This window comes from Hydra viridissima, unplaced genomic scaffold, assembly GCF_058129835.1.
Source record: "Hydra viridissima isolate aposymbiotic clone 2 unplaced genomic scaffold, HvirCarnegie_v1 scaffold_10, whole genome shotgun sequence".
NCBI lineage: Eukaryota > Metazoa > Cnidaria > Hydrozoa > Anthoathecata > Hydridae > Hydra > Hydra viridissima.
The window spans coordinates 489,286-560,452 of NW_028324309.1; the positions used below are offsets into that span (position 1 = coordinate 489,286).

Sequence of the window (71,167 nt, forward strand, 5' to 3'; positions counted from 1 at the left end):
TTTCTGCGTGTGCTTGTGCTTTTGAATGGAATTTTTGCTTTAGCGAATGCATCAATAAAATAAAAACATTTTGAGTGCTGGAATTTGTTCCAAAGTTACCTCTTGCGTGTCCATAGTGGTAGGCAGGATGACCCCAATTGCTATGAAGACCGTTACTAATATACCCAGTTCCATGCAAAATATTATTATGATTTCTTAAGCCTAAGTATCCATGGCGATTGATTCCAAGAGCATGCGTCAAACCTCTATGAGGTCCACCATGCAATCGGTGTCTATTGCCGTAACCAAAATGTCCGTAGCCTAGACCATAGCCGTAACCATACTTATAACGTTTAGGAAATCCATGACCTTCGAAAAGCCCTCCATGTTCCCGACCATAAAAGTCATAACGATTTCCGTTACCATATCCTAGTCCTCCATGGTGTCCATGTCGACCATGATGTAGGTTATGAATGCCGTGTATTCTATGTGGGGCAATTCCACCTAAATAACCATTATGCCCTCCAAATGCATACCCGCTTCTGTAACCCTCGTTAAATCCAGCTCCTCCATTTGTTGTCCATTTTTTAACATCATCTAAGCTTCTGCTTTCATCCGTTTTAACCTTCTTCTCATCTATTTCTTCCATTTTATTAGAAGGGATTTGTGGTAAAGTTGATTCAAAGTTTGAGTGCAAGTCTAATGATCTTCCGTATCTTCCGTAATAGTTTCCATGATGAGAGAAATCGCCGGCATGCTCTCCATTGTTTATAGCATGACCGCCATCATCGTGACCCCACTCATGTTGAAAACCATGATGATGACCGTGGTGGCCATGTTCTCCCTCGTGTCCATGGTGAACTTCGTCCCCATGACAAGGATATCCGTGGTATCCTCCATGGTCTCCGCACGCTCCATATCCATGATGGTTTCCAGCATCTCCATGTTCGTGTTGGTGTTCTCCGTGACCTCCTTCTTCACCCCACTCTTCATAAACTTCAAAACCATGATCGTGATTATGATGCCCTTGTCCATGGTGACAATATGCTCCATGGCACCCATCATTAAAATGACCGTCATGTCCATAGTGATGATTGTAGCATCCTAATGCATTTCCACAACCGTGTCCTCCGTAGCCCTCATTAATACCGTTTTCATAGTCACCATGTCCTCTATACCCTACATCTAATACATGACCGGTATCATCAACACCGCCATATCCATTAACACCATATCCATTAACTCCATATCCATCACCACCATATCCACCAGTCCATTGTCTTCTCTGGTTTTTCTGAAAGAAGAAGAAAAATACTCTTAGCATTTCTTTAATTTCTCTATTGAATTAAATTAAAAAAAAAGAGTTTGAAGTAAGCTTTAAAAAAAGTTTTAAAAATGGTTGGTTGCGATGATTGCCATGTTTCCATGCATGACTTCGCAGTTTTGATTTAGTGTTTAATAGCATGCATTATAACGCTTAAAATAAACACAAAATGCATGCAATCGCTTACCTCACTTTCTCTTGGAAAGTTGGAAAAAGTGCAGCGGTCATCTCTTGTTTTTAAACTTACGGCGCAAACATTTATGGGCATCTTCAAGCATTTTACGAAAGTATGTTCATGTGTGCGTAATTCAAAGTCAGATCCTTATTAACATAGAAGTTTTAAAATAAGTAGAGGCAGAATTTTAAAAAGATCACGGAAGAAATAAAGTAAAAGATAAAGCTGGATTGGTTTAGACGGTTTTAATTTCCGAGCGTTTTTGTAATTTCAAAAGATATTTAGAGACTAATCTTCATCTCATCTGAATCTTTAGTGACTTTTTGTTTGAAAGTAAAGATTAGAAACAATCATTGAAGCATCAATTTGTTATTTGAAAGGAAAATTTTTTGGCTTCTAAAAAATTTCTGAAAGTTTTCTTTTTAAAATCTGTTTTAAAGAATCTTTTTTTAAAGAATCCTTTGGTTATGCGGAAGAATCTTTTTCAAAGAATCTTTTGATTTTGTGAAAGAATCTTTTTCAAAGAATCTTTTAGTCTTGTGAAAGAAAACAAACCTCTTCAGGAACTTCGTCCTTCTTGGCGTCTTGATCAGCTGCGTCGTTTTCTTCGACTTCTTGCTGAGAAGTTTCTTCGGCTGCCTTTTTTCCAGTATCCGCATCGTTTGATTCGCTCACACTGTCAGCGTCACTCTTATCATCCTCTGCATCCTTCGATTCCTTACCTTCATTTTCGGTCAATCCGGTTACACGGTTTTCCACTTCGTCTTTTTTCTCAGCTGTTTCACTTTCTACTTCGTCTTTTTTTTTTTCATCGTCGTCGCTTCTGGATTCGTCTGAACAAATAATCAAGACAATAAAATTATGGGAACATTTCTCAATGAAAAGGGGTCTCCAAGAGAATTATGATGCAAAGTGAATTAACCAACCTAAAAATTTTCTTACAGTTCAATTCCCGAACTGCAAAAAAAATGCTTCATAGGAGTTTAACAGAAAAATAGAACTTTTCCTGTTTAATTTAATTTTGATCATATTTTTTGGCGTTGTGGTTTTCAACTATCAAAATAATTTTTTTTTTTCTTGAAATGACACGGTTTCTTTTTGAATATTTAATGATGAAAGATTTTAGCATATTAATATTAAACTTGGCCACTATTGCTTGTTTTCTTCGGACAAAGTTAAACTGACCTGAATCTTCGGTAGTGTCGTCAAGCTTATCATCCAAATCAATCGGCTTAGCGTGGATTGTAATACAATAAAATAAACAGGCTAGCGCAAACACGACTGCAATTCGCATTCTTGCTACCTTCAAGATCTTTTAACTAGACGGAGTTTTTGTGTTTAGATTTTACACGGTTCTTTTCGTGCATAAAAAGTAGCTCGTTAACTAAACTTTTTGCAGCATAATCGATGCGCTGATTTACTTACCAGGTAGATTCGCATGAACGGTTCAGTAGAAACAAATTGGAAAGCTTCTCACCTGTGCCTACGGTGTCTACGTTTAAACGGTCAGGTAGCTGCCTTAGCTTTTTGAGCACAAGTTAACTGTTCGACTGAGAGAATGGCAACTTTATTTTAACTCTAAACTAATTTTTTTTTTAATGTCAAAGTTTTCTTTTGGAAGCAAGAAATTTCGTTTAATAGAATTTTGAAGCTTGGTGCGGGGAAACTTTTATGCAACGGTCCTTAAAATGTATCACCCTTAGCCTTGAACTATCCTGTAGCGGTCCTTAAAATGTATTACCTTAGCCTTAAACTGTCCTGTGGCGGTCCTTAAAATGTATAACTTTAGTCCAAAATAAGCACTTAACGCACATTAACCTAGTGGGGTTAAACTGAAAAGAAGTCATTCTATTAATTCTTGAGGCGTGTATATATATTTTTTCTAATGTTTAAGGTTAAGGTGAGAGAGATTACTGTTATAATCTTTTAAGAAACAACCCTGAAACTTAAATTATTGGTGCTCCACCGAAGTTCCTTTTTTTTTAAAAACGCATAGCTTTTACACCCTGATGTTCTGGGTTCCTTTTTTTTTTCGAGAAACAGTTTTAAATAGAACCTCGTACTCATTTAGGAATTTGATGACGTAAAAAGTCGCGAAGTGATGTCACAAGGTTTTATACGTTTAGTCGATTATTAGTTTTATCATTTACACGAAAAACGTCACATCGGAAAGGAAATCATATTATCAACTCGGATATGATGGATTATATTTAAACTTTTTCTTTTAAAGGTTAATAATGCAAAATTTTACCAGTATGTCAATTGAAATTTTGTTCTAAAAGGTTGTACAAATGTATTCGTTATTCGGCTATTTGCATTTTATACCACTAATTTGCTGTTGGCAGCGTAAGATAAAGTTGTTGATGGCAAATAAGTTCGCACCGTTTTTTTTAATTTTATTTTTTAATAAAAATTAATTAATCCCCTTCTCCTAACGTTCAAAGAGATTTTCATTGTTAAAACCCATACAGTTTCGACTTGTAAAAATCATCAAACCAAACTCATTTCTACATCAGTATTGAAAAAAAAACATCGCGCATAGCATTTGAAGGAACTCAAGAGAAGTGGAAATCCATATGTGTCAAGTCAGGAGAGTAGTTCCAAGCTAAGCGTTTCCCAGCCATGCGTTTATATAGATTTTTTGGTCATATGGGCGATATGAGGGCGAGCGTCGTTGTGCAGCAAAAAAAAAAATTATTTATTAATTATTAATTAATTATTAATTAATTATTTATTAATTATTTAGCAAGGGTTTAAAACTAAGTAAAAGAAATCTTAACAAGAAAAAGTTTTTCCTATTGAAAAAAAAAAAAAAAAAAAAAAAAAAAGAAAGAAAACTATATTTTATTTTTTTTAAGTAAAATTGGTTTTCTTTCACATCTAAGTTTAAAGAATTTAAAAAATCCTGTCTTTTTTTGCTAAGTTTATCAGTTCATCGCCTCATTCAATGTTTGATGATGAGATAACTTTACAATCCAGTAAAAAAAAAAAAAAAAAATTAATAACTTCTCAATAAATTTTATCAAGGGAATTTGAAAAACATTGGTTTTACAATAAACAATTTGCCACCTGTTTCTTGGTACCGAGAAGTATAATTTATTAGATAAAAAGTTTTTTTTTGACTAATTTGCCAAAGTCTCCAGTGCGGATTAATAGTCATTTACCCGCAAACAAATCTGGGATGTCAGACAAAAGGATATGGGTCAGATTTAAACTGTATTTTTTAATCACACTCAGAAAATATCCTCATCTAATGCACTTTGGCGAACATCTTTATTCATCATTAGCTCAGGTTCTGGTGTAATTACCATAAAGTTGATAATACCTTCCCCTACTGTTGTCCATCCATTTGTTATAAGTGCAAGACAAAGTGTTAGGAAATTTTCTCTGTGGCTTGTTTTACTCCTCCATCTTATACTTCAAAAATTGGTTCCCAGCATGGATTGTTGGTATTTTGTAAGATGGTATCTAAATATTGATGTAAATATTGATGCAAATATTGTAAGTATTGATTTAAATATACAAAGAGAAGGGTTTTTTTTAAATTGCTTTACTGGCCTCACAATCATCACAAAATTCACTCACAAGTCTCCTGCTAAAAGAAAACCTTTCTTGTTCTGTAACAGCTATTTCCAGAAAAAAATGTCAACTTCAGTGTCTAGAAACGTTGAGTCCTCTGTTGACAGAAAACGAACAAGAAAAAATTGATTAAGCTAAATCGTAGTAATACAGCCCTCAAGATTGTTTCTCGAAGGCTGTATTACTTCTTAATGGAAATTAACGTGCTTTCACAGTGTACACTTAAAAAAAGATTGACACAATGACTTTAGTGTAAAAAATCGCGGTTGCTAAGGGCGAAGTAAATAGATTTCAAAACTGTTTGTTTTTCTTCTTCTTCACCGCAAAAAGTGGATTTGTCAAGTATCCTTGATTTTGTATTTCAGCAGAAGCACTGCAAATAATAATTGTAACAAAAAAAGAAAAAAAAAAAATGATCAGAAAAAAACTTGCAGATTCCTATAATGTGAAGGATGGTGCTCTCTAGTACCTGTGGTTTAATCTTTTCTGCTTCCTGTAAAATCGGGTTTGATCAACAGTTTATCAAAGCACTTGATTGCAGCAATAAAAGCTTTAAAGAGATCAGACGAATATTTTCTAAATGATAAAAATCCCAAATTTATAGCGAGTTTGTTCGATGGCAAATTACAAAGATTACGTTGATTTACTTGACACCGGGATTTGAGCTACAGAATATCAGAATCGCTACGAGAAAATTACAGCATATTCCATTAAACAAAATATTTGGGCTTGAAGTTGTAAAAAATAAAATTATTGAAAAAACGACACTGCATGACGAAGAAGTATATGTAAGTATTGATGTAAATATACATATTGTAAGTTGATATTGATGTAATATTGATGTAGATATTGATGTAAATACTGATGTAAATATTGATGTAAATATATTTGTATATATTGTAAGTTTAATGCGAACTTTGTTCGTGTCCATGACTACTAGGTAAATCATTTTAGCCTCAATATTATTTAAAAATATTCTTCTAAAATTTCAAGATTTTCATTTTATCTTCTTCTGGTTCAAACGCTTTATTTAATGTGATTTAATCTTCGAAAAAAAAAAGCAGCTTACACTCGAGTATTGCCAAAAAGCCCAATTTTTTTTTGCTCTGCCCCTAAATTTTTTCATTTGCTTTCTGATAATTATAATTTACTTTTCAAATCCTCACTGTTAAATTTTGATTTTAGATTTACAACTGTCTGAAATTTAATTAGTTTCATCCGTAAATCTTTCGGTCCGTTATTTCCGTCAGCATCTATGGGACAGGCAAGTAACCGGTGATAACTAAAAATTGCGAACTTTCTTAAGATAAAATGTAAAAGTATAAATAATAGAAAATAAAAGTAGTGTTTTAAACGCTTTCTATACTTACTATGTTTTTCAATAGCATTATTTTTGCCAGTTTTATTGAGTCTCCCTCCCCCCTGTCTGATCAAGAAAGGCATTGCTCAAATTTAAACCCTAGTTTTCCAAGGCGATACCTGTTAAGTAATTGATTGAAATTCTTAGTTTGCCATTATGCATGTAGTTATGCTAACTATGCACGTTACTAAGCTAATTATGCACGTATACTTTTCCTTTTAGTATGCCCCTACTACAAGCTTTTTTCTGGAAAATTTGCAACGTTTTCCTCTTTTTTCGCAAAATTCACGTCCTTGCCATTCGTATCAACAACTCATTTGGCATAATGTGGTTTTGCAAGATCAAAAGGATTTTTTCAATCCTTTTGATCTTGCAAAACCACATTATGCCAAAGGAAAAATTTTCTTGCTTCACTCTTTCAAGAAGATTCTCTAGTTCGCTGCATAATCACTTTATCTGAATATCAATGCCCTCATCTCTTGATCAGATGATTCAAATTTGGCACAGGGCATATATTATACACTTTGAGGGCTTTGAGAAACATCGCTGGAGTAGGAGTTGTTTTGCCGTTGATCGTGCTGTATAGCGGTATGAAATAAAATTCGTTGTCCAAGATAAAAGATTTTCTATACAGACGATTGCATTTTTTCTAGAGGGCTACTTTTTTAACCATCACGCTTTATAATCCTTTGCTTCTTCTTTTGATGCTTCTCTTTTTTTCAATGTTTTGGATTTGTAAACCTTCGAGTTGGTTGGCGTTGCTAGACTCCATCTTTACGATTGAACAAGACTTTCAAAAGCCGAACGTTCTTTGTAGTCATTTCTTTTGTCATCGGACCATTTCCAGATGATCTTTCGTGGCCAGGTTCGCTCTCAGCACAAATCAAATTATCATGTCAATTGCACTTTTGCGGATTTTCTCGTTTTTAAAATGATTCATAGTGAACTTTTTGGCTTTAGATTTATTACCTAAACAAAATTGCTATCCGCTCTCGCTTAGACTCGCTTACTTATTGTTCATTTTGTTCAACTATCTAAAATAGGAAAAATATGTGCACGAAATAATGTAAAGTGTTGAAAAAAATTGATTTTAGCTGCAGACTTTTTCATCCAAGTTAATTTTTTCATGGGAATCCGAATCGAATTCAAGAGGAAATGCATAAAGCGAGAATTAAAGAGTTTTTATTACTAAAGTTTCACTTTTACACACTTTTACTTGGTCGTAAAATTTTATGACTACGATTTTATAGCTGCTTATCGAAATTGTTGTCATTACTTTTAATAAAATTTCTTTTTTTTTTGTCAAAAATTAAAAAATTTTATAAGAAATTTTGAGTTAAATTTAAAAAAAAAAATTTTTTTACTATAAAAACTTAAGAGTGCAAGTTTTTTTTATTTAAAAAAAAATAATAATTTTTATTTTAAAAAAACAACATTTTTATTTTAAAAAAATAAAGAAGCATTTTTTCTTTAAAAATAAATTTTTCTTTATCGCTCTTTTGACAATAATTTAGCTTTAAAGCGTTTAAAAAACAAGCCCTAATCCGAACCCTAACCCGCATAATTATTGCAGCAACTAAATCTATAACTGGTTTTGTAACTGCTGCAGCTAAGAATCTTATTCCAGTTTTTTTTATATTACTATTACCAATTAATTACGATTTGTAACTTGTACAATTTCACGCTCTTAGAGAAGGTTATTGCAGAAGGAAATCAGTAGAAAGCCAATCAGCTTGCTTTGGAAAAAAATTTTACAAAAAAAAGTAACATTACAAAAAAGCAACTATCTAGCAAACATGATAAATTTATAAAATCAGCAAAATTGTTTATTCTCTCATCACAAGTTGCATTAGAAACTATTTGATTGTCTTTATTTAGTTAACTAACCTATTGAGAACGTGGATGTAAGGGCCCTACTCATTTGGATTTCTTTCTTTCATTTATCTCGATGACCAATTTTACGACCTAAAAAAAAGGTTACACTTCGCACAACCATATCACTTCGAAAAGATTGTCGGCATTCATCAAGAAACTCAGAAGTTAACACCTGGTACAGAGTTGACTCAATTAAACATAAGACTTCACACTCGTGCCTTACTCTAAAGAACTCAATACCACTACCTAAGAATAAACCCAAACCCTAAAAATCTCTTCATCTGGTGTAAAAAAAATTTAAACTACTTTTTTCACGAAATATCTGAATTTACCAATACTTTTAAACATTTTTGCATACTTTATATATAACTTAGTTTATATAGGTTTTAATAGAAAGATGGTCGTCTGGCTTATCCGCGAAAATTAATATATTTTTTCAAAAAAACAGTACTCTGAAAATATTTCAACTCCACCATTTTAAGACTACCTTAATTGGTGTAAGTTGCGAAACCCTTTGATACTCTGGCCCGACATTTCTTGTGCCGTCGGAAGCTGGTTTCCGTTGTTTGTTTTTTGTAGTTAAGAATTAGATTTTAACTAAGAATCCCTGCTACTAAATAATAATTTACAGAAGACATTTAAATTTGAGATAATTTGTAATCCATATATAATATATGTCTTGATACCAAGTTTTCTGTTAGCCCTTAAAGAAACTACAAATATAGCTGTAACTGATTATATAGATATCTGCCTAGCTATATTAACTATTATAGGTATAAACCTATAATGATTAAAATTTACCTATATGTTAAAAAGAACTTATATAAATAATAAAAAAGTTGTTATTTTTTTATTTCAAGTTGTTATTAACTTGTTCTCTAGTTAGTTTAATTTTTTTTAAAAAAAATTGTTTCTTAAAGCACACCAAAGTATTTAGAATATAATTTGTCAATAAGTGTCTAGTATTTATTGTTTTGTTTTATGATTTTTATTTTCAAAGTTGCTTTAGAAAAGTAAAAAGTATGTCTGCTCAGTCAGCTGGAATCTATTTTGATGAAATGTCAAAAGTGTGTGTACTTGAACCTGATATAAGTCAGCAAACACAAGAATTGAAAAATGAGTGTAAGGATTTTGTTGACAAAATATCAGATTTTCAAAAAATTGTTGGGAACTTTATTGAACTAGTTGATTCACTTGCTAATGAAGTAGAGAAAGAAAAGATGAATGCAATAGGTTCTCGTAATTTGCTCAAGTCAATGGCAAAGCAGCGTGAGGCTCAGCAACAACAGTTAAGGGCTTTAATTGCAGAAAAACAGATTCAGCTAGAGAGATTTAAACTCCAGTATGACACACTGATCAAACAGGAGGCTGAGCAAAATGACTTTGTTGACCAATTCATGATGCAAAAATGATTTTTTAAACATATCCATTTGTTTCTACATTGGATTGTATAAATTTAATTTAACTTTTAATTTTGTGTAACTATAGCAGGAATGGATTTTTTAAAAGTTTCTTAAAATATTTATTGTGACTGTATATATAAAATTTCAAAAGTATCAATAATCTGTCAAAACTTAAAAGCAGCTATATATTCAGCATATATTATTATTATTATTATTATTATTATTATTATTATTATTATTATTGTTATTATTAGTATTATTATTATTATTATTATTATTATTATTATTATTATTATTATTATTATTATTATTATTATTATTATTATTATTATTGTTATTATTAATACTATTATTATTATTATCATTATTATTATTATTATTATTATTATTATTATTATTATTATTATTATTGTTATTATTATTATTATTATTATTATTATTATTATTATTATTATTATTATTATTATTATTATTATTATTATTATTATTATTATTATTATTATTATTGTTATTATTAATACTATTATTATTATTATCATTATTATTATTATTATTATTATTATTATTATTATTATTATTATTATTATTATTATTATTATTGTTATTATTATTGTTATTATTATTATTATTATTATTATTATTAATACTATTATTGTTATTATTATTATTATTATTATTATTATTATTATTATTATTATTATTATTGTTATTGTTATTATTATTTTTATTATTATTATTGTTATTATTATTATTATTATTATTATTATTATTATTATTATTATTATTATTATTATTATTATTATTATTAACAAGAATTTACTTTAATAGTTATTAAGTTTCTGACATTTTATATTGTAATGTTGCATTTTTTTTAATATTAAGTTCAATTATCACTTGTTTTCAGTTTAATTAAGTATATATATATATATATATATATATATATATATATATATATATATATATATATATATATATATATATATATATATATATATATATATATATATATTACTTTGCTAAATTGATTATGTTATAGTTGGTATATGTAAATGTTATTGTTGTTACTACTATAAAATTACAAATACTGAATTCATACTGAGTTTGTTGTTTCATTTTTTTTTTTGGTTTTGTGAAAAAAATATGAAGGATTTAGGAAAATTTCCTTTACATAAAGAAAGTTTTCAACAGTCATGGTTGATAAAATGCAGAATTCAGTAACAAGAAATTTAAATATTAATTTTTGCATCATTTAAAAATAGGAACAGTCATAAAATCCCATTAAAAGTTTGAACTTAAGAGATCACATGGCTAGCTAGGTTTAGAATAATTCTGTTGTAGTATGCTTTCTTTTTTTATGAGTTATGAAAGCTTATTGATGTATGCTTTTTTTGTGTTGGAAAGCTGCAATAATGGCATTTATTGTTAATTAAAGTTTTTTAAATTGGTGCTTTGTGGTCACAGATCTATTTAGTTTCACAAAGAGCATCCATGAAAATGATGTGCATCTTCCGTAGAGTGATTTCTTTCACTGGTTCTATGAAATAAGTTTTAAGTTTTTCTTGGAAATTATGTTTATATAAACGAAAATGTTTAAAGGTTCTTTGCTCAACGCAAGAACTTTTTTTTTGTTGTTGTTAAACTACAATATCAGTTTTATTTTTGTTTGCATTAAAGAAATAAAATGAAAAGTCCACTGCAAAATGTTCAGGGTTTTAATGAAAAAGTTGTTCTGCACTTTCCTGTTGATCTTAACAGCAGACCTGAAGGTGTTCAATATGGCTATCGTTTGTTTTATGAGCTTTTAACACAACAAAAGAATACTGTTATGTATTTGATGGAAAATGAAGATCTTTACTGCTCAAAAGAGTTCTATAATTCTCATAAAAGTATTTCTCAAAGTAAATAAAAAACAAATTAAATTACTTTTTAAGAATTTTTGAAAAGTTGTATTGCAACTATTTACTTCATTATACAGACTTAATGAAATGATCCTGCTATCAGCTTTATTTTAAAAATATTTTACTTTTAGTTAATGCCGCTCTTAATAATGGCAGTTATACAAATGTTACTGAAGTTGTTTCTGATCTCAGACTACTCATTGAAAATGTTTATCGTGTGAATGGCTTGAATCATTGGCTGAGTAAGCATGCACGTACTTTAGAAATGGTTATGGAGCAAAAGCTAGCTCTACTTCCGAGGTCAGTGCATTTCTGTCTTTTCTATTTTTTACAGGATGGTGATGAGTTTATTCTCTTATTTTATTCACTATTTTTTATTTTTTATTCATTTGTCCTGTTTGAATCTTGTTTAGTTTTTCTAAAATAATTGTTTCTTTAGTTTAACACATGACCTGTGCTCTTTTTAATCACTCAACTAAAAATTTATTATTTTTTTATATATAATTTATTATAATTTATTATTAAATTTATTATTTAATAAATTTAAAATTTATTATTTATTATTATTTTTTATATATAATATATTTTTATTATTTTTAATATATTATTTTGCTTTGAATTTCTTGGCTTTTCAACAGGTTCTGTTTTGTTTAACTTTCAATAAAGTATATCAATTATATTTGCAGTAATTTCAAACGTTGAGGGTTTTTTTACCTAGTGCCTTTTTTTACCCTTTGTCCTTATGATTTTTCTACTGTGACTCAAAAGTCTTTTGTCCTTTACATTTATTTAAACACTACAAATAAATATTATAAGCAAATATAATATTTATTTGTAGTGTTTAAATAAATGTAAATAAATATTTTAATAGTATAATTAAATATTATCAATAAGTATTGTGATTAAACATAAATATTATAAATAATAATTATAAATAGGTGTTCAAGTTTATTGATTTGCCTTTGACATTACTTATCTCTTACTCAAAACAATAGAAAAATAGGTAAATAAAAAGCAACAATAATAAAGATAACTACTTCATAAACATTAAAAATGAAAAGTTCAGGTGGCTATAAAATGTTTTATAGGCAAGTACGCGATCTTTGCTCACTGGAGTCAACAAATGCTCATCAAAATAGAGGGCATCTGAACCAAGCTTTAAGTAAGTGAATTAATTGTTTCTTAGTTTTTCTTTTTTTGATGCTTGCAAGTAAATAATCGTAATTTAAATATTTATAAATACTTGATTTTTTATACATTTTTAATATTACTTATTAATTACAATGAATTTGTAGCAAACTGCATTTGAAAACTAAAACAAATGATTAAATTCTAAATTATCTTCTTTTATCCCCAATTTGATAGGTTAAATTATCTTCTTTTATCTCCAATTTAATAGGTTAAATTATCTTTTTTTATCCCCAATTTAATAGGTTAAATTATCTTCTTTTATCCCCAATTTAATAGGTTAAATTATCTTCTTTTATCTCCAATTTAATAGGTTAAATTATCTTCTTTTATCCCCAATTTAATAGGTTAAATTATCTTCTTTTATCCCCAATTTAATAGGTTAAATTATCTTCTTTTATCTCCAATTTAAGGGTTAAATTTTTAAGTGAAAAATTTTCTTATGAAAGTGAGTTGTAGTTTTAGTTTTACTATCCCTTAAAAAGAAACTTGCATTTTTATCCTTGAATCGATGAATCTGTTAAGCTACTCTGTTCAGTAGAAACCTGAACAATTTTACAGCTGTTTTTCAAGTGCTATGCAGTTTATGAGCCATGTTGTCTGTTATGCATTTAAAATATTATTTTATATATAGATGGTTCTCGCAGAAGATCTAAACCAACAGAGACCTCAGAAACACCGATAATGTTTCAGCTAAGAATGGAATATGATGCTTGTGATAAAGAGAATAAAAGGGCTCGAGAAGAACAGAGGAAAGAAAAAGAGGAAGAAAAGCGCATCAATAATGAGAAACTTTTAGAGCAACTGATTATATTCGAAGAAGAAGTTATAACGATGAAAATGTTACAAGATATAAAGTTTTGCTGGCAGGTTGGCAGTGTTTGGTTGCAAAGGTTTTCTATTAAAATGTTTTCAAATAGAATTAATTGGGAAGATTGTACGTTTAAAAATAAAGAGTTTCAAAAATTGATTTTAATTTTGTGAAATTTTCATATTTATGCTTTTGAAGTTTTTTCCATCAAAACTCTTTCTTTTTACTAACACTAAGTGATCAGCTTCTTGTTAAAAAAATAATTAAGAAACTTTGATAAACCAGCTCCATTTTACAAAATTAAAGATGTGAAAGAATGTGAAGAACTATTCTGAAAAAATGAAAGCAGTCTACTTTTGGTAAAAAATACAATTTAAGAGTTTTATCACCATGGTTTTCTATTTTAATCATCTGAAATTTTATCAAAAAAACTTCAATCAAAGAAATGTTAGTAGCTAAGAAAAATAATTTAAAAAGTTAATTTTGTATTCTTAAATCTTTCAAATTTTTTTAACAAATAAAATGCTAAATTGCTGATTGCAAGTTTAAATGAATTATTATTAGCATAACAGTAAACAAACTCTCCAAGTAATAAAATATTTGGAAAATTTAATTGTTTAACAAAACTGCCTTTTAAAAACTTGCATTTAAAACTTTTAAAAGTTAAAAAAAAATGGTATCCCTTTGAATTTTTTTCTAATGCTCTCCATTTAAAAAACTTTCAATAAAGGAGTATCATACCCTCTCATTGTGTTTCAAGTTGTAAAAGAAACCCTTCCCCCCTCCCCTGCACACCAAGTTTCATCAAAATTGAACCATACTTAGTGGTGCTGGTAGATTAGTTTAAAGAGATTGCTTTTTTGTTATCCTTATGAAACCTATAAAAAATTCAGATGTTTGTTACTAAGGTAACTTACATGATATTCAATAATCGTAAACCAGTTCAAAGCATTTATGTTTGGCCGAAAGCTACAGAACAAACAAGTAAAATAGAGAAAAATATGTTTTATTAACAGCGCATCTCATAATTTAGTGTGCAACTAAAAACAACACTTTCCAAGCCAAAATGAAACTAAATTTTATTGATCAGAAAAAATTTCAACAAAACGTTCATTTTATTTGTGATGAGTGCATTGCTATCAGGAAAACACAAAAATTATAAGTTTATGAACAACACCACAGCAACATTTATTAAATGGTAACATGCACATAAGGGTGGTGTGGAAATATTGGAATTTTTATAAAATCATTTAAATTTTAACAGTTTGGCTGCAAATCAAATATGATTTTAATTGAAATGAAATTTTGCATGTGTCTTGTGATAAGCAAAAATATTAAAGGGTATTTGTTACAAAAAATGAATGATTTGAAACGAATGATTGAAAAAATGAAAATTTTCCCAATGAGCCAGTCCACTGTCCATATCAAATCCTTTTTTAAAAAAAAGGACATGTGTATTTGATTCTTACAGGGTTTTTTCTATTGTTCATTTCAATTTAGCTTCCTTGTGTTGGAATGCTGGTTTACATGCTTCGTGGTTTCATGGGTATAGAAGATTTCAACTACACTGAGTTTGAGCTTGCTTCATTTTTTATGGATAAAAGTAAACTCATTTCAAAGATATTTACCTCGTTGCTTTCAACTGCACACGAAAGAAAAAGGTTTAACTACAAATATTACTTTTTAAGAATCTAAATAACATTGCTGCTAGCTGAATCTATTTTCTATCTTATGTTCCACTTACTAACAAAGCTATAAGATGATTGGGATGATGAGATGGTTGTGATTATGACTATTGTTTGCAGCTTTAACAATATTACTACTTTAACAATGCATTTATCTTAGTTCCACTTTTTGTAAGATAAAATTCTGTAATTTTCTTCTACAAAAAAGTAATTTTGCCTCAATTACGTTTTTCGCCTCGATTAGATTAAAGATGAACATAGTTACACAAGTTCAAGTTGCATTAATCTTTCTTAAAAGTCTTTAATGAACTATGGTTCAAATTTTCTGTTTTTCAGTAACTCTTTAAGTAACCTAATACTAAGCAATCTAAAAGTAAAAATTGATGAATCTTGCTTTTATATAGTAAGATAACTAAAAAGTTATATACTTCTTAAATAAATGTAAAATATGTCTGCACAAATTTTTGGTCTCATTGTACCAACAGACGATTGTTACATATTCCAAAAAACATAGGGAAAATGCAATTTGTAAAATTTGCACTTCAACTATAATTTGTAAATATTTATTGTCTATACAGTACATTATATTTATTTATTATTTATTTTATATATTCTTATAAAGAAATTTATAAAAACCTAACCTAACAAAATAAAAAAATAAAAATTATTAAAGTATTTTACTTATATGACATTTAAATAAAATGGTTTAGTAACAAGTTGATGAGAGCTTTCTATTTAATCAAGTAATGCTTTTAAATTCCTTTAAATATATATTTTAAAGACTTACAATACAAAGGAGATTTTTTCACAATATTATATTTTTGAATTTTAGTATCAAAAATAAACCCCCTCTTGATTGCAATGAGTGGAACACTTTGCTTATGTCAAAGGTATCAAAATGGTTCAGTGTGGCTGCAGACAATGGAGCAGATTATGTATGTAGGATATCATACTTGAATTGTCAAGTATAATATTAAATTAATTATAGGGGCTGTTGATGCTGTTATATTCATACATTATGTTAAAATGTGAATTAGAAATATTAAATATTATTAAAAATGTTTTAAAATATTTATATGTTTTAAAATATTAAAAATGATTAAAATATGAATTAGAAAGTTGTTTAGTCTAAATTACAAATAAAAACTTATTTTAGGCCGCTGAGCAATTTGGTTTTGATAAATCATTGTTCAGTATTTTTGGTAAGTTTTCTATAACAGCTCAGCTTTTGTTTATCATAACTTGTTAAAATTTTTGAATAAAAACTTCAGCTAAATTATTCTTATTAATATGCATTTATGTTTTTATTTATCAGGCTTAGAAAACCCCATTCCGCTTGAAGTTTCATTTTTTCAACTTCCACTTGCTCATAAATTAACTTTACTTAAAGCGTTGTGTGAAGTAGCTTTGGTATATTTTTTTGTTTTTCCTTTTATTTCTATTTATTGTTGTGTTTGCTGACTCTACCATTCTTTGTACTTAGTAGGAGATGGGTGTCTAGAAAGGGACATGCATAAGATAAGAAGTTGTGTAATTCTCTCTCCTTGGCCCCAATGCTTAAATGAAAACTTTTTGTATATTTATTTTAAGTCTTTAAGTAAAAAACTCTTTGAATTTTTCTATTTGTATATTTTTTTTTACATTTTTTAACTCTTCATAAGTTAACTTAAAACAGTTGCAACTCATTCAGCCACTTTCAAAGCATTTTGTAAAAACCACTTACAGAAAATACAGCTACAACTTGACGGCTGCTGTCAAAAGCTTCAGCAGAAAAATCAAGATTTAGGAAAAGAAACTTGATCTTTTTGTTTTTAGCAGAAAGGCAACCATTTTTTTTAAAAAAAAACAAAACAACTGCAGCACTGATTTTGTTTCAGTTTTTTTTTATCTGAGCCAGAAAAAAAAAGAAAAGAAAAAAGTGAAAAATTTTGTTTAAAACATTTGTTTACGTGATGTGTGTGTGCATTTGTGTGTGCATTTGTGTTGTAAATATAGTATAAATATTAAGTAGAAGAGCTTAGTAACTTAGCAACTGGTTTGTCCCTTTTTATTGGGTATTACTTACAAATATGTATACCTCTAAAGATAAAAAATTTAAATAACTTTTGTATTTTTAGTTCTAGTTATTGCAATATTTTGGTAATAGTTTTTTTTGAAGAAAAACATTGAATTATGCAAACAAAAGTGTCCCTTGCTTAACAATCTATCTTGCTTAACCCCTATTTATGATTTTGTACTTTTTTTGTGTGTGCTTTGTGTTTTTGTGTGTGATTTTGCACTCTGACTAATTAGTATTTTTAGGAAAATGACGACATCATGTGCAACACGCTCGCTGAAATCCCAATATTAAAAAGACAAGACTTGTACTTGGGTCAAGATTTAGAGAAAAATACATATCACTTTTTCCCACAGTTTGGATCCACTGACATTAGAGTTTATAAACAACATTTTAAAACTATCAAAGTGTGTTTTTTTTTTTCTCCAGGTTTTTAGTTTTGAAGTTCTAAAATTTTTAGTCATTTTGAAATCTGTCAGTTTTTATAAAAATTTAGGAGACGTTAAAGACCTCAAATGGTGGTTTAACCTATGAGTTGGTAGCATGGAACCTTGAGACTTTAGGAGGAATTATATCGTCATTTAAAAGCACCAACCAAAGAAAGAATTCTCGTTTGCACAGTTTAGTGGAAACCTTGCAAGCTCTGCACGATGAGTTGTTCACAAGAAAAGAAGAATTTACAAAATCTCACCAATCCGGAAAACTTTCTGTCATGCAAAATTATTATTGGCCCGTTGGCGAACCAGGTCAACAGCTTATTGTTAGTTTTTTTATTACAACAACATAAGGTCATCACGTTTTGCATAATGTTTTTACCCAATTTCTTTTATGTGAAAATCGTTTTAAATAGTCGCGTTTGACCGCCCTAGATGAGTGTTAACAGCCAAAATGTTTTTAGACAAAGCTTTTGACTTAATGCGATATCAAACATAAACTCGTCTTGCGTTTTTAAGAATATTTCTAGCTCCGGTTTAATTTTCTCTTAATAAATAAATAAGAATTTAAATATTTCTCTTGTTCTTTTAGACGTCAACGCGATCCCTCTACATATTTGAGATATCGATGCGACTTTTGTACACGTTTGAGATATCGATGCGACTCCTGTACACGTTTGAGACGTCGTCGATCCGCGTAAACCTTTAAATTTTTAGGATCGCTCCAAATTATGTTTCATATGACAAAAGTTTTTATCAAAACACAAAATTTTAAAGTTTATTTATTTTATTAGAAGTTGTTTTATATTTTAGATTTTTCTGTTTATTTAGTCTAAGGGCCAATATTATAAAACAGTTTACGGGTCGTAATACATTTCGAAGCTTTTAGCTGTAAAAAGTTACTTAAGATATAAAAGTTAGAAAACTTTTTAAAATAACAAACTATAAGCTTTGAGTTGTTTTTAAGTTCTTAATTTGTAAAAATTTATAATTTTCATATTTTAAGCTTTGGAATGTGTTACGACCGTAAACTGCTTTATAACATTTTTGGCCCCAAGATTTGTTTTGTTTCCTATTTATACGAAAGATTTTATAAAAACATGTTTTATTTGTTATTTTAGGAATAAAAATTCACTTCTTTATAATTGTTCCTGGTGTTGTTTTGTGTTCTCCATTTCCCCATTTATTTTAAACCATCAGCGCTTGATATATTTAATATATTATAAACAAACTGTAACAAAAATGGCTACTAGAAACAAATTGCAATCACACGTAATAATGGTTCATGTGACGCTTCCATCAAATTTTAAAAAGCCTGAATTCTTCTGATTTGTAATTCCGGTGCTCTAAATTTGTCGCTTAAACTGAATTATGCTATGAATCTCTCCTTATTCGATAAACTTCCGGTTTTAGTTATTCTCTTTTAGTTTGGATGATAAGAATTAAGCTATAATTGAGCTCTTAGAAGAACTGCTGTACTTACCTTAGTGTACCAAACCCTAGTGTTAGATGACGCCTTCAGATATTACTAAAAGGTTTTGTCAGCAGATCTTCAGATGTTAAAAATTTATAGTAAAGTAGTTATTAATATAGGTAACGAATTCTAGAAAAAGATTCTTGTTAATATACTCTGCGAACATCTTAGATCTCTTCGATCAGTTTTGTTTTTTTCCACCTCGGGTTAGGGTTAGGGTTAGGGTTTGTATGATGGATAAAAAAATTAAACAGATGAGTAGATTAGTATGCAATAATGGATTGACTTGTACGCAATATTATTGTTATCTGTTTGCAGTAAAAAACTTTTGACTTTTTTTATAGGATTTCATGGAAACTTTGTCTAATTCAAAATTCCAAAAATTTTGATCAAAATTAAAATTTATGTTCACATGTTCAGCTTTGAAGGGGAAATTAAACAAAAAATGTTTTAAAAATTTTTTTTAATGTTATTTGAATAAACACTTCAAATAATACTGTTACATACTGTGAGAACGAATCTTGCGCATGTACCTTACGCGCTTTGGTAATTATAAAAAGATGCGTTGGACCCGAATGTTCAATGCGTGCAATAATAAAAGGACCCGAATGTTCAATGTTTGCAATAATAAAAGCTCCATTACATTCTCCAAACAGAATCTGAAGAAGCTATGTATTCATACATAAACTCCCCTGTGCTTCAAGTCAACTTGAACTAAGCTTAATGGTGGGATGTATTGAACTGCATCAGCCAATTGCAGTTTAAACATTTTCCACTTAGTATACAGTTCATTTAAAATTACATTTCTTGAAAAATCTCCTCCATCGTGTCCTTTAGGGTGCAAATCTGTTTTCTTTTCTTTTACTTGCAAGTGAAACTATCTCTCACCTCAGCACCGCATCGGAGAATTTCATAGCACTTTTTTTAAGAAAGACTGTTTTAGCGTCACTGGAATAATAATGCCAGATTCGGTCTACTCCAACAATCTTGATCGTCTCTCACATTTGAAACGCTTTTTTTTTTTACTCCTCAAACTTTCAACACATGAGCGGGTTGCAAAAGTTGGTAGACTAATTTTCGTCAAATCTTTAAAGTTTGTAATGAAATTGGTTAAACTAGGTCGCAAAAAGTCATTTAGATGGCCAAGTTGTCGTTTAGAGGTTGGAAAGCGTAAGATTTAAAAACGCAACATTCATTTTGTATTCTTGAGTTTGATGTAACTCGATTGTCTCGATTGTTTCAATTGTGTTTTAAAACGAATTTGTTTTTTTTGATATTTTTTTCATTCTTAATGGAAGGAGAGTTATCAACTTTGAATATTCTTAACTTTCGCAGAAAATCATGAAGACAAAAGCTTATTGCAAACAACCCGTTTTCAGCGATGTGAAGCTCTTCTAGGTTCTTCAAATCGTGAAGTTCCTTTGGAAGATATTTTATGTTGTTTTTACACAGCTTTAATATTCGAAGTTCTTTTAATTCCTTTACTTTCGGAAACTCAGTCAAAAAATTTCCTTCCAAGTTCAACTCTTCTACATTTTCCAGCGCCTCGCAGCGAACTACAAACCTCTGAATTTCGTTGTAACTGAAATCAATCATTTTAAGTTGCTTCATAATCGGCAAAGTAACCGGTACCGACGAGATTCTATTGCAACTCAGGTTTAAAACTTCTAAACGTTTTAGCGAAAATATTTGTACTGGAATAAACTTCATATTATTGTTACACAAATGCAGCTCGCTTAAGTTTATGAAGGTTGTAATTTGGTAAGGTAATGTTGTGAGGTAGTTTGAATTCAACTTCAAAATATTTATATTCTTGTCAATTTTAACTAAAGTGTTTTTATGTAGTTTTCTTATCTCTTTCATGCTCAAATCGACCTCTTTTTCCCCGTTCTTATTCTTCACTACTCGTGGCTTCAAATGATAGTTAAATATAACTTCCTGTTCGTCTTGCTCTGAAATTTCACTTTTTAGGATGTAACTATCTTTTTTGAGAAGATCTGATTTCATTTGACCCATGCAAAGTTTAACCAATAACTTTGGACGCTCACAAGCATCCGCTTCTTCGAGCAGCTTAGTAATTAGCCGTCGGTGCTTCTGACATAAAAATTTTGTGCAGCACCATGAAAGTTTTTTATCTTCTTTGACTTAATTATAATACATGCAAAATTTTTATGAGGAAAAGCAGTTGTTACTGTTAGACAGCCTGTACACAACTTTCATTTAATCATTTGAAGCATGTTGGTCGATGGCACGCAAAATCAATATACTCAACTCTTGAAAGCGAATTATGGGTGTCGTTTAAAATGCCTTCCTATGAGTTTTCTCGATTGCTTCTCTGAAATTGGATATCTTTTAACCAAGTAGATTTTCTTCCGAATTTCGTACCACATCAATGTGTCTCGACATTTATAACACGCGGTTTATTTCAGATTATCTTTTCAAATTTTCTTCAATACCACAATTCATGAAGCGTATTACTTATAGAAAATCTATAGCAAAACGCTCTTCAATTTTTAATTCATTTACATTAGAAAAGTTTTTATAATTTGTAATGAAACATAAATAACATTAAAATTTCCAAAAAAAAGACAAGAAATAAAAAAAAAAAAAAACGATAAAGAAAAAAAAATTTTTTTGAGGTTATTTAAGCGGGAAAAAATTTGAGTATTTTAAGTTTTTTTTTAAAAAAAAAATTATGAAACTGATTATTTAAACACTAGTGAAGTTTTTTTTTTAAAGTCTTTAAAATTTACCCCCTCCCCCCGTGCTTAAACGATGGCGAACCAATGTTCTAATATAAGAGACATATTGCTAATTAAGAGAGGAACGAATTTATAAAAAGGGCTTTCAAATCTGTAATTAATTTTGAAAGAAAAATAATTTTTTATCAAAACTCCGAAGAAGATCGATTTTTTTTCAAAGCTCAAAGATCGATTTAATAATCTTCTTTTTAAAGAAAACTGAAAAGTAAAAAAAATGGTTGAGCGTCTCATTTGTATAGAAAGATTAAGATAAAAGATTCTTTTAAATCTTTAAACTTGACAGCCATTTAAAAATCTTTAATCAAAGAGATCTCATCCCTCAAATTAATTTCGCACATCCCTGAGCAAGCATCTCAAGCTGGGGTCCGGTTGTTTTTTGCTCCTCTAATGTCATTATGATGTTAGAAAGGAAAATGGTGGCTGCTTCTGAAAAATTAAAAAGTAAAAATTCTCGGCTTCTCTCCATTTTTTTTATAACATGAAAATTTTAATTACAAAAAAAAAAAAAAAAAAAAAGAAAGCGTAAATAATATAAGAATCATTTTACTCAACTTTAGCACAAGTTGATACATGTGTATAGCACTTGTCTAACACGTGTTAGTTTTAAAAAATGAATATAAAATTGTTTTGTTAAGAAATGCTGTTAACCAGCCGTTAAAATTAAAATATTAAAAATTGCAGTTATTAAATTAAGAAGTTACAAAAAAAATATCTTTACAATTTTTTTTCTTTTTATAAATTAAAACATGTTTATATAATTTCGATATAAAAAATATATATATATCAAAAATAACTTCTTATTTTCTAAGTTCTTAAGCGCCCGTGGACTACAGGTGTCTCTAAGGTATACTTCATTTAGCTCAATAGATAAGAGGGGTGGAATTGCTCTAGCCTACCACAAAAATCCTTGGTGGACGAAAAATGAAATAAGGAAGTATAGAAATAAGGATAAATACACAAAGTACTTCACCAATTTTTTTAAAAAAAGGTTTTCTAACTTTTAAACATTAAATATTTTAACTTTTTTCTTTGGACAAAAGTTCTACCTTGAATATCAATCGATTGTTAAAAGACATTAGTTTCTTATAGAGATTGGAGCAGATTCAGAATAACTAGAAACCACTGCTCCTAAGAAGTTTATTTGTGGTTAGGAAAGGAAAAATCTAAATTCAAAAATAAAATGTCTCACTGAAGATGAAATGTAATTTTTTTTAAAAACTCTCTCTCTCTCTCTCTCTCTCTCTCTCTCTCTCTATATATATATATATATATATATATATATATATATATATATATATATATATATATATATATATATATATATATATATATATATATATAAAGTATGATATATATAAAGTATGCTACCAATAAAAATTGGTAACAAGAAGAATAAATTTTCAAACAATAAACAAAACCAAAAATATTTGCTGGAATTTTTCGCCTTCGCTGACGCATTTTATCAGAACCTTAATGTATATTAAGACTCTGTAAATCAACTCAAAAGATGTAAAAATTTGATTCTTTTTGACTAAAAATAGTTAACTTTACTTTTCAAACTGATTACAAATTACTTTTACTTCCTCGGAGGATTGATGCCGTGATTTTCCTCGCTTGCGCTGTTAGAAAAAAGTTTTTGTTAGGGAATCCATAGGTGCCTGTGAAAATACCGAGAAAATATGAGTAGGCATGTTGTTTTCGTTTTTCATTAAAATTATTCGTTTTTTCTGCTTCAAGTCACGACTTCAAATTTTTTTTTTTTTCGTGTATATCACCGTTCATAATTTGTTATAACAAACAAACTCCACGACATTAAAACTTCTACGAGATTAAGGCTTAACGTCATTACACCTATGACATCATTACACCTATGACGTCACTACACCTATGACATCATTACATCTATGACATCATTAACACTGCAACAATCAAGTTCATCAACTAATGCTTCAGCAATTAAAAGGTTTCTATATATAAATGGAAAATCCTTAAGTACCCGGTTTTTGCTCGCTAAAAACTAATAATGGGCAATATGATGGGATGAACCACATTTAAAAAAAAAAATAAATTTACAGCAGTTTTGTCTTCCTTTTCAAAAAGAAAATGTAGGTTAGCGCCTACAGCCCATTCACTAAGATATTCTTCGGAAAATTATTATAACCATCAAATGTAGTGAATTAAATGAATTATATTCGGTGTGCAAAATAAACCATTGCACCTTGCCATAAATTGGGAAATATGTTTATGTTTGAATGATTATTCAAAAAAAAAATTTAATTTTCTTAAATATTTTTAGTTTAGTAGGCAACTGTAATTAGTTATAGACTTACAGTTTTGATAAAAAGTACTTGGACATGTCGTCGCCTAAGAGGGCAGAGGTTCTATCTCCATGTTGTACTCAAATTCAACTATGACTTTAGGGACATCTTCAATGTTAATAATTTCAAAAAAGTTGAATTATTCCTATCATGTTTGATAGTTCTAATTGATCAAAAAACATTAACACTAACAAAAAATGAAATTGCTGATTTATGCTTAATGCTCAAACTTTGTTTTTGTTCTCCTGCAAAACTACCCAAAATGGAGATAGAACCTCTGCCCTCTAAGGCGACGATGTGTGGTTTTAAAAATGCATCTTGATAAAAAACGCAGTTTTTCACCACACGCGGCAATTTCTTCAGTGAGAGCTTGCTTATTCGTTCATTTACTGATAATTCAATTTGTCTCGCTTTACTGATAATTTAAAATTTGTCTAACTTTTCGTTCATGACTGCTAGTATATTTTAATATCACTCACGTGATTATGTTGTCGCCACTAGTCAGTTAAACGAATGAAATAATTTCACTTGGTGGTCCTTAAGTATTGGAAGACGAACAGGCAAACCTCCGGGATAAAACGGGTCGGCGAACGGTTGAACTTGTTGTAGGAGGAGTAGTAAAACTTTTGTGCTAAAAAAAACTTACATTTGGCCCAATCTTTTTCTTAGTTGGTGCAAATTCCGAATATGTATTTTAAAAAGTAAAAAAATTTGATTGCGGTCTTCATGTGTTCATTGATTTCCATCTTTGCTATACAAATTTCAATAAAGTTGTATTTGTTGTTTCTTTACCCCTCCCCTTTCCTCCCATAACAAGTTCACAACTTTCCCAACAAACAGGTGCTGTTAAGTAAAACCAAAAATAAAAAATAAAAATATGGATTACTCGTTGCACTCGGTTGAGTTCCGATTTTGAAAAGATAAATTTCTTCAACTATTTTTCAATAAAAAAAAAAAAAAAAAAAAGACAATAATAGTAAATATATTAAAGAAAAACGAACAAGGAGAATTTGGGTATCAATTCTTTACATGGCAAGTTTTTAAAAACATAATAAGTTGACAATAAAATAAATTTGAGAGTAAAATACAAAAAAAGTATTAAATCTTGTTTTAAAATTAAACGCTTCAGTTGTTAACAATTGTTTACTACGTCACATTTTGATTTCCTGCCGTTAAATTAGGCTTTTTTTCGTTGATTATTTTTATTCTTTTAATGTTTTTAATACACAAAGTGGTAAAAAATACTTTGTAGCATTTAGAATAACGGAGAACGTTCTTTTATTCATGTAATACAAATTCAACTTATTAACGAAGGTCTGTTTGGTTAGGTTGGAGTTACACTCTTTCATTTTTTTTTTTTACATCTCTAAAGATTTCGAAAAATTTAAAAAACAGCTTAAGAGCACTACAAACCATATTGTGTGTTGCAAACCAGGTTGACTGGTGCCTCGATTGGTGCGCCTCGATTGGTGAGTCACCTTCTTTTTACGTTAAAATCTCATAACAACAAAAATTCTTTTCCGAGTTTTTTTACGAACATCACAAAACGTTTCTTGCAACTTTTTTTTTTTCAATGACATCATCGAAAATTTTAAAAACTAATCCACAGTGGTGACAATGTAACTCCGAGTCTCAAGCAAAGCGTGAGTTGTCTCGGAACGCGATCTGTTCGCGCTTCTAGATTCGTATATTACCTTTGCAAAATAGATACAAGGATTTATAAGAGAATTAAGCGTAATCGCAAGATTACCAAAAGGATGATAAAGATCTTCATCAAAATAACTCACAGTGATAGGCATTAAACACACTACAAAACTTATTCCGATAAAGGTACAGAACATGGTCATTCTTTTCAAACGATCTTGCTGCACATTGCATTCTGGACTAAAATCTTGAATTAGTGATTTTCTTTGCAGCAACAACAAAATTGATATATATAGATAAATGATCATTACTAAAAACGCAGAAAACGCGAACACACACGCACGGATGTAAACTCCGATTTTCGTATCTAACGAGAAAACTGATAGCACCGAAAATGTGGGAGTTAATATTAAAGAAATAATCCAAATACCAGCGATGGTTCCGAACTTGATTTTAAAAGTAGTAAATATGTAGTATTTTCTCGGATATTTGATGGCGTAAAAGCGCTCAATAGCAACCGCTATCACGTGGAAAGTTGACGCAAATACTGAAAACAGGAAAACGGAATCAAATATTTTTGTAACAATTTCGTGAGAAATTCTAGGAACGATTGTTGGCGTTAGCTCCCCTGAAAGATACCATGCGTCTATACCTAACGTAGCAATCCCACTTGTAAAGTCTGAAATGGACAAACTTAAGAGCAGATAGTCAATCCGATCAAGATTTTTCCATTTTCGAACAATCAACAGTTGTTCAACAAAATTCGCCAAAATAACTGCTGAATCAATTATTATGCAAGCAACCATCCACGGCACGGACATTTTTTTTTATCTAATTTATCAAATTTCCTTTCAGTGGCAATAAGTCTAAAAAACAATAGAATAAAATTTTACGAAAAAAACGTTAAGATACAGCCCGGTTAAAAAAACAACTCGGTCAAAAGTTGTAACCGTAATAATTCAACGGAGACTATCAAAATGTAGTTAGCAGTTCATTACTTACAATGATGATATAGCTCATAGGAATGTTAATTGTTTTATCTAAATAATAAAAACATGCCTTTAATTATTATTTTATAAATGAAAGCGGCAACTGTTTCCTAGGTGATACGTTTTAGTGACTAAAATTTGAAGAATTTGAATTTACCGGCGCTTGTCGTTATTGACTGTGGCTAAAACCGACTTTGATTCCTTTGAAATATTGTTTTTTTGAGTTTTTTTTAAGTTTTTTTATATTTTATCGTTTTATCTTTTTGTTTAATTGACGACAATCGATTTCTCGCTAAATTCACAAGTAGAAATAAGTTTTAAAGCATTATCCTTGCTGCAATGTTTGAAAACAAATCACGACGTTTAAAAAAAAAACCTCCTTTTTTTTATCATTTAAAACATTTGAAACTATTTCAAAAAATATTTTTAAAAAACATCACAAAAATAGCAAGAAATGAAAAGAACAGCAACATACAAAGTTACACAATGGGTTCTTTCAACGCGAGGTGGGTAGGATTTAAGCGCTGGCTATTATAGTTTTTAAAAACATTTTCTTAAAATGAAAAGAGATTTCTTGAGTCGACGCCTCTTCCCCCAGTTTATTTGTTTTCGAAATTGATTTTATGAATCTAAAACAATGCCACCGCGAGCTGCGTTTGTGGAGCGTTAAGGATTTAAATATTGTGAGCAAAATGCGCTCACACAATAAACATTTTTAGATTGTAAGGAAAAATTACAAACAATTCTTTTGTGATGAAGTGTATTGGAAACTGTAGTTGTGACGTAAACAACTGCGTTTCAATTGATTGAGAAAAATTCTGTTAAAAAACGAATTAAAACTTGTTAAACGCTTGCTTTTTCTCATTACCTGAAAAAGTTACAACGTATATGTATACGTGTGCGTATATGCGTTTGCGCGTGTATGTGATTGTCTTATATATATATATATATATATATATATATATATATATATATATATATATATATATATATATATATATATATATCATGAGGGCGAGAGTATCTATTTGCCCCCGAGATAATCCGTGATAATATATTATTAGCATAAATTTCCTGGGGGGGGGGGGCACTACCCCTGTTGCCCCCGTGAACTCGGCGACTATGTATATATATATATATATATATATATATATATATATATATATATATATATATATATATATATATATATATATATAAAACTGTAACTGCTAATTTATTCAATTTTCATACGTCATATTCCTTTTGCTAATTTGAGTTGATCAGAAAAAGAAAGAAAAAGAAAAAGTTTATCCAATCAGAGAGAACTTCTGTAATTTGCAATCGAGAAAATTTGTTGAGTTTTTCTCACGGTAATTGTACTTAAAATAATTTCAGCTTCGCTTTGATAGTTTTTGAAACAAAAGAATTTTCTAGAAAGCTTGAAATTTTCATTAATTTCGTGTGAATTTCTTGAAAATCCGCCGGTATGTTGTTGTGACGCAGTTTAGTAGTTTTCAGCAAAAACCTTTCATACGATATTAGTCGCGTATTTTGCAAACGTTTCTTTATCTAATCTAAATGAAGATACTCACCTTCAGTTCTTTTCCTCTCTCAAGTTTTTAAGAAATTCTGCCGCTTTTCACCATTTAAATCTCAGTTACAACCGTTAAACGTTTAAAGCATCTGTAATAAAACCTATGCGAAAACGTCAGATATTTATCTGCCGAAAACACAAAGCACAAAGAGGCTTTTTGTTTCAAGTTTTAAAATAAACTAATAACACCTGATAGAGACAAATATCATAAAACTATTATCTAAAGAAAACAAAGCGAACAGGTGAGCTACATTGGGAAGATTTTGAATCTTTATACCATTCTGAGACCCCCGTCATACAAACATCCATTTTTTTCCTTCGTTCTCTGAAATTTCAAAAAGGTATTTATTTTAACCAAATTAAATTTATTTAAAACTAAAATTATCAAAACAAAAATCAAATAATAAACTAAACGATGCAAAATCATCATCATTATCAACAACGTAATCGTAAATTATTTTTCTTTATTTTCTTCTTCTGTCATCTTAATTTTTGCAACACCACTTTTAACTACTGCATAGTTTTAAATGCACCAAATGTTGGCAGTGTAAATGTAGCTTTGTGTTACACTTTGCAAGATTTGCTAAAAAACATCATTTAGTTTTCAAAAAGTTTTGTTTCATGTTTTTGTGCATTTTTTTTTTTTTTTGAGTAATTCTTATGGAAAATAAAAATGATAATAAATCTGGTTTGTGTCTGGGACGCCCTTGTTATTAACGATACAAATCTCACGCGCAACGTGAGCATCAGAGAACGCACTTTTTCTTAACAGCAAATCTGTACCACAGCAAAACTTCAACAGTACCTTGAGTTTGTGGTCAGTTTAAAAAAAGAAATAAAAACAAAAAGTTCGTGCAAAAACGTGTCACAACTGCATTTTATGCAAAAACATTTCTTAAAAAAAAAAACGTGTTAAAGTTCGTTTTGTATTTTGCAACAATTTTGCATTCAGTTTATCCGAAGCATAATTCGATGATCGACTTGAAGTAAAAATTTTGCCGTTAAAAATAAATTCTTTTTTAAAAATTCTCATCCAATAACTAGACGCTGATTGGTAGGCTGTCAACCGTAAATTACCACATCCCATAATTCTTTGTTCCGATTAGAAAAGCTTTACGTAAATGAATAATAAAAATTTACCAAATCAAAATGTGGCCGAATCTTACTGCAACTATTGTAGTCGACTAGACTTCGGTAAAAATGTCAGCTCCATTTGACCATATCCACACAAGTCTTGATTAAAACAATTATTTTCTTCGCAGCTGAAAATATTGGTTTCAAAAACTAATTTATCATTTTTATCTACTTAAGTATTTATGCGTATATGATCTTTTACCAAATAATTAAATAATTTTGAAAAGTTTCTTTTAACTCTAATTAAGGTGAAATAAATGAATAGATTAGTAATTATGGTTGTATTCATAGTTTTAGATTTATTAGAAAGTAATATAATTATGAAAAACTTAAATTATTAAGTTTTATCTTAGTCTTTAGTAACCTCAAATCTTTGCGTTCGTAACATTTTATTCCTTGTCTTGTGAGCGCGTAAAAAGTCTGAGTTTTACGAAATATCAAATTATTTGATTTTTTGAGTTTGGGTGAAAATGTCTTGTTCAAGTTTTTACGATACTTTTTAAGTAACAGTTTTTTGGTGACGTGTCGGCTTACTTTGAGACAATAATTCAAATTTTATTCGAAAGCCAGAAAAATATTAAATTTTTTTATATTTATAATTTGTTTCAATTATAGCAAAATAAAAACAGAGTAAAATAAAAATTATATTTGATAATTAGTTGTGATTATTCCAACAAAAATGTTAGAAATCTTAACAATTAATCGTCTTGTTAATTTTCTTATTAGTAATCTTCTTAATAGTAATCTTCTTATTAGTAATCTTCTTATTAGTAATCTTCTATGCGTTTAAAATTGAACAGTTCCAGTTAAACATAAAACTTCGTAAAAAGTATTTTTTATCTTTTTTTATCATGGAACTGGAAGAGAAAAAGAAAAAAAAAAAAACTTTCCCATTGTTAACATTAAAACGAACTCGTTAATGTAACACGGGGGAAGATCACAAATTAAATTATCATTTTTTATTTCAACGTTTTGGACCTAAAGCATTAAAACTTGAGAAGCTGTAAAAAAAATGGGTAAAAGAGGAATTTGAGAAAGGAAATTTGACCAATTTTCACGATAGCTTACAGAGAAGGGATATTGATTACAGTTATAAAATCAGAAATGGTCACCTTGATTCCTGGGACTCTTAAAAATCCACCCAGCTGTCGACTTTTCAAAAACAATATCATGAATATGAGGCATTACTCGATTACCCTTTAAAATCAGGCATTTAAATAAGTCCATATTTAATTATATAATTACTTAACATGAAGAATAAATGGAACTTTTTGAAAACGAGGATTTTCCGCGGACAAAATAAAATGATTTCAAAGTTTCCATCACAGGGTAGCTTGATGTGTATGCTATCACTCCATATAAGTGGCGTTCTTGAGTCAGCTAGGTTGGCATTATTGTGATCCACGCTAACCTTGAAACCCTGACTACTACAGTAGAAAAAGAAGACATAGAAGTTTGCATTTGGAACATCTTTTTTAATGATTGCTATTACAGAAATGGGGCTGGAACAGCTTTGCAAGCTTTAAAAATTTATTCTTTTTTACGGTAACAGATTAAGCTTACTTAAGCTGTGAGTTAATGAAGTATTTAATTAAAGTCTACAGCTAATTAAACAACATGAGTAAATAAAAGAGATTAAATGATGTGAAAATGCAGTTTTGGTACCAAAAGTAAACTTTCTAAACACACTAGTTGCCTAAGTAATCATAGAAATAAAATACTATTAAGTTCACCTTAGAATTTTTACCTAACACTGATTACAAATAAACATTTAACGTTTGGAGATGTACTGATTCAGAGACTGTTTTCATGAGTTTCTTAGCAAGAAATAAATTAGGAGAAATCTAAACCATGTTATAATTGCGTCAACACTGGCTTCCTCGATATCATCATTCGGGTCCCCATTTGGGATTAATAAAGAGCTTTTGGTTTCTGAGCAGAATTTGAGCAACATTTTTTTTCTTAAACTGAGAGTAGTTGCTTTTGATGAAGAGCAGTTTTTCAGCTTTCAGAGGATCCATACGATTTCTTCCCTTCGTGACTGTCAGGCTGGCAGCTCTGAACAAGCGCTCCGAGGATGCTGAACTTCCAGAAATGCTCAGGATAGCAAGGGAGCCTTGGAAAGAATTGGTTAGATGTTCCGTTTTGTCACCCAGAACTACATTGGTTTTCCCATTCATGCAGAAGCAGCCTCAAAGCCATTTTCACAGGCAAAAATTTCTCCTTTCAATCCAGTCGCGCTCTTCTTCTGCTTCCTTGGCTGGATAAAGCTCAAAGAGAAGCTTCTGAATTGTGAGTGCTAAAGGCTGTCGCTGACGAGGAATGGTTCAATCTCGGAGTCTTCTTCCCAACTTTTGAAGAACAAACTTTGTAAGAACTTTTTGACAGCTTCTTCAGGATCCTAAGCCAAATTCTGGAGACTGATTTTTGTTTCTTTTAACTTGGCTTTCAAGATTTGATGTATTGGTCTGAAAAATATAAAAATAGAATTTAAAATGTTAGACTTTCATGGGCAAAAAGACTAACTTTAAGGGCGGATGGTCAGACTTTTTTGTTTTTTTTCTCACTTTAACGAATTTTTACTGAGTTTGTGTCCAAATATTTACATCTATTTGCATTTTTGGTATTATTCGCAATAATCCCTCTCATTTCTTTTAATAATTCGCAACTTTAGATTGCATTACTTTAGATCATTAGTAGCATTTATCATTATTGGCAACTTTAGATGTTACTTTTAACAATTGGCACCTCTAATGGTGGATTGGAAACTTGCACAAAAGTAGACTACAGCCAGTTACATTGTAGTTTTTGACTAATAATATTTTTTAATGATTTTTTACTCGCATTTGTAACAAAGATCCAAGTAGCTGGCAACCAGAAAGACAACTTGCCTGGGTTTTTTTCAACTTTAATCGATGCTTGAAAGAAATTAACACCCTGTGTAAAATATAGAGGCATTAAAAAAAGGAAATTAAACTAATTGGCTATGATTTACTGGTTTTTCGGCTTCGCTTTTATGAGCAGGCAGGTCATCTGCATCTGAAGATAATGTTGGATTTTCTTTTTCACAATTACTTCCTTCTTCGTTTTCAGTATCAACATCGCCTAGACCTTGTGATGACTGAGCGTTATCGGGCAATACCCGTTCGGGTAATCGGAGTCCGATAAATTATTTTTAGCTTTAATTGGTGTCCGATACCCGTTCGGGCTGGGACTAGTTCGGTTCCTATCGGGACCCGGACATTCCTTATGTCAAACATTTGGAGTAAGGGCTCTACTACTGCACAAGGAATTTGATGAAAAACTGTAATAATCAAGTATATTCAAAAAGAGTTTTTAAGGGCCGTCGGAACGTCGTCAGCGAGATTGGAATGGATGAAAAGAGAATCCATTTAAAAAGTAAGGCCAGAGTTACATTTGGTTTGAAAAAATCAAATAGGAAGAAATCGATATTAAGCAAGTGGCCTCAAAATTCATATTTTTGTCGAATGCAAAATAAGTTACATTTTTTGGCATTGAATAAATATTTTGTGACAAAACTTCTAGTGAAAAAAGTTCCAAACTTTTCTCTTTTTTCTGCTTTTTTTAAACCAAACCCAGCAAGCACACAACGTTGAAACAACGTTGAAATAAAGTTGATCAACGTCGATCAACGCTATTTCAACGTTATTTCAACGTTGTGTGCTTGTTGGGAAGGAAAATTTATGACATCGTCAAAAAGAAGAGACAACATGGATTCTGTGTTAACCAATACAATTTTAGATTTTAGACGTATCACAGGATGCATCAGTTTCTTTTATTTCTCTGCAGTTCTAATAAAATTTTCTGTAAATTATCGTAACGATTAAGTTGTCCAACTCAGAACTCAGACCTCCGGTTAGAAATTAAAGATGTTTTAAATACTAATTAGAATTGGTTTTTATTTTATAGACAAATGTTATAGAAAAATTATATTTTCGATAAGATTGTTTTTTTTTTTTTAATTTAACATAACTTATCTGATATATTTTTATAAATCGTTGTTTATAAGTTTAAAAAAATACCCAAAAAATATTAGTAAAAAAAATATATCATTCTAAATAAAATTTTCTTATTAGAAGTTGATGAAAAGACTATTTGAGAAGGACCCAAAAGAATAACCTAAAAGGCTCTAGGGAAGGTCAGTGTTATTGGGCATGCCAATCGACTTTTTGACAAAAACTCAAAGGCTTTTTTGCATTTTGCAGTTTTAAAACTATCTTTGAAGTAGAGTACTTTAATCTTCTTAGATGAAAAGTATTTACTGTTCACTATGTCATTAACAGAAGAAATGATCGATTTATTGTTCAGAAAGGGGACAATACCTCATCTGTGTGTTGTAGAAAGTATCCTCTACCAAAGATTTTTGAGCTTTCTTGTCAGAACTTAATTGACGTTCCGTGTACAAAGGCTGTCATTGAAATTAATGGAAATCTGACCGAATTTTTAGGTAGGCAAGGCACGTATCTAGATTTTTAGGTAGGCAAGGCACGTATCTAGATTTTTTATTATTAAAAATACTCAGAAGTGATTGTTTTTTTTTATTATTGGCTTTAAAACCTTGTAAGTAAGAAAAGATTCTCGAATCGCTGCGCAGCAGCATGAAATCAAGTGCTGTGGGTGTGCTTACAACATTTAAACTTAAATCATTTTTGCGCGTTTTTTCTTCTCTATATAATAAAAATAATTTTTTTTTATCTATTTGATAATAATATTGTTTGGTCTAAATTGAGCTCCAAAGATATCCGGCAGAGTTTTGACTGCTTCATCCTTATTATTTTTAAAAACGAATAGCCGTTTCTTTCTAATCTTTCTTCATAAATTTGCTAGTTTTTGTTTTAATTTCAAATTAAAATAAATGAATTTTAACAATAAAACAAAAAAATAAACTGTATACACAGTTAGGCTGAAAAATTATTATCAATTTTAATGTATAAATACACGAGGATGAAGAAAAAGAAAAATAGAAAGAAATACAAATTAAATTAAAAAAATATAAATTTATATAATAAATTTATACAACATAGTTTTGCATATAAAAAATATAAAAAATATAAAAAATATAAAAAATATAAAAAATATAAAAAATATAAAAAATATAAAAAATATTAAAAAAATAAAAAATATAAAAAATATAAAAAATATAAAAAATATAAAAAATATAAAATATATAAAAAATATAAAAAATATAAAAAATATAAAAAATATAAAAAATATAAAAAATATAAAAAATATAAAAAATATAAAAAATATAAAAAATATAAAAAATATAAAAAATATATAAAATATAAAAAATATAAAAAATATAAAAAATATAAAAAATATAAAAAATATAAAAAATATAAAAAATATAAAAAATATAAAAAATATTAAAAATGTACGAAATGTTATAAATTTAAAAAAATGTATTTTAAAAGTGAAATTAAAGTAAATATTTTATAAAGTAGTTGTTAATGATACTCAGCAAATGATTAACAAGTTGCAAATCCAATATTTTTGATTAAATAAAAAATGTTCCACGAACAAAATTTTTTATGAACGTCTCCAACATTAAAATATTATCTCCATACTAATATTGCATCTATAATTTCGCCACAAAATTGTGTTGTCAAAGTTTTCTCGACCTGAAGCAATTAGAATTCAAACATCTCTTTATGAAAATGAAACGACAAACCTTTAGTAGAATACTTAGAACACATCCTTTCAACGTCGTTCACCATGCCTAATGGACCGCATGTGATTACGGCAATCTTGTAATGCTGATCCATTAGTGCAAACTTTGTCATTCTTTCAAAATATTCCGATAACAATGGTCGACCAAACCTTAAATCTGGTTGAACGTCTGGCTTGATGTTTGCTTCCAAGAACCTTGATTCGTCTCTTTCTTTGGTCAAATGGAAATAGTTTTCTAATATTTTTTCTGACACTTCCTGTCGATCGATTAAATCAGGCTGAAACGAAGCTGGCAAGCGATAAACGAACGTGTTATTGATGTTTTCTTTGTCGTGTTCGGTAACTGAATCCACTAGAAACAGGTCTCGCACGGACCACACAAACATCACTTTGTGCAGAGGTCGACCTCTCCTATACTCGTGAAGCAACTCGTTACAAATGGACTGGGCTGGTGTTATTCCTATTCCTCCGCTAAAAAACATGAACAACTTGTACTTGTCACTGTCGATGTCAACACTAGGAGCTCCGTAGGGACCGTCTACATACGTCAATATTTCTCTTGTTTGCTCCATGTGATTATATAACTTTTTGGTCCAATCTCCGAGTACGCGGATGTGCAATGTGACATTCGGTTCATAAGACGACGACGAAATGCTGAAAGGGTGCCATTCGAACAACGACACTCCTGGTATACAGATAAAGCAATACTGACCGGCTTTATATTTGAAGTTCTTTTTAGAAAATGTTAGTCGAATCACACCAGCAGGTAGTCTCGTGGCCAAGAGCTTTCTCTGGTTCTTTTTGTTGACAAAAGTAATAGCGATTCGTAAAAAAACATCGAACAGCCATAACCCAGCACCAATCAGCACTATTCCAGCTTGGTGAGCGATTGAGAACACTATCACAACAAGAAACAAAAGCCAATGAAAACGATAAAATGCCTCAAAAAACTTTCTTCGAATCGGCCAAAACGAAAACAATATTAATCCTCCCAACGATCCCGTGAGCACCAATCCGGTTACGTTCCAATCGTGAGAGACGTAGCCGTGCCAAACACCAACAAGAACTGCTAGCCAAGCGCACAGCTTGTGCCAAAACAAACCGCGCTCAAAGGGAAGGCCAGCTAGCACAATCCACAACGAGTTTCGACAAGCAAAAGCAAAACACAAAATAATCGGTATAGAAGCAATGTTTCCTGTTTCTTTTGCTAAGGCATTTTTGTTGTTGTCACGATCTTTTCTAAATGTGTTCGTTTGGTTAGTAGTTGAATTAGTCGTGGCAGCTGTCATGCCAACTGCACCCAACCAACCAGCTAACCCTCCGACTAAGAAAATGAAGAAGATGACCTATTTATGAACAAAAACAAGTTATTCACAAATTTCACTTTTTGTAAAAAAAAAAAAAAAAAGAAGCGAAAAATCATTTTAAGAAAAAGGAAAAGTTGTTAGAAAAAGTCAAAATCAACTGAAGCTGAAATTTAAATTTAATAAAAGTGAAGTTTGATTAAAAAAAAAAAAAAGAAAAAATTGAAGATGAACAACCTCTCCAACGACGACGCCAAAAAGAAGTTGTTTATGAAACATCGACAGTAGTTTCCATCTGATGTGATAGTAAGTTGGCCACGGCACCAAACGATTGAACACAGGCGAATCATACTTTGCATCAGTGTATGGTTTCCAATCGTGGGGAGTTTGTATTTCTATTGCAGCTTGAACATCTTGATCAGGGACTGTAGAGAGCTCTATCGCGTCCACTTTTCCAGGCATTTTCTTTCAGCTGACTATTTAATGAAAAATAACAAGAAGAATTTTAGATTTTTGTTTTTGGTGACCAACTCTGATTGAAAAATCTACAGAATAAATTTATATTTGGAATTGTTTTTTGAAGTGCCTATCTACAAAAATACAAAAAAAATTTTTAAAAACTAAAAAAATTACTAAAAAATTTACAACTAAATGTTTGCTTGAATTAAATGTTAATTGGTTGATTAAATAATTAAATAAAAATTAATCAAATAATAAACTTGTTTAATGAATTATCGTTTGAACTAAAACAATATATTGTTTGAATTGCTCCTTTAGTAAGAAGGTGCAATAAGATATAAGTGTAAAAATAATATGATGTAAATATTTTAAAATGATAATGATAGTGATATTTAACATAAAGAACAAAAAGTAAAAGCTTAAAAAACATAGATATTTTAAAATTATGACTAAGTGCCAATAAACCGTTTCCCTACCCCCTCGGGATGAGGACAGGTTAACGAAAGAGTATATAGGTTTAAATAAAAAACATATAATATATATTTATTATACAAATATTATTCACATTATAGGAATATAACTATAAGAAAGAAATAGATAGTTATTGTTCGAGATAAAGAGCCCTCTATCTTTAACAATATCCATCTATCTCTTTCGTATCTATGATGAAGGGCACACCCTTCATGATAGCTAGCTAAACTCATCAGAACCAAGCAAAAGTTTTGTTAGAGAGATGATAGTTAGCATGATTGATTAATCACTAGCAACCTGAATATTTTATCACAATTTCTAAAAAGAAAATACGTTTAGTTCATCTTAACATATTCTCACGTCGCAGTTAAACTGCTTTTTATTAACTTTCAGGGTATTATAAGCACATTTAAAATACTATCAAGATACTGTCACAAAGTTTGGTGTAATGTATTGCTAAATAATATGGTAGCCCTTTTTATAAGAAACACCACAAGCGCTCTAATTTGGCGTCAGAATTTCTGAAAGTACCAACTCAATGATGCTTGTTATGTGCTTGAAATCAGTAACTTTGGCTGCGGATGGCGGAGTTAATAGTTATGTTTATCTTCAAGGATAACAATTCAACATTAAACGTTCGGCGATGAGTTTTTTTCCGAACACCAAACGGTTCGGTCGCCGAACATTTGAGCAGAGTTTAGAAATTTTGTTTCAAAATAATCGTTGTGGTGTAAAGATTTAAATATATGAAGGGTTCTCTTTGAAAACGAAAAGATATTCTTAAATATTACCAATATTAGCTTTTATCATAAATATATTAGTTTGCTATTACACATAAATGCATAAGTTACAATATTTACTGCATAAAACATAAAATAATATATGGGATTGAATTGGATGGCAATTTACATATTGCATGTTTTAAGTGTCTTACTTCAGTATTCATTAAATTTTGATTTTAATAATTATTTACAAAGATAATTAATAATGGTATATTAATATTTATAATAATAAAAATAAAAGCAATAGTTTATTAATAAAAAAAAAAAAAAAAACTTTACGATATTTAAATCTAGAAGAAGTATTAAATAAAAAATAGCTAAAAAGAAAAATTCTGAAATTTTTAAGAAAACTTTGCTTTTTCTGTGAAAATCATTAAAATTAAACGTCTTCGAGCGAGAAAAGTTTTTAAAAATGCAAATTTGAGCCGAAATATAAAAACCGCAGATAAAAAGTGAATTGGTGCATTCATATATGAACGTATAAGAGATGGACTTTCTTCATCAAAAAGGCCGCAGAAATCAGCAAGCCATGCGAGTTTCCGACAAACTCTAAACTTTTCGCCGTCAACAACAAATCTATTAAAATAGCTGCCGACAGATTTAAAAAAGAAACTCTTATCATGTGGTATTAGTTTAAACTTTTATAGCATTTGTTTAATAAAACTGTTCAGGATAAAGTAACTACTTCATCGCAGCAACTTTTGTATGTTTTTGATTTTTTCATCTTTGATTGACACTTTATCAAGTGGATAAGCAATCGCAGTGGCTAAATTTACTTCACTAATTCCCGGTTGTTTTAGGCTGAATGTGTGTGCCACGATTGAGTCTATGAAATGCCTTGCAACAACTTGAGAAGAGAACTTTGAATCATTTGTGAACGCACTTACTAAAAGGTTGACATTTTTGTCTTTCGGCACAAAAAGTTCTGGTCTTAGTTTCCTCAGATATTACCATTCTTATAAAACTTTGGCCACCAAACTTTGAACTCGAATACTTCGTTGGACCAAGCTCCAAAATATAGAACAGTTGCCAAGTGGGCTACTTTATTTAAAGATGGTAGAGAGAGTCTCAAAGACTATCCTCGCTTTGTATAGATAATGATGGACATTATTTTGAACATTTAATAAAATAAAATTAAAAAAGAACTCTTCTTTTTTTTATAGGGGAGTTTAACGAACTTTCCTAACGACCTAAGTAGGCTATGGCAAGACATGAATAAGCAATAAACTGATGTAGCAGATAGCTAAGAAAGTTGACAATAGTTGACAGATGGCAGCTTTGCCAAATCATGTGCTACAAGGTCTTCAGTCACTGACTGAGGCCCTTCTAGCACATTCTCAATAATTTAGTGGCCAGTATCTATGCCACCAGTGCATGTGACTGAGATCCTTTTAGCACACAGCAATGGAGCTATCTTTCAAGATGTGGTTTTCATCAATAACTTAATTTATGTATTTTTTTGACTGAGGCCCTTTTAGCATGTGCCAATTCAAGTAAAACTTGATGTGACTGGTTTGGCGAGAGCAAAAATTTTCGACGAAAGACTTTAAGAGTATTAAATTTCTATTGTTTAAAACAATAGATTTTGAACATTGCGCAACTAGCAAGGTTTGCAAAAAAACAATAATGCTTCACGTCCATTCCCTTAAACGTCTACGATCCATATAAAAGTTGATAAAAGTTTTTGGTTGTTTGACATTTTTTTTTGCTAACTAAAATGTAAGATATTTCGAAAAAAAAAAACAAAAAAACTTTGTTTTCGTTAGTAAGCGTCAGTAATTCCGGGCTACTTATATTTAATTCATAATTTTTTATGAAATAAATGAACTGAAATGTTGATAAAGTCATGACTTAAAAGTTTGGAGTAATTTTTTTAAACAAAAAGATTTCGCCGACTCAAACGAAAATAAGTTGCATAGATTCAAATTCAGAGTTGCGAGTATTTTTACAAGTTTAACTAAATCAACCCTTTCATGCTCCAATTATTTTCCCATAACTAAAAAAAATCCAAACTCTTTTTTTTTTGTGAACCTCATTTATGAGCCAACATGACATAAAAAAAAAAAAAAAAAAAATTAGGAAAAAATGATGTGATGATGTCATTTAAATTTGTTGTTATAAAACAACACTGCCCGCCCCCTGGGTATTTTTAATAAACAAACAATTTTGAGTTTTAGCAATGTTAATTCTACACTACATTTGTTAAAACAGTAATAAAATAAAAATAAAAAAATACTCAAAGAGAGGGATGTCAACAGCAGCCAAAGAGGGATGCTGACAAACAACAAAAAACAACTGGTAGTGGATTAAAATATTAAAAACGATTGGTTGACTCCATGAAACTCGTTCAACAAATTTCTTTATCTTAAAAGACACAGGCTTATCTACCACTTCATACATTGAATAAAAGTAAAACCATTTCCACACTGCTTACAACGACTTTGTTTGTGTAATGCACATGATTAAGAAATTTATTTGCTGAAGTCATTTTACTATTGATACTTTCATCATCAGAACTTTCATCTACACTAAACTCTGATTCTGAGCAAGTAAAATCACTGTTCATGCACAAATCATTTTCTATATCTTTATTCTCTAGATCACTATTATTATCATCACGATCAACATCAGTATCGTCAAAATCTATGACAAAAGCTTCTTCAGAAACTAACTTTGTTATAACTTTTGGTCTGTGTTTAGAAGAATAAAAATTTTTTAAAAGTGCCATTTTTTATTTTATTTTAAGTTCTGAAAATAAACAAGTTGCATCAAATTACACACACTCAGACACACACATATATAATATATATCAATGTGTATATAAACATGTACTAAGCACACAAAGTAAATAATATAGCATTGTACTCAATATAACCATAAGTAACATATATAATCACATTCACAGTAATATTATATTTACTAAAAAATAAAAATAAGAATAATGATTTTGTAAATGATAATAGTAATAAAAATATTTTTATCTTTAAACTTATTTTAACAATTAAATGATAAAAAAAATATTTTAATTAAAAAATCTTATCGCATAAAGCAGTAATAATAACGGACGAGATTTTATACCGTTGAAGCGCAGTGTTGTTCACAACAACAAATTAATTTTGGTTATTAGATCAAAAAGGTTGAAATAAACAAAATATAAATGAGTAGTAAGAACAGTACTATGTTAAACTAACATTAAATATTTTTTTCATTACGAAATCAGAATTATAAATCCTTTAAATTAGTAGTATTCGTTGTCTGCTCCTAGTACCAACTTCACCCATAAAAAATCATCTACAAAATGTCAGTGGTTCTCTGAAATAGTAAAGTAGACTTTTTCTACAGCCCTTTTCAACTTCCTTTGCAAAATAATATTGTTTTCATTCGGTTAGGATGCACTATTTGCATTGGGGAAGCTCAGTTTAATTTGTTGTTATACAACAACCCAGCGCATGAAAGGGTTAAGTGCAGCTTTTTGAATTCAATGTTGTTTATTTACGGAGCGCTTGGAGTTGATTTAAGTAACTTGTAGCAGCTAGGCTATTTTTTTTTCCGGGCCTCCACTGGAAAATTGGGGCATTTTCCACTTTTCTAGTTAATAATACAATAAATTGCATTTGGTAACAAATTACATAAGGTAATAAAACGAAATACCTCCGAAAGGCGTGCAATATAATGATATAATCAGATTACTTTGCATGACTCATACAAATTACTTTAGGTGACTCATACCAGAAGTATTTATTCATACCAGAAGAATATATTTTTTTGTAAAGACTGATTTAACCACTAGCTGTTATGATGTAATTTAGCTAATCATTTTTAAAAAGATGTATTCTGATCAATTCATAACTTTACAAATGTGGTTTAAGTAGCGATTTATGCGTTTAAACAAAGTTACAAAACATCCGATTTTTTTTACCAGACCTATTAAATTGTAAGCGTTTAATATTTCTACCAGCCAATGGGTTGTAAGAAATTTTCGATCAACAGTAAGATAAAATAAAAGCAAGATTACAACATTAAGTTACAAGATTATGTGACGTTACTAATGCCAGAACGTCTTTTTTAACTTTAAGGCAGTTTTCTAAGAAAAGCAGTTGTGTAAAACAGACGTTCTACTTTCATCTTAAGATCTACTCTTAAAACTTGACCTACTCAAAAATTCTTTAGAAATGGTTTGTCGAGATGTCATGCGAAAATCCTTCCCTGTTCAAACGTTAGTAAAACAAAGTCGGTATCGTTTTTCCATTAAAATCAACCTCTAATGGTTGCACAACACCTAGTCAGCAAAATCAGCCTTCATAGTTGTACAACACCTAGTCAACAGGATTAACTATCAGTTCAAAGACTAAAATAGGAATGAGTGATTCGAACTTCTACCCTTTCTCTATTGTGGTAAACGGTATGTTAGTACTGTGTATAATTTGCATATACATGATACTTGAATTTCTTAACTGCTTAAGTTTTACTTAGAACTTAACCTTGAGCGACATCCATCGATGATGTTTATCCTTAACTTAGGAAGCGAATCCGTCTGTTAAATGCATTAAAAAATAGTTTATAAACAAAAAGTGCAAAGTTAATAATTTACCTTTCAAGCAAAACTTTTTCTGACTTCTTTTCGCATCGACTGAAATTTTTACGATCATCAATTCTTAACTTAAGCACCTTAAATTGTCATTAAACAAAAATCAATCTGCTGATTAATTTACATACTTCGAGCGAAAATGCATTTCAATTTATAAGCTGCTTCAGCATATCAACAAATTGATGCAATGGTGATTTTAAAATCCGTAGCAAAATCTTAACCGTAATAAAATAGCTTAATTTGAAACATGCTGCTAACGAAGCATTGGATTTTATTTTATTTTTTGCTTTTAACAAAGATATTTCTATCTGTTTTAAAAAGCAATCAAGTTTTATGATTATAAAATATATGCGTATTAAATTTCGTTTTTTTCTTAAATCACTATGAGTAAGGGCACTAGCTCACGCAGGGAGGAGGTGAAATTGTTTTCTAAACCTCCTGTAGGCTTTTCAAAGATTTATCATGTTTTTAGTTAAAGGTTATTTTCATTTACGAAAAAACTTTCTCAAAAAAAATTTTTTCCAGGAAAATGTTTGGTACTGACTTTCTATTATTCTGGTAGATTTCAATGATGAATATAATTCCAGAAAACTATTGTTGGTAAACGAGATGGTGGGCCTCCCTCACTCTTTTGCCCTAATGCTTAGCTCTAACCCTTACCTACACCCTAAAATATTACAGAATGAATTAAAAGTATTTACGATTAACTTAATATCTCAGAAAGAAACTTCACAAGAAATCTTTTTTTTTTGAGACTTCGTTTAAGCAAATAAAAATTTCTTTAAAAAAAATGGTGACACAAATTGTTCCTGTCTCCTCGGATGATCGCATCTCCATCCTCGCATTCCAAAAGCGCCGAAAAGACCCTTGTTTAGTGCTCTTTTTATTTGTAAACTGATTTTAACTTGAGAACCTGTCATAAAAAAAACAACTTTAGTTTATGTTTTTGTGGAAATCGGAAAAACAGTATGAAGGAGTGCTGATGTACAAATGTTGCTCCCTCGTTTTTACTCCTCAATAAAGTCTTATACTAAATTTTAACTGTCATCATGAGATTTTTATTCCCCAACAACAGCAGCATGAATCAAAACTACAAAAAAAATTATTTAGAACTCATGAACAAAAATTTAAGTAAAAGAACAAGATATTTATCTGTTCATTACAACATCAAAGTGGATTCCAGTCATGGAATGACCCTATTGAGTTGTCTAGAAATATAGAATACTCATTTAACTCGAGCGTTAAACTGCACGGAAAGGTCATCATTCGGTTTTCGCATCATATTCACTGTTTACTTAAATATTGCAAGTTTCCAAAATGGCTTTTTATCATTTGGCTTGTCATCTTTCTAATATTTATCGTTTGGCAGGCTTCTTTTTGGTAAGATAATTCAAAAGGTGAAAATCCAGATAATTTGTATTTTCTCATTCGCATTGAAAACAAAACACTATCCAAGACAAACGACCATTTTTCAGCAGCAACTTCAGGGACTTTTATTAATCGCGAGGTTAGAATTATTTTATCACCCATTTTAAAAGTTGGGAGAAAATGAGTTATTAATTTTGGTAAGTAATGATTGCTTTTAAAATACGCTCTTTTTTACAATTATTTCTAAATAATTTGTTAAAACATAAATTATTTAAGGCATAAGTTATTATATCTTTAAAAATTAAGGCTAAAATTTTAAATAATTTTTAGTTTAAGAAAAAAATCAAACACTTTCTTCCAACGTTTAAACTTGAAGATAGAACAAAATAATTCTAAACCTCGCGTAGTGTGCTTTTTATTGATTGATTTTAATGTTCTGCTAAACCGTTTGTTTATGGATGGTATGCACTCGTCATACATTGTCGAGTAGTTCTTTATGGGGTTCTTCGGACAGCTCATTCACAAATTCATGGTCCAGATCACTGTTGTAAAAAATGACCAAAAACTACTTTGAGCTGACCCGAGAAAACTGCTTTGACAGGGTGAAACTACAATGTTTCCTGACTCCAAAAATGTAAAATTTGAAATCTAACTATTTTGTCCGAGAAAATAATTTCGATTTTTAGTTTTTAGTACTTTGCACAATAGGGCGAAATGACAGCTTTTCAAATTTTGCATTTTTACAGCATTCAAAAACTCTTCAAAATAAGCATTTATTACTCCAAAACATAACTGTCTAAAATTCACTTGAATAATAGTTTATTCTGACACAACTGATATAGTTTTTCATTAACAAGATGGAAATAATAAACACTTTCTTAAATAATTCTTTTAGTTATTCTAAGCCAAAACACAAAAACAACCTCTTGATTCTAAACACATAAAGAGCAAATGGTACATAAAATAAATTCTTTTCAATATTTGATTCTTCACAAATGCTTGCTGTTGTAGTCCACAACACATGAAAGAAGCCTCTTTGCATACTCAGGATGATTGCGGTCTCTTTTGTATCTCTGTCAATGTGAGCTGAAATTATGATGCATTGATTCTGTTGCCTGCTCACTAAAGATCCCCAAGGGAGCCCTTTTGATCTCAATGAATTGCTTCACATGCAAGAAAACAGCATGAACTTTTGGAGTCACACTGATGTTCATGATTGCCAAATATGAGTCTCTGAAGCGATCAATTTTTTCAGAAAAGTCATCCTCCAGAACCATACCAAAACATGCTGTCACCACAGACTTAAACTTTCGAAGGGCATCAATGATTCCAAAGACTTGAAAAGCAGACTCAGTCTCTGCAATTCTTTGAAGGAGGTCAAGATTGCTGAGAAGCTTGTGACAGGCATTCCCTGCAAACTGCCCACCATGGTATGGTTCTTGTTGAATGAGAGCTGAGGGCCACTTGACAACATTGGGCCAAACTTCTGTCATGGCTTTGTACATGTGATTGACCACACCAAGGAGAAGATGGAGTTCCATTGGTGGTATGAGCTCCAAGATGAGTTTGTTTTCAGAACCAGATAGCAAAGGCTCATGCACTACATTGCCAAAAGATCTTGCCTTTTTGATATCACCACCAGACTTAGCAAACTCTTGATAACAGGCAACAAGTGAGCCTAGTGTCCTCAAAGATCCTGATTGAGAAAGATGCTTTGATTCTGTGTTGCACCAAGAGCAAGGGTGAGTACTTGCATGGCTCTGAAGGCCACAAAGGATGTTGGCAAGTTTCATGTCGCATGAGACAACAAAGTTGACTTTGTCTAACTTGATTAAAGACAAGATCTGCCTCATATTTTCAAAGTTTTCTAGTAGTCCTTCTGATAAAGCAAAAAGCATTTGACGCTTTACACTACTGTCTTTGGCAGTCCTCTGAGTTAAAAGTTTTTTCCGTGGTGGTGACCTTGAATCACAGTGAGAATCCAACTCCATGATGCCAAGAGAAACTTTCAGAAATCCTCCACCTCCATCAATTCCCAACTTGACAGTATGATTCTGGAAAACTCTTCGAGAAAGCAGGACTTCATTCAAAAGCTCGGCAAGATCCTTGCAATGCACAACCGCAAAGTCAGTGGAGTTACTCTCTGATAAAACTTGGATGCTGGTTTGAGTAAAAAACTTAGGCAACTGTTTGCCAATGGCTTCAAACTTAGCTAGAAAACTAGTCTCCACAATCTTGGTGTCACTGACTCTGTTGATGGTTGATGCCAATTTCTTCATGCCAAGGTTGGACAGTCCTGTGTTTAGCTGAACTTGTACAAGATCTTCAGTTTTGATGCTGGGTTCAGGAAAAAGAGCTCTTGCACTTGAGCTTCCTAAAAATGAAATTATATTAACACTTTTTGTAATTTTAAGTTTTAAAATTAAAGGTATTCCCTCTGAACCTGCCATCTTTATATGTATATATAAAAGTATCACCTGTTTTAACTCTAAGTGGTGGGCCGCCTTTAGGATGCGATATTTTGGCAGTACCACCAGGTGTGGAAGGTTTAGTAGAGATGACTTGAGTAGCTATTTGCTCTGCAGCGAGTGGATCAGCTGTAGTTAGCTGCTTGAGATTCTCTCTAAAAGTGAATGGAGTGCACTGATGTGGCAGACCTCTTCCAACTAGACTCAAACAATCAGCACATCTTTGAGGGGTACAATCTTCCACAGGTTTAGAATAGTCGACTGGGCTCTTCTCATTCAACTTCAAATGTCCAACTTGACAAATAAGACAGTTGCAACCTTGATCTCTTGTTGGTGGTCTAACTTTTATAGATGAGAAAGGAAACAAAGGTGGCAGGTTAACATCTTTTCCTTCATCTTTTCTCCGAAGAATTGTTCGACATGAGTCACAAATGCCTCTTGGCACTCTGGTATCAGCCAAATCAAGACTTGTATGGTAATGCTTGAGGATCTTTTCAACAAGGAACTGTGTCAACTCTCGAGAGCACTTCTTCAGACACAAGACACAGACAGATTTCCGACAATCTTCATGATTTTTTGAAAAATTTGGCATTTTGAAATTTTTCTCACACAACTGATAAGTGAAACACTTTAAATAAACATGTTCACTGCCAATTCCCGGAATTTTTAGCTTGTTTACAATTTTGATGCAAAACTTAAAACAAACATGTTCACTGCCTATTCCCGGAATTTTTAGCTTATTTACAATTTTGATGCAACAAAATGTTTATAATATAGTTCAACCATGAAATTGTAGGTAAAATTTTATCTTCTGAGTTAAAATAAATACAAATTATACTTGCTATATAGACTGTTATGTTTTAGAGTAATAAATGCTAATTTTGGAGAGTTTTTGAATGGTGTAAAAATGCAAAATTTGAAAAGCTTTCATTTTGCCCTATTGTGCAAAGTACTAAAAACTAAAAATCAAAATTATTTTCTTGGACGAAATAGTTAGATTTCAAATTTTACATTTTTGGAGTCATGAAACATTGTAGTTTCACACTGTCAAAGCGGTTTTCTCGGGTCAGCTCAAAGTAGTTTTTGGTCATTTTTTACAACAGTGATCATTAACCTGCATTTCATGACAGCCATACCTACACTCTTGTTTATAGAAGAATAAAGAGGTTCAGCTACACATTTGTTAATTATAACTTCGCCTCTGGGCGCGGATTACCAATCCCAACCTGCTTCATGCTGGTTACTTTAGAATTGATTTGGTTTGTAGTAGTCATTTCACTTATTTGCTTTTTGATAGTTGTCACATGCTGAAACCATATAATTGTAAATAATTTACAAACAGCTATATCGAAGGCATAAACTACTTACCTCATCGCCAGATTTAACCCAGATGATACAACTTGTTACTTTCAGTTTATCTTTTTAATTATACTAAGTCTATCAAAAAGATATAAAAGTCAGCAAGTTCATCGTGAAATTATTACAAAAATTAAAAAGATATTTTAGCAAATTTTAAAATAATATTCATCAAATTTAAAACTGTTGACTTTTTTCAAATACTTGAAGTTAACTGATTACTTGAATGTTTTAGAAAAGTTTTACTGACTCTGCATTTCGCGAGGTTAGAATTATTTTGTTATACCACCAAGTTTAAACGTTGGGAGAAAGTTTTTGATTTTTTTCTTAAAATAAAAATTATTTAAAATTTAAGCTTTAATTTTTAAAGATATAATAACTTATGCTTTAAATAATTTATGTTTAAACAAATTATTTAGAAAAAAAACTTGTATAATAGAGCGCATTTTAGAAGTAATCATTACTACTTAAAATTAATAACTCATTTTCTCCCAACTTTTAAAATTGGAGATAAAATAATTCTAACCTCGCGATTTATCTAATTATCATGGTCCTTCAAAGATCCAAAATAAACGATTTTGACTCACTTCACTTGAGAGAAATAGGAGCAAATTTCAAGTATAATGTGGGAGGTACGATTCGCTGGTGCAGAACTTGTAGTTTTGTCGCTGAAAGTGCGAGTTGTGGATGTAACAAAAGTTTAAATGATAGTTATATTGAACAGTAAAAATTGAATACGAGAATAAAAACTTCATGAGATTTAATTTTAAGAATTGAAGATCGAAACTTCAAAAAAAAATATCTTTAAATTATAAAAGGTAGATAAATTTAAAAAAAAATTTATTATCGGAAATAAAAAATTTATTATCGGATATGTCATGAAAATTTTAACGAGTATTACAAAAAATGTGGAAGTAAAAATCTTATATTACGCGGGAACAAAATTTTAACTTCATTTCACGAGAATGTTAGAAAGTTAGCAGTGGTATTAAAAAATGTTTCTACATCCATCGGAGGGTTCGATTCAGCTTTTCCTCGAGTAATCTGATGTTTTTTGAGTTTGCCTGTTCCCCTGATGAGTGAAAAAATCAAACTATTTTATGAATTTCGCTAATTCATGCAATAAGAATCGGTTTTGGGTAACTGATTTTACACAAAGTCTAAGTTTACAAACACAACTTCGAAATCGATTGTATGGCCAATCGATTTCGAAGGTGTTTAGTATGCAGGGCATATTTTGAGTTGTGTCTGTTGTTGCTTTTAAAACGTTCTCTAAAATGAAATCAAATTTCTAAAGCACATTTCTAATGACTTTTCCAATGGTATTACAAGCATTCATTAATTGAATGTTTACAATCAAAAGTCATATGCTCCGAGAGAAGCTCCAATTTTATAGTTTGTTGGAAATTTTTGTAGAGATCATCTACCATATCAACTAAATGTTAAAATAAAGTGGTAAGATGTGAGGGTGTGAGGGTGTGAGGGAGTGAGGGATAATATTGTTCTTCAGTGAGCACCGAACACAAGTTAATAAAGATTCATCAAGCTGCCCCAAATGGTCTTCTATTTTCAATGATGAATCTTAGCACTACACAATCATTCTTTTTTTAATAGCTGTATCAATTGGAGGTCGAACAATATCAATGGTTAATGTAGAGGCTGATTTTGTTTTTGGTAAACCTTTTTTTATAGCTCAATAAAAATTATAACAACTCTTATTTTTAGGCTTCTTAATACTCGAGGCTCTTAATACTTAGTAATCGAGGCTCTTAACACTTTCTCTTATTTCTAAAAACTTAGGCTCTTAATACTAAATTTGACACAGTTTTATTTACGATCAAAGATATTCTAACGAAAATGAACTTCTTATTGTGTAGTAGAGTGATGGAGCAAAGGAGCGAAGGAGCTTGGGTAATATGCTTTGGAAAAAATTTAAAATCATTAGTCGATTTAATGTGTAACTCTTTGCTTTGCTCGTTTTTTAAGCCAAGTTTTAAAAAACTTGCTATGAAAAGCTAGAAAATTGAAAATCTTTTATTTTTTTATTTATGATATGCACTTCACGACATAAAAAAATTTAACTAAAATTCAAACAAAATACAACCTCGACCCTGAATGATTAACATTGGTTACCCAAAAATCAAGTAAAAACATTCAAAAGGAATTTATTATTATAAATCTTATTTTTTTATAAATTATTATAAATCTTATTTTTTTATAAACTATTATAAATCTTATTTTTTTATAAATTATTATAAATCTTTTTTTTTTTATAAATTATTATAAATCTAATTTTTTAAGTATTCAGCCGTAGTTTGCCATATGTTTCTGAATATTTGAATTAATTACAACATATTATGATTTAAAGAAAAAAAAAAAGGAAACAAACTTTATTCATTTATTAACTAAAAATATATATTTCCTGGCACCTGTTTAAAAATGTAAGATACATATTTTATTATTGAAGGTCCCAGAAATAAGAAATATTTTACCATTTTTTTTAAAGGTGTCAAATACGTAACAGACGTTTACACAACAAAGTGATGTTTAAGCCGTTCTAAAAACATTTTTTGTTGGTTTCATGTTAACAAACAACGCTTTTTAAAAACAAGTGTGTCTTAAAAGTTTATCCTGTCAAAAACTTTTTTCATTGGCGGTCATAATACTTACTCGTCCGTTTGACAGATATTCAAAAGTTGAATGCTCTAAATTTTTAAACATAAGGTAACTATAAAGTTTATTATGGGAAATAGTATTTAGTACTTAAGTTTATTATGGGAAATAGTATTTAGCTTTGATACAAAAAAAACAATAACATAATTGCTTTTCAATTAAATAAAATCACATGAGAATATTATTTTTAAAAATCTTTCTGAAATTTTACATTTGTGAAGTTTATATATTTAGTTCGTTTATTTTCAATTTGATATGAAGCCAAGACTTGATGTATTACCACCGAATGAGCTCTCCGGCATCACTTTCAATTCGTCTTATCCACTTTCAATACCCAGCATTGTAAAAGTGGTCGAGCTTGTAAGCTTCTTTTTTATTCTGAATAGAGAGCGTATTCATTTTTTGTGAAAATTTATTTAAAAGACATAATAAAGGGTATGTTTAAACTTCTTATTTGTATTTCGTTATTTTTTTTTCGGCGCTTTTTTCTTTTTGAATCAGTGATATCTTTTTGTTCTTTTAAAAACTGTAACGTTTGTCTTTGTTAAATAAACGCACCAAAAATTTTTTTATTTAAAAAAAAAAAAAAATGTTCGACGGTTAAGATTTTAATTCACTTTTATTGATTTGTGCGGCAAAAAATCCTTTTTGTTTTTCAAGAGAAGCTTTTCTCTTGAAAAATAAAAAGAACTAAAAAAATAAAAAAACTAAAAAAAAAAACAAAAGGGAAACTTTTTGTTGATTTTTTTTTTTTTTTGATTGTGTACATGCGGTGATCGTGTGTGTGTACATGCGGTGATCGTGTGTGTGTACATGCGGTGATCGTGTGTGTGTACATGCGGTGATCGTGTATTTTTTTGGCTTTGCATCGTTTTTAAGCAGTTTTGATACTCCTGACCAGTTCCACGCTTAGAAACCCAAACCCTGGTTGGGGGCCACAAAAAAAAAAGAAAATTAGTTTAGTTATGACCTTTATTAAATAGCCAAGTTTAAGCATACTAATTGAGATGTGCTGAAAGATGGGGGGGGGGGGGGGGCGAGTGGACGAATATAGGCTAGCAATGTATTGGTCTTGACGCAGATTTTATTCTCGACCGTTTTTTTAGATATTTCTGGTGACGTCACTTGTGCTTTCCATTCAATTCAAAGACGAATCAAGTAAATTAATACGTAGCACCTGGAACATTCAAAAATTTCATTTATTGATCACCGTGTTAGGGGTGGTTGGTAATATCATTGTATATGCCGCATATTGTCTTAACATAATAAACATAATACAGAGGAGGTTTAGCGCAACGTTTTTTTTGGTAAGTTAAAAAAAAAATATTTTTTTGCAAGTTTTATAAACTTAAATTCCACTTAAAACACAAAATGAAAATTTATTAAAAGTTTTTTTATTTCTTTTTGTGATCTTTATTGTATTTCCAATAAAACACTTTTACTTATCCTTTATCTACTTCATTTACATTACTACTCAGGTTGCGGGTGTTTTTAGAGCACCTTAAACTCCACCCGGGGGGAGCCACACCAACTTAGGACCACCCATAATATTTTTATCACCTTTTTTGATAATCACACATATTTTTGTAATCAAGCTATATATTTTCAGATGTGAAAAAAATAACAATTTCCTTTTTTAAAATTATTCTACACAGGAATATTTTGCGACCAACAGAGGTAGTGTGATTTAGATATTATGTCATTCATGACCAAAAATTCAGTTTGAATTCCAGGTTGCCAAAGCTATCATCATTTCTTAACTATTTTTAATAAAATGGCTGAGTTAAGATTATTTAAAAAATACTTAAAGAACCCATAGCAACAATGCGCAGTATACAGGTTGATTTTGAACCAATTGTTGAACCTGATCCTTGTATATAAATGTTAATATTACCGGACTCGGTTTTTGTGACGGAGGCAGAATCTGTGCGACTAGTTACCGCTCTTTATTGATTATAGGTTATGAAAATAACAATGATGCAATGATCTCTACTTTAAATCAATTTAGTCACTGTTATGCGAACTTGGCAATCTCACATCTTTTCTTGCCAACTAGAGAGTGACACAGTAACGGGAAATGCGGTAATACCGAGGGAACGGTAATAGATCTATACTTATTTCCGCGGGAACGGTAATCAACTTTTCACACATAAATTTTGTCGCGTCTTTTTATTAATTTGTTTTAACTAAACTGCAAGTGCCAACTGAAGTGAAAACTGCAAATGCTAACGAAAGAGTTTAAACAGCATAATAGATGATTTGCATCTAGGCAGACCAGCCTTCTTTTATTCGAATCATAATATACCTCTTGAGCCATCTGAATAAAAGAGAAAAATACATAAAGACATCTCAAGCAATTTTTTCTTAGATTTATTTAAAAGTGAAAAAGCTGCCATCAATAAAGCTGACAACGACTGGAACAGCACAGATTCTGATAATAACGTTTCTTCATATTGGAAAAGTAAAATTGAACTCTATCCTAATTTATCACAGTATTAAGCACAATCAGTGTTGTCAATTCTAATTGCAAACACATTATCAGAACAATCATTTTCAATTGCTGCACTGAAGGATTAAAGGTCACAACTTCATCCAGATTGTGTCGATGCACTATTATTCCTGCATGGTTAAACAAAGAATAGAGGTGTATGTGTTAACATTTTTCAACCATAGATAGTTCTAATTTTTGTATTAATAAAAAATGTTAAAATGTAATTTTTTTGTAGGTGGGAATTCGTAACAAACCTGATGGGGCTGGGGACAAACCTGATGGGGATAGGGTGAGGATGGGGATAGTTTCTGTCCCCGTGTCACTCTCTTTTATTACTCTAAAGGTTTTTGGGGAATAAGAGCCATTGGCGGCCACCATCAAAAAGCCACCAATGGTTTCTGTCTCCAAACTGGTGGCAGCCGCAAAACGAAATTTTTTCCTCCAACTGCCAGTGTTCAGAAATTAAAAAAAAAACGTGTAAGTTCTATTTTGCATAATATCTTGTAAAACTGTAACATCATTCCATTAATCTATTATTACAATTGGAACTTATATATGAAGCATTTTTTTCCAAACAGTGTTAAGTTACAAATTTTTGAAAATTGGTATAAACATTTATCCTTATGAACTTGAAGCTAGAATTTTAATGGAATTGTTATTTTGGTTGATAAACGCTAAAATCCTATAGAAAAATTGCACACAATGGTTAATAATTTTTCCATAACAAGCCAAAGAGCGATAACTCCATTAACCCAGTCAAATCTCTGATGCATTTCCCATGACAATAACAAGGTGTTTTAACAATTTTCTATTATGAATCAGTGAATAAATTGATTTTACGAAAATGAGTGATTCATTTGAATCAGAGCTTGAGTAAGTGACAGAACCTGGACGAAAAAAAGGACGAAAACCGAGAAATTCCGAAAATTGGGAGTAAATAAGAAAAAACGTGACATCAATTTATCATGTCGGTAAACAAACGGTAATCTCATGCAAACACTTTTGTAAAGCTCTTAGTCTATCAATCGATACAATTAAAGCTATGATTCTATCAAACGATAGAATTAAAGAAGTATTTGATAACTTTTACTCAAATCAAAATAAATCAACTCAAGATTCAGTGATTTCATCTTTAATAACATTGTATGAACCGAAAAGAAGATGAAGTAATAACAAATTAAAACAACGAGAACTTTCGATTGAATATAAAATATCAAACGGCAACGACTTAGAAAAAGTTTGTGCGAAAACATTTCAATATTTCAACCGTTCAATATTTCGTATTAGAAGCACTAGAGTGATAAATATAACAAAATATGTTAAATCATATAATAATTCCAGACCTGAAAGAAGAGGTGGAAAACGAAGTCCAAAATATGAGTATATTGTAATTTTACTTCCATACCATAGGCGAAAACATCTTTTCAACGCAAAATTTATAATATCTAAATTGCCAATTTTAAAATTTTGAACGCTTTTCATTAAGATAAATTATTTTTAATTTACTTTAATGAAGATAATTTTTAAATTATTATTAATTAAAATAGTTACTTTTCGATCATTAAATTAATGACATTAAGTTCTTAATTTTAATCATTAGATATTGTTAAAAAAGTGAAATATTCTAAATATTCAATACAGATTTAAGAAAATTAATTTACTACTATTAATTTATTACTATTGCCACAAGAATTGATTTTTTTCCAATAAGTTTTTTTTTTTCCAATAAGTTTTCCAAAAAGTTTTTCAAAAACTCTTTACAGCGTAGAGTTAAAAAAAACGGCTTTGAAAGCAGTCACATATTTAAGTATTTTTTAATGAGCCTTAAACCTTACATGTATATATGCATAAACCTTAAACTTTATTGACCTTAAACACCATAAAAAACTCTTAAACACTTTGGTGTTTAAGGTCATTAAAAAATACTTAAATACTCCTGTTCCCTCTCGAGTTCATTAAAAAAAACTTAAATACTCCTGTTCCCTCTCATTTCCTACTGTTTCTAAGTTGAAAAACTTTTTGCATTGATTTTGACGCTTGTTCTCACATAGTTTTGATACGCTGAATTCAAATCTGGCATCCGATTTTTATGGCAAGCTACAGACTTTATGCAAGGTTTTTTTTTTCTTTCGAAAATTTTAGGCACTTCACAGATATTTTCCAAGGTTTTTCTAAAAAACAGATTTTAAACTCATTTAGAAAATATTTTTTACAAAATGAAAAGGAAAATAGATAACAGATGAAAAAATAAATCAGTTATATATTTTTAAAAAACCTCTTTATACCATAAACATCATTCTATCAAAGTCTCGAATTTTTTATAGATTTATAAAAAAAACGTAAGCTTCAGCTTTTGGGAAGAAACTTTCGCTTGTAGCTCTTTCTTTTGTAAAATTTTACCGAGTCATCTAGCTTGATGCTCCAACATTAATTTGTCATCAAGTATTTTTCCAAACGTCCTGAAATGATTTTTTATTTTCTTAAGGTCTTGGTAGATCCGCTCTTCTTTGTCATCTTGACCAGGAAACTGGTCAAGATGACAAAGGAGACAACATTTTTTATTTCGCTTGCTACTAAGAAAGTGAGAAAAAAACTTAAGAGATGCTTTAAAAAAGTTGTCGTTGTTTTAAAAGTAACAAACTGCATGTTTTTTGCTAAGATCCAACTTACATGGATGGTCGTGCGTTGCTTGTCATTTTGAAGGCCCCGTTGGTTATTTAAAGGAAGTGGAGAGGGACAAAAAAATGCTTTTTTCATTTTATATATTTTTTATTCAAAATTTATTTGTTGCAAAGAAAAAACTTCATCTTGTTTTAGTTAACTTTGGTACACGTGGTCGGCGTAATCTTCTTATTGATCAGTACATCTACCATTCTTCAGGACTGCGTAAAATTTCGCAACTACAAACTGCGGTATTTAAATGACTTTTACAACGCTTGCCATCAAATTGACGAGCTGACACCAACAAGTTGTTCAGTTTATGAAGGAAGCGCAGTAAGTTGTTCATTAAAAAGTTAGAAAAAAGCCTTTCATCTTTAATTTTTTAGCTTCTTAAAAGCTCCGATTCTCTATTAAAAAATTTATTTGCAGGCCACCAGTTGTCTAGCTTTAATTGCTGTTATTTTGGATACATTTCTGCATGGTCTAAAGTACGTCGAAGTAAAAAGACGCTTAGCTGCAGCAAGAGAAGAGATTCAAAAAAAAAAAGATAGTCAAGCAGTAGAATGAAAAGAAAAATTTAACGAAAGAAGTTTGTAATATTTTTTTGGTCAGCAAAAGAAATCCGATAAAAGAATTAAAGCATATCAATTAAATACCGGCAGGTCTAGACTACACGTGGCTGAGCATTTTAAATAAAGCACATTCGGTCAAGGGTGACCAAAAATGCTACAAATGAATGTGCAATGCTTATCACTTCGATCATCAGTTTTTAAAATCTAGTAATGCTGAATCCATACTTTAGAACGCTTTTTGTTGGTATTTTCGTTCTTAAACTCAAAACTAAAATTTCCACTGAGGTGTAATCTATACCTTAAATTTCCACTGAAATGTTAACAGCTTTCTCATGTTCATTAAAAACCTTTACCTCAATTATTAATTATTTTAAAAGTGAATTAGATAAAGAACAACTTTTTGATAATTATTATATACTGCATCCTCTATTTTTAAGGAACAAAGCCAAAAATATTCGATAAACCCGTTTCTACAGAAAGTTTGAAAAATGATAAGAGATTGAAATAAAAGTTCTGTCCCATTTTCCTGCTTTCAACTTACTATCTTTTAAAGAGTTGTAAAATATATCACAGTTGTAAGATAAAATACAGTTGGAAAATAATTGACATTTTGGCCGGCCTAATTTGTTATTTTCATGTGTTGGATTTACGTCACTGATATTTTTTTTCACTAAATGGAAATTTTACGAGTCTCTCATTTTTTTAATTATTTTTTGAAACAACATTTTCAATTTTCATTCATTTGATTTTCATCTAAATCAAGTGTCAAAAGTTTAAATCAAACTAGGAAAAGATTGAACTAACTGGTTTTTGGTATTTTGTTTTCAGCAACTAGTGCTGTTGGATAAATTATGATTTTAAAATCTCTTAGTTCTCAAAAAAAGATGTTTCTGTAACTATTGTTGCTCGCAATCGCGCAGTCATTCAAGCCTCTCACGCTTCCTTTTATTTGTTATAAAAAAAGAGCATTTTGTTTCTTTCCCACTCTCTTTTACAAAGAATAAAGACAGTTCTTAGCACGCTTTCTTATAAACAAAAAACAAATTTTATTATATCGCATTTAAGTAATACGACAACTGTAATTTGTAAACTGTTAATTCTAACAAAATGGTTGGAATTCCATATTTTATTGTAAGACCGTTACTATATCTTGATTAAATCATAAAATACTTATAGGAAAAAAAAAAGAAAAAAAGAAGTAGAGTGACTTTAAGAACAGGTTCTTTGACCTAATGATAAAATTAACTCTCTTTAGGGTGTTCGGGAGGGATTCAACTGGGTTAATTATTGCACTTGATTATGACACAATTAAACAGACAAACGATGAAAGTATTTTATCAAAAAAATTAAAACCAGAATTCTTTGAAATAAGTTCTGAAATCATTTCATTATCAAAAATTTACAAGCAAAAATCTTTTTGTACAACTCAATAAATAAAGTGAGCAATTTAAGAGTTTTGAAACTTAAAAACACTCATTAAACATAATTTTAAAAAAGTCTCCAGGAACAATTTCTATATGCAGTAGATTTTAAAAGAAAGCTTTAATACTAAAAAAAAATAATTTAAACTATTTCGCTTTTGACAGTTTACGAATTCTATAAATTTAAATATTTTCTTTGCGATTTTTCAATTTATTAAAAATCTTGGTCACGTAAAAGACGTAAAACCTATGACCAACTGCAAGCGACTTACAATTCAAGATGTTTTTTTATTTGAATTAGTTATTTTATGTTTATTATTTAAATATTTGTTTGCACAAAAAAAAAAAAGAAAGAAAGAAAAAAAAAAGTTGAATAGTAATAGTATTTTGATGTCAGTCTTTTTTTTTTTTTTTTAAACAACTCTTGTCGTCTTGACAACCGTTTTTGTAGTGGTAACGGTTCGGCTACTTGTTCCTGAAATCGAATTCATATTTTTCCATATTAAAATGGCATCCATTAAAAACAAAAACGAACCAAATAATCCAAACCCCTAAAAAAAAAAAAAAAAAAAAAGGCAAGTAGTAATATGATATAAAAGAAAAATTAATGAAATAAAATTATGACTGAAGCATATTCCAATATATAAAACTTGCCGCTGCAGCGTCATAAACACTACAATTAAAAACCGTAGAATTTCTGCAAATCCAAGATGAAAGTTTGGCAGCACGCGAAGCGACAAGGGCTCCAGATATTAACAGCAAAATAAACCACACCAAATGTATAATTACGAACTTAAAGAAAATGATTATTTAGTTAAATACAGTTTATCTTATTATACAAACAAGTTTGCTATTTTCATGTTAAATTTAGTTGACCTCTAATGAGATCTTTTATCAACGAGATCTTAACAAATATAGAAATACGATCTAAAAACTTACTATGATTACTTTGTTTGCGACATTAAAATGTTGACAAAGCATAAAAAGATAGCAAAAAAACCAGACCAGAACGAAAACAAACGAGCCAATGTTGACTCCCAAGAAAAAATTCTCTCGTATATCTTGGAAATAATTGACATCGATCATACACGCAAATGCCGCTAAAGTGCAAATCTAAGTATACGATATATATATATATATATATATATATATATATATATATATATATATATATATATATATATATATATATATATATATATATATATATATATATATATATATAGATAGATGATAGATAGATAGATAGATAGATAGATAGATAGATAGATAGATAGATAGATAGATAGAGAGATAGTCATTGTGTGTGCGAGCATCAAACTTGCAAAAATTCAAAAGTACTTACGCCCTCTAGGATCTTCATTATCCCTAAACACGAAGTTATGTAGCTGCAATCCAGTTGCACTGCCATGTTGATTGCGCGCTTCTTAACTCGTTCTCATGTAAAAGTGGATGCAAACGCAATTGTTAATTCAACCTCAAATAAAAAGAATTCATTTGTTAAAAAACAACAAGTAAACTTGATGATCTCCACAATTTTCAGTTTTTTCTATTAAAATTAAAAGCATCTAAATGTTTTAACCGCTAAATAACACAGTTGCTATGTGGATATCATTATGGAGTTGCCGAGCAAACCTTAAAAAGAATTCTTTTCAAAACTAAATGCTGACACACACACGCCAGTAAACAAACCGTTTCAAATTCACAAAGCTTGATTGTATTTGTAAATAAAGCGCAACATGGATTAAATGTTTATTTCCAATGCTCGCATTTTTCTTCTAAGTTGTTTTCCTCTAAGCTCAATTCAGACAATTTTTTTTTTAAATCTCTTTCTTCGTCTTTGTTGTCAAATCAACTTCCTCCTACATAATTTTTTTTGTTTATTTCATCATTTCTCGTCATTTTTTCTTTAAAATAGTTTTAGTTACACTGAAGTTATTTTTTAAGTTAAGAAAACTGCAACCCAGCAAACATATTATAATAAAAAAAAATTTTCCAAGTCGAAGGAAATGAAGTTCTCTATCCGTCGAAACTGTAATGGTTATTAATACAAATGCAAAATATTTAATAGGAGTCCGTAATTTAAAAAAGTAAAAATAAAAAAAGTTGCTATAAATATTCTCCAGAATATTTTCTAATCTAGAAAACCCTCCAGCCTCAAATTTCGACAGATTATAAAGGGATTTGTCTCAAATGAGTTTTATTTTAGAAAAATCCCTTTATTTACCTAAATGACAGCATGTGAAAGTATCAGATATTTTCATCCAGTAGCTTTGGATGTAAAGCACAGATCAAAGCTTTAAAACGCAGATAAAATGAAAACAGAAAAATAAGATATATAAAATAATAAATTTTCGAATGCTTTACAGTCACTCCTTTCCATTTCATTCACAACATCATTAAACCTCTTAGCTTTTCCCTTCTCTGTTTTCTTTTTCTTTTTTTTTTTTTTTTTCAGTATTCTTTTAATTTCCATGTTTTAAATTACAGGGTGTTTAGCAATTTTACAGAGTGTTTAGCAATCATAGCGACTTAGTTCGCAGGTTATGATGGCAACTTTTTCTGTAATTCTGAACCGCCCTGTACTATTTTTCTTTATTTTTCTTTGTTTTTATCTTCTTTTCTAATAAAAAAAAGATAATTTGTGTCTTTATTTTTAGAATGGTGAGGATCCGTTCATTGTGAATCAATAAGAAGCCCTCTACAAGAAGCCGTTGCAGCAACCGAGTTTGATCAATCTTCTCGTTTCTTTTTGGCCGCAATATTTGGCTTGTTAACTCCTAATCGATTAACAATGGCTTTGCCTCGGCTTCCGTGCTCCTCAACATTAGCAAATCGTTTTCTCCGACGAGAAGATCTTTACTGAAGAATATTTGAATCGGCTAATTCAAGATTATGCCAAATTAAAACCAAACAGCAAGATTAAAAGATTTTCTCGTCCACAACCGTTCATGGTTTTTGCTGCAATAATTTTGGATGCCACTGGTTTTTGTTGTTGCGGGTGTAAAGATTAACCAACATGTGTATCTACAATGTATGTCGATGTTTTGAAGACTCAACTTTTTCCTTGGATTAATTCTCGTTTTGGAGCACGCGTGTGGACATTTCAACAAGATGGTGCACCCGCTCATAAAGCTCGAAAAGTGCAGACTTAGTGCCCGCTAAACCTCCAAGATTTTATTAATTTTATCTGGTTTTAATCCTCTTGAATATTCTGTCTGGTCCGTTCAGGAAGCTAAAGCTTGTTCAAAACCGCACAAAAATGTTAACTCTTTGAAGAAATCGCTTTTGAAAACACGGGAAGAGCTCGACTCAATCGATTTGGTCACCACGGTCAACACATTCCCCAAACCACTCAAAGCTTGTACTTAATGTCGGTGGTTCACGCTTTGAAGTTTAATTGTTATTTGTGTTTGATAACCAATAAATTTTGTTAACCTAATAAATTTTTGTCAGTATCAACATATTTTGGCTTTATCGGGTTTTATTCGCGTCTCACAAAATTAAAACAACGTAAATTAAAATAAATTAAAGATTAAGTAAACTTTTGACCTCCCCCCCCCCCCCAACTAAAAAAGCTGCAGTTTCATAAACACCAACAAAAACAATTACGTCAGTGATATTATCAACACCAACGACGCGCCAATTTCAAGAAGCGTTGAGGTGAGTTTCCACTCATCCGTTTTTGCTACGGGAAAGGGAAAGGGAAGGGAAAATTAATCACGTGAGCGTGCGCAGTTTGTAATTTAATTTTGAAAATTGATCACTGCGCATGCTCAAGTGATTAATTTTCCCATCCCTTTCCCTTTCCTGTAGGAAAAACGGATGAGTGGAAGCTCACCTTTACATGAAGCAAAGTCATAAGTCATTGGGGATTTTTTTTTTTTTACGCAAAATAGCAAATTGTAGTTTCAATACTTTTTTCAATGATTTTTTACAAGTAATAAGCACCGACCCATTTTATCTTCTGTTAAAAGGCTCAATTTTTTATTGAACCCGTTTAGCAGAACATAGGAGCTTTGTTGTTAAACCGAAATATAATGGCTTGCCACAATTTCCAAGAACAATATTTCCTGCTGCTAAAATCAAAATCTCGTTGCTTGTCATAACTTCTATGAACAATATTTCCTGCTGCTATTTTAAGAATCTCGTTGCTTCAGTATCACATCTTTACTTTTTTTAAAGTTCGTACAATTTTGTTCTTATTTAATATTAAATTTGTTTAGTATATAATATTTATTATGCATGCATTTATGAGAGAACATTTTGTAATTTTTTAATTGTAGACAATTTATTGCAGAATTCACGATACCACTTCATATTAGAAGAATATCTTCTCTATGTACGAAGCCTATTGCAGGACCAATGATAAATATAAACTAGATGTCTAACTTCACAAAAATTCTGTAAGAAAAAGTGAAGCAAGTTTTTAAAGTTTTTAATGCCAATAGCCGCTACATTTCAGCTAACAAGAATACATATTTGGTTTGCTTTGATTTATAATTGCGTCTTTTTGAGGCTGGCAAAACAAACCTAAGCTGCCTAAAAATTTGCTTCATTACGGAAGCGCGAGTTAGACATCTAGTTAATATATATTATTGGGCAGGACATCTAAGTTTTCTGAAATGTGCCATGTTGCATATTGCTGCAATAAGTTCCCATTCATTTCAATAGACTGTCTTGTTCCTTTTCAATTCCAAAACACTGGAATATTCTTTGATGCTTTCGGTTTTGAATTTGAGTCTTTTCGATCGTCGCTCAGCCTCAAAAACAGTAAGGTCGTACACTAAAGGCAACACTTTTGACAAGAATACCTTAACTAAACACTTGAAGAGAAAAACTGAATTTGACAACAAACAAGAGAAGCAGCAGACAAACCGGTTTTAAATGTTAAAAAAAAAAATTAAATTAAATAAACAGTAGTAAATCAAAAATATTTATTTTATAAAAATAAACTTCAACTGAAACAAATCAACTGAAAACGAAATCAACGAAAAAAATCAAGACACAAAAGAATTTTTAAGGGAACGTTAGAAAAGCCGTTGTGAAAAATATTTAAATTTACGTCGTTTTGAAAAGTACTAACTTTGTTGAAATAACTTTTTTTCCTAATCGTTTACAAAGCACCTTCTGTTGAGCATGGAACTTTTTCAAAAAAGATCAGCTTAGACTTTGACGCGGGACTTCAGACAATATAATATTGTTCTTAATTTTACCGTCTTAGGCCACCTCGACTTCGACTTCGAAGTAAAAAATACTCGAATTTTACCGCACCGAAGTGAAGAACTTCGCCTAACTTCGCTAAACCATTGTTTAACTGAAACTATAAGCGTTATTATGATAATAATTCATTTACTTATACGCCTCTACCTTAATATATTATTTGCTATCACACAATCTTAGTTAACACCTCGCAGATTATCGGATCACTTCGCAGATTATCGGATAACATCGCAGATTATCGGATAACATCGAAGGTCTACTTTTTAGCTAAATTTCATGATTAGTGATGTTTTTAATAAAAAAAAAAATATTTTTAAAACAAAAAATGAAAAACAACGTCCATAGCCCATAGGCCTCTGCGAGGTCTTTTTCATCATTCACTTGAATTAAAACAGATCAGCTGAAGAAACTTTGTATAGGACTTTTTACATGAAATTAAATCGAAGTTGACGAAGTTGGATTAAGTTTAAAATGTTGGTAATAAAGTTGAACACAAAAACTTTCTAACTTCAATTTCTTTTACCTTCTGTTTCAGCTGTCTTCCCATTCAGAGTACACATTGACGGCTTGACCCAAGTGCATCAATTTGGAGTGGTCTGACATGCCTGATGTCAACGAATCTGGTCGGTGGACGGAGACACCAAATACTATGTAGCGTTCACACGTAAAATTGGCTTGGCGGAACATAAAAGGAATATTACTCAAACAAATCTTCATTAATGTAAATAAAGTTGCATCGTTATTACAGTTTTCCCTAAAACAAATATATACTTTCATAAAAATTAGCATCAAACAGAATTGCATATAACTTTTTAATAATAGTCAAAGAGAAGAAAATTTTTATTGTTATTATTATTATTATCATTATTATTATTGTTACTAATACTATTATTATTATTACACAGGCCTGCAAAATGAGAGTCATAACTTCCTCTCTGGAATTTGATAGCTGATTCAAGGGTATTTTGGTGCGCTGATTACGAATATGTACTTAGTTTTTCTCTATCACCTCCAGATTTTTCAAAAAAGGCACAGATAGAAAATAGCAAAAAAACAGAAGATTTCACATAAAAAAATATATATTTAAAACAGAACATTATTTTTAACTTAAAAAACTACTAAAATATAATAACAACTTAACACTAGTCTAAATAACATTTAAATTTCATTTGTGGAACCTGGTCCTTTTCTCCTGGAAGCTTCGGTTGTGCGATTTTCGCTTAAATTTTCAGTTTGGATCGTCGCGCTTCAATAACCAACAATAGTCCGCCATCATGTTGGTATTCCATCTTCCTTGATACCGGACTTCAAGCTCTTTCAAATCTTGGTGAAATCTTCGCTAACGGCTCCTAGATTTTCTGGGAAGTAATCAATATGAGAGTTTAAGAAATGAAGTTTAATGCTTATATTACAACCCATTACACCCAAATTGGAAATCATTTTGGCCACTATTTCTTTATAGTCGGAGCTTTTATTGTTCCCCAAAAATTTTGTCACCACTTCCTTAAATGACTGCCATGCTTGCAACTCGATATCATTAAGTTTTTCATCAAACTTTTCATCCGACATTAATTTACTAATATCAGGGCCGACGAAAATTCCTTCTTTTATCTTAGCTTCTGATAAAGATGGAAAAACTGAATGCAGATATTTGAAGCCTTCCCCCTCTTTATTTAAAGCCTTCACAAATTGCTTCATTATACCCAATTTGATGTGCAATGGTGGCAGTAAAACTTTTTCTCTGGGAACCAAACTCTGTTTAAGTACGTTTTTGAATCCTGGGGTTAGTTCAGTTCTTGGAGTCCATTCCTTTTTGGTTCAATGATGTTGTTTATCCCGGCTATCCCACTCGCAAAGAAAGCACGGGTATTTTGTATAACCACCTTGTTGGCCTAGTAGCATGCTTATGATTTTCAAATCTCCACACAACATCCAACCGTGTTGCTCATAAGCTATATTAGTCAAAAGCTTTTCCAAATTTTCATAACATTCCTTTAAATGGACAGAATGTGCAACAGGTAACGAGGCATATGTATTCCCATTATGCAGAAGAACTGCTTTCAAACTTCTTTTTGAGGAGTCAATAAACAATCTCCACTCGTTAGGATCGTATTCAATGTCGTACATTTTCGTCAAGCCTGGAATATCTTTACAGAACACTAAATCTTAATCTTCAGCGAAAAATGGAAGAAAATCTTTTTCTCTGTGACGGTACCATGAAAATGAAGTACCAGGTGCCAGCATATTTCTTTCTTTTAATCGTGATCCGAGGAGTTCCGCTGCATCTTTGGGAAGATTCAAATCTCTTGTCAAGTCGTTTAAATGTGACTGTAAAAAGAGCTGACAAGCGTCAGAATCTCCATGAAATTCAGGATCAGATTGGTGTACATCCTCTTCCTTTATATCACAGTCAGAATATTCAATTTGTAGAGCTGGAACCGGGGGCTGCACCATTTTTGAATCGCCAAATATTGCAGGCGTAACTGATGACACGTTTGGATAGTTTATGTCCCTTTTATTTTTTGAATTGTATCCAGTTATGTCACAACAACAAAAGTAGCAATCTTTAACATGGTCGCTAGGCTCTCTCCATAGCACAGGCGAAACGATTTTGAAGCTATTTTTCTGTCCTTTTGACCACTTGCGAAGTTCTAATAAACAAGTCGTACAAATTTTATGAGGTGCCCAAGTTTTGTCTTGGTTACTTAAAACGAGTCCAAAATAACTTTTATAAATATTTTTTACAAAGTCTGTAATACTGTTTCGTTGTTTTATCACCATAAATTTCCCGCAAATATAACAGAAACAATTAGGAGAGTTTAAACAACTTCGCGATGCCATTTTAAAGTTTATGTTGCAAGATGCGCACTTCAACTGTTAAATTTCTAAATCAGTGCGGGTACTTATACAAAAATCCTTTGGTTTATCTTAATTACACTCTTTCCTAATAATATTCACAACAATTAGTTAATATTACCAAATCATTATGTAATAATGAGCTCATTACTAAATTAAGCCAAAATGACCCGTTTTTGACATGTTTAATGCGAATTACTAATACTTATTATGTAGTCATTAACAAATTACTAATTGGCGTTAATTTCTATGTTCCCTTACACTAATTATAAGAAAAAAAAATTGAGCTGAAGTAAATTAATAACGTTTTAGACATTTCAAAAGGTAGGCGCTCAAACATTTTAAAGCAAAATCTTAAATATTCCATATCAAAAAATCCTGACGTGATGGATTTTTTTAATTATTTTTCTCGTAATCAGCACATCAGAAACTGTATAAAATGTTACTCAGATTTTAAAGAGGAAAACCAATACAGGCCTGTGTTATTATTATGATTATTATTATCATTATTATTATTATGATTATTATTATCATTATTATTATTATTATTATTATTATTATTATTATTATTATTATTATTATTATTATTATTATTATTATTATTATTATTATTATTATTATTATTATTATTATTATTATTATTATTATTATTATTATTATTATTATTATTATTATTATTATTATTATTATTATTGTTATTTTTATTATTATTATTATTATTATTGTTATTATTATTCTTATTATTATTATTATTATTATTATTATTATTATTATTATTATTATTATTATTATTATTATTATTATTATTATTATTATTATTATTATTATTATTATTATTATTATTATTATTATTATTATTATTATTATTATTATTATTATTATTATTATTATTATTATTATTATTATTATTATTATTATTATTATTATCATTATTATTATTATTGTTATTGTTATTATTATTATTATCTTTATCTATAATATAATTCCTACATAAATGTTCAATGTTTAACGTCGTTTCGTCATTAGTAACTAGACTTTGAATTAGTTACTAGGCTTTTAAAGTGCGCGCTTTTTCAATGCACGCGGTTATTGAAGAAAGATCTTTTAAGCGAGTTAATACTTTTTTCCTTTTGGAATTTAATTATTAGTTTAGATATATTACATAAAGAATCATATTAAGATAAATAATCATCGCTAAGATCATATTATAATTGAAGTAAGTATATGAAATAGTTATATATACGTTTTTATAAGATAAAGTAGAAAGGATTTAAAGTAGAATGGATTTTAATTTTTTAAATCTTTTAGATTTTGTTTGTTTTAGTTTTTCTTTTAGCAGTCTTATTTTTATTATTTTATTTTTTAGAAGGAAAATAGGGGTATGGATAATATTTAAAGTTATACTAATGCTATTTCCATAAAATGGTTATTACTATTTTGTGATGCTATTAACTATTTTTGTTCTTTTTTAGAAAATTTAGAAAAATGAATTAAAATTTTGTGCCAACACTGACATGGCATGTCACATGTTATTGTATGTAAAGGTTAAATTTTGCTATGAGGATTACAGTTCTTATTAAAAAAAAAGAAGGTAAAGAGTATTGTTTGTAAATATATATTTTGTATCTTTTTAAATTTTTAAATTTTTGTTTGCACATGTTTATTGTTTGCATATATGCTTTTTTGATAAGTATGTGTATGTGGTAATAAGTGCTTTATAGTTGTTTTATCAATGTGTTTTTATAATGATGTAAACTGTTTTTTATTGTTTGTGTATGTGATAATATGTGTTATATAATTGTTTTAAAAATGTGTTTAAATATGTATATAAGGTATATATTTAACCTTATATACATATTTAAACACATTTATTGTGTTTATAGTTGGTGCATATGTTTATATTATGTTGTTTCCGTGTTTTTAAAGTGCTGTGACTTGGTAAACATCTACCTGAAAATCAATTAGTGTATTTTAGAGAAGCAGCAGAACAAATGGCTTTAGATCATGCAGCTCAACATGATACGCACCTAAAGGGATGGTTTAAGTTGAATACTGAAAATGAAAGAGCACATTGCTATTCTTATATAGACCTTCCTTATTACGTTATATTTGGTGATAAACATTGTAAATGGAAAGTTAGACAAAGGGGTGGTAATAAAGTGATAGGAACACAGTAGCAGTTCATAATGGTTATCCACGCAATAGAAGTTGTGATAATGGTTTGGTTATCGTTATTTAAGGTAACAATCTAGATAACCGCTGGGTGGTACCTTACAATCCATGGTTATCAAAGAAATATCAAGCTCACATTAATGTTGAAGCTTGCATGTCTGTTAAGGCTGTTAAATATTTGTACAAATACATATACAAGGGTCACGACTGTGCCAATATTGTAATAAATGAACAAATTCATCATGATGAAGTGAACACTTTTTTAGATTGTTGTTATGTTAGTGCACCTGAAGCATTGTGGCAAATTTTTGAGTGTTCAATAAGTCATATGTCACACACTAATATACGCCTTAAAGTTCATCTACCTGAAAATCAATTAGTGTATTTTAGAGAAGGAGCAGAACAAATGGCTTTAGATCATGCAGCTCAACGTGATACGCACCTAACGGTATGGTTTAAGTTAAATACTGAAAATGAAAGAGCACATTTTTATTTGTATGTAGACATTCCTTATCACTTTATATTTGATGATAAACATTGTAAATGGAAGGTTAGACAAATGGGGGGTGATAAGGTGATAGTAAGAATGTATAAAGTTAATCCAACTGGAGAATAGTTTTTTCTTAGACTGTTACTTTTGCAAGCAAAAGGAGCAACATCTTGGGAGGATGTGCGTACTGTTAATGGTATTATTCTTGAAACGTTTCGTGAAGCATGTGTTTTGAAAGGTTTGCTGCAAGATGACACTGAATGGCAGATTACACTGAATGGCAGATTACACTCTCTGAGGCGGTTTTAACACGTATGCCAAAGCAAATTAGACAGTTGTTTTCAATTATTTTGACTTTTTGTGAGCCTGACAATCCTTTAGATCTCTGGAATTCATACAAAGCTTTTATGATGGAAGATTTCATTCACCGCTCATTCCCACTTCTAACAGCTGAACAAGCTACTCTTCATCAAATTGAAAAGATTGTTAATCAAAGTGGTAAAACGCTGGCTGATTACAATCTGCCAGTTATTGATGAGTTTATAGGCTTAAATCTAGAAAATATGATGAAAATGTTCAACAATCTATTGACGAAGCCAATCGAATGAGATTGTTGCTTAATGTCAATCAATTAAATGTATGTAATGCTATCCTTGCTGCACTGAATGAGCAACCAAGTGTAAAATCAACATTCTAGATTGTTTTTCATGGATGGACCAGCTGGTAGTGGAAAAACCTTTACTTATAATTATTTGATTGCTGAAACCATAAGTAGGGGCTTTAAATCTGCTACAGCTGCATGGACTGGCATAGCAGCAACTCTTCTTACAAATGGATCTAAATTGCATGGCTTATTCAAAATTCCTGCTCCAATATTGGATAATAACACATGTAATGTAACTCCTAATTCTATACACGGGGATTTTTTAAGACAAGTTAGTTTGTTTTTGCTTGATGAAACATCCATGATACCTAAACATGCCTTAAAGGCAATTGATAGGTTGTTAAAAGATATTTGCAACAAAAACTTTCTGTTTAGAGGGAAAATCATTCTTTTTGGCTGTGACTTTAGGCATATTCTGCCCGTTGTGAAAAGAGGACAACCAGCTGAAATAGTAGAATTGTGTATAAAATGTTCTTTGCATTGGCAATGGGTGCAGAAGTTTGCATTAACTGAAAATATGAGAGTACAAGATGAGGAAGGTGAGTTTTCCCAATGGCTACTAAAACTTGGGAATGGAACAATACCTGTCAAAGAGGAGGATCCTTTTAAAGGATGCATTAAAATCAGTGCATTGTTAGAGAAAATGAATTGATTGTTGAAAAGATTTTTGGAGATGCTGATCAAAATGTTTATTCTAAATGCATGATTTTAACACCAACTAATGTTGATTCATTATCAATCAATTAAGAAGTGCTTGAATGTTTGCCGGGTGATGTCAAAACTTATTTACGTGCTGATCAAATTGATACTGATGACCTTAATGAAAGAAGTAACTTTCCTGTTGAGTTTTTGAACAGCTTAACTCCTTGAGGTATGCCACCTCATTGTTTAAAATTGAAAATTGGTTGTAGAAATTTATCTCAAAGCTGGGTTATGCAATGGTACTTGAAGGAAAGTTTGTGCTCTTCAAAATAATTATATTGATGCAGAGGTTTTGACAGGTGTTTCTGGTGGTAAACAGGTTTTTTTTTCCAAGAATTCAGTTGGCTCCATCAGATTCTTATTTACCTTTTGTTCTTAAATGTCGTCAGTTTCCTGTCAGATTGGCTTATTCAATGACAATTAATAATAGTCAAGGTCAAACATTTGATACAGTTGGGGTATATCTCAAAAAACCGTGTTTCTCTCATGGTCAACTATATATTGCATGTTCAAGAACTAGAGCATTTAGTAGTTAGTTTTTCAAAATTGATAAACATTTCATTCAAGGTATGGTAGGTGAAAAGTGTTACACAAATAATGTTATAATTTCTAATGTTCTTAATTTATAGTCTTTAGATTTTCATTTAGAAAATTTACTGTTTCTAGTTTTTGAGCACATTTTGTATGTAAAACTTTATTTATTATTTTAATATTTTTTTCATAGTTTTTGATAAATATATCTGTCATTTAATATTGTTATAAAATGTGTGTATATGTTTTATGTAAGACCATATTTGTTTATAGTTGTATATGTTTAAATTATGGTGTTTCCATGTTTTCAAAGTGGTGTGACTTGGCATTATGTTGAGCAAGGTTGATAACCTTGCCAGCCAAGCGGTGTACTTATAGCAGAGGTGTGACTTGGCAGCATTTAGTGCCAGGCGGTGTTACTGCTTTAGAGCTAGGTTTTGTTGTTTAGCCTTTTTAATTACTCTGGAAACGCATAATGTCTGTTAATGTTTAGCGTAATGTGTATGAAAGAGTATGCAATCTTGATCTTTAAATCTAGGGTGTTTTAATGTCCTAAATTT

The 71,167-nt window shown here is 30.2% G+C and overlaps 8 protein-coding genes across 12 annotated transcripts in view; 3 read left to right on the forward strand and 5 right to left on the reverse strand.

The window, feature by feature from the left end:
- The window catches only part of LOC145192985 (uncharacterized), a 7,282-nt gene extending 4,403 nt beyond the window's left edge, over positions 1-2,879 (reverse strand). Inside the window, exons 1-2 of the mRNA XM_090100005.1 lie at positions 2,664-2,879; positions 2,034-2,311 (exon numbers count right to left, since the gene is read on the reverse strand). Of these exons, the coding sequence (XP_089956131.1) occupies positions 2,034-2,311; positions 2,664-2,772 (387 nt within the window). The 5' untranslated portion in view covers positions 2,773-2,879. The remainder of the gene's footprint in view (positions 1-2,033; positions 2,312-2,663) is intronic.
- A 6,388-nt stretch (positions 2,880-9,267) lies between these two features.
- LOC145193090 (intraflagellar transport protein 20 homolog A-like) lies at positions 9,268-9,909 on the forward strand. Its single transcript, XM_080070479.2, has one exon. It carries the CDS (start codon positions 9,315-9,317, stop codon positions 9,702-9,704), a length of 390 nt encoding a protein of 129 aa, XP_079926605.2. The 5' UTR covers positions 9,268-9,314; the 3' UTR covers positions 9,705-9,909.
- Positions 9,910-11,346: 1,437 nt separating this feature from the next.
- LOC145193539 (putative bromodomain-containing protein 10) lies at positions 11,347-18,643 on the forward strand. 3 transcript variants are annotated; one of them, XM_090101307.1, is made up of 11 exons: positions 11,347-11,593; positions 11,725-11,893; positions 12,682-12,755; positions 13,416-13,651; positions 15,093-15,253; positions 16,110-16,212; positions 16,434-16,479; positions 16,593-16,687; positions 17,579-17,740; positions 17,830-18,093; positions 18,360-18,643. In XM_090101307.1, exons 1-11 carry the CDS (start codon positions 11,377-11,379, stop codon positions 18,474-18,476), a joined length of 1,644 nt encoding a protein of 547 aa, XP_089957433.1. In that variant the 5' UTR covers positions 11,347-11,376; the 3' UTR covers positions 18,477-18,643. The 3 variants fall into 3 exon arrangements, with proteins under 3 accessions (XP_089957433.1, XP_089957435.1, XP_089957436.1); XM_090101309.1 differs by having other exon boundaries at positions 17,830-18,079; positions 18,360-18,634; XM_090101310.1 differs by having other exon boundaries at positions 11,367-11,593; positions 13,416-13,674.
- A 1,052-nt stretch (positions 18,644-19,695) lies between these two features.
- Positions 19,696-21,709, reverse strand: LOC145193161 (uncharacterized). The gene has a single exon (XM_080070575.2). It carries the CDS (start codon positions 21,255-21,257, stop codon positions 20,481-20,483), a length of 777 nt encoding a protein of 258 aa, XP_079926701.2. The 5' UTR covers positions 21,258-21,709; the 3' UTR covers positions 19,696-20,480.
- Positions 21,710-25,330: 3,621 nt separating this feature from the next.
- On the reverse strand, positions 25,331-28,708 carry LOC149882489 (uncharacterized). 2 transcript variants are annotated; one of them, XM_090101133.1, is made up of 3 exons: positions 28,529-28,705; positions 26,968-27,005; positions 25,331-26,831 (listed from the first exon to the last, which is right to left on the reverse strand). In XM_090101133.1, exon 3 carries the CDS (start codon positions 26,784-26,786, stop codon positions 25,920-25,922), a length of 867 nt encoding a protein of 288 aa, XP_089957259.1. In that variant the 5' UTR covers positions 26,787-26,831; positions 26,968-27,005; positions 28,529-28,705; the 3' UTR covers positions 25,331-25,919. The 2 variants fall into 2 exon arrangements, with proteins under 2 accessions (XP_089957259.1, XP_089957260.1); XM_090101134.1 differs by lacking the exon at positions 26,968-27,005 and having other exon boundaries at positions 28,529-28,708.
- A 6,357-nt stretch (positions 28,709-35,065) lies between these two features.
- On the reverse strand, positions 35,066-43,130 carry LOC145192990 (superoxide-generating NADPH oxidase heavy chain subunit A-like). Its single transcript, XM_090065473.1, has 3 exons — positions 42,963-43,130; positions 36,897-37,135; positions 35,066-36,701 (listed from the first exon to the last, which is right to left on the reverse strand). Exons 2-3 carry the CDS (start codon positions 37,119-37,121, stop codon positions 35,316-35,318), a joined length of 1,611 nt encoding a protein of 536 aa, XP_089921599.1. The 5' UTR covers positions 37,122-37,135; positions 42,963-43,130; the 3' UTR covers positions 35,066-35,315.
- A 7,610-nt stretch (positions 43,131-50,740) lies between these two features.
- Positions 50,741-57,167, forward strand: LOC149882490 (uncharacterized). The gene is made up of 5 exons (XM_090065533.1): positions 50,741-50,875; positions 51,059-51,184; positions 51,931-52,131; positions 56,133-56,309; positions 56,406-57,167. Exons 2-5 carry the CDS (start codon positions 51,080-51,082, stop codon positions 56,541-56,543), a joined length of 621 nt encoding a protein of 206 aa, XP_089921659.1. The 5' UTR covers positions 50,741-50,875; positions 51,059-51,079; the 3' UTR covers positions 56,544-57,167.
- A 751-nt stretch (positions 57,168-57,918) lies between these two features.
- On the reverse strand, positions 57,919-59,576 carry LOC149882491 (uncharacterized). 2 transcript variants are annotated; one of them, XM_090100792.1, is made up of 4 exons: positions 59,315-59,576; positions 58,909-59,069; positions 58,624-58,761; positions 57,919-58,520 (listed from the first exon to the last, which is right to left on the reverse strand). In XM_090100792.1, exons 2-4 carry the CDS (start codon positions 59,053-59,055, stop codon positions 58,383-58,385), a joined length of 423 nt encoding a protein of 140 aa, XP_089956918.1. In that variant the 5' UTR covers positions 59,056-59,069; positions 59,315-59,576; the 3' UTR covers positions 57,919-58,382. The 2 variants fall into 2 exon arrangements, with proteins under 2 accessions (XP_089956918.1, XP_089956917.1); XM_090100791.1 differs by having other exon boundaries at positions 57,934-58,520; positions 58,909-59,082; positions 59,315-59,562.
- Positions 59,577-71,167: the final 11,591 nt, after the last annotated feature.

Bases quoted from the DNA above. Each gene is read 5' to 3' on its own strand.
- LOC145193539 (XM_090101307.1), top strand. From the start codon at position 11,377: ATGAAAAGTCCACTGCAAAATGTTCAGGGTTTTAATGAAAAAGTTGTT. The intron at 16,213-16,433 runs GTATGTAGGATA...AACTTATTTTAG, and splicing joins CAGACAATGGAGCAGATTAT to GCCGCTGAGCAATTTGGTTT. The intron at 18,094-18,359 runs GTTAGTTTTTTT...TTGTTCTTTTAG, and splicing joins AACCAGGTCAACAGCTTATT to ACGTCAACGCGATCCCTCTA.
- LOC145193161 (XM_080070575.2), bottom strand. From the start codon at position 21,257: ATGGGTCAAATGAAATCAGATCTTCTCAAAAAAGATAGTTACATCCTA.
- LOC145193090 (XM_080070479.2), top strand. From the start codon at position 9,315: ATGTCTGCTCAGTCAGCTGGAATCTATTTTGATGAAATGTCAAAAGTG.
- LOC149882491 (XM_090100791.1), bottom strand. From the start codon at position 59,380: ATGGCAGTGCAACTGGATTGCAGCTACATAACTTCGTGTTTAGGGATA. The intron at 59,083-59,314 runs GTAAGTACTTTT...TCGTATACTTAG, and splicing joins TAATGAAGATCCTAGAGGGC to ATTTGCACTTTAGCGGCATT. The intron at 58,521-58,623 runs GCAAGTTTTATA...TTTTTTTTTTAG, and splicing joins GTGTTTATGACGCTGCAGCG to GGGTTTGGATTATTTGGTTC.
- LOC145192990 (XM_090065473.1), bottom strand. From the start codon at position 37,121: ATGCCTGGAAAAGTGGACGCGATAGAGCTCTCTACAGTCCCTGATCAA. The intron at 36,702-36,896 runs GTTGTTCATCTT...GTTCATAAATAG, and splicing joins TTGGCGTCGTCGTTGGAGAG to GTCATCTTCTTCATTTTCTT.
- LOC149882490 (XM_090065533.1), top strand. From the start codon at position 51,080: ATGAAGCCAAGACTTGATGTATTACCACCGAATGAGCTCTCCGGCATC. The intron at 51,185-51,930 runs GTAAGCTTCTTT...CCGTTTTTTTAG, and splicing joins TTGTAAAAGTGGTCGAGCTT to ATATTTCTGGTGACGTCACT. The intron at 56,310-56,405 runs GTAAGTTGTTCA...ATTTATTTGCAG, and splicing joins CAGTTTATGAAGGAAGCGCA to GCCACCAGTTGTCTAGCTTT.
- LOC149882489 (XM_090101134.1), bottom strand. From the start codon at position 26,786: ATGTCCGTGCCGTGGATGGTTGCTTGCATAATAATTGATTCAGCAGTT.